The sequence below is a fragment of the Xyrauchen texanus genome, chromosome 28 (assembly GCF_025860055.1).
Source record: "Xyrauchen texanus isolate HMW12.3.18 chromosome 28, RBS_HiC_50CHRs, whole genome shotgun sequence".
Taxonomy (NCBI): domain Eukaryota; kingdom Metazoa; phylum Chordata; class Actinopteri; order Cypriniformes; family Catostomidae; genus Xyrauchen; species Xyrauchen texanus.
Window position 1 is genome coordinate 27,713,021 of NC_068303.1, and position 58,652 is coordinate 27,771,672.

The 58,652-nt window shown below is 41.0% G+C and overlaps 2 protein-coding genes across 2 annotated transcripts; one reads left to right on the forward strand and one right to left on the reverse strand.

Annotated features, from left to right (window-relative positions):
- Positions 1-18,393: 18,393 nt before the first annotated feature.
- Positions 18,394-38,121, forward strand: LOC127622297 (insulin-like growth factor-binding protein 3). The gene is made up of 4 exons (XM_052096361.1): positions 18,394-18,967; positions 26,843-27,102; positions 27,190-27,309; positions 35,891-38,121. The coding sequence occupies exons 1-4, from the start codon at positions 18,619-18,621 to the stop codon at positions 36,014-36,016; spliced, it is 855 nt and encodes a 284-aa protein (XP_051952321.1). The 5' UTR covers positions 18,394-18,618; the 3' UTR covers positions 36,017-38,121.
- Positions 38,122-40,372: 2,251 nt separating this feature from the next.
- On the reverse strand, positions 40,373-44,722 carry LOC127622298 (insulin-like growth factor-binding protein 1). Its single transcript, XM_052096362.1, has 4 exons — positions 44,200-44,722; positions 43,835-43,992; positions 41,742-41,870; positions 40,373-41,507 (listed from the first exon to the last, which is right to left on the reverse strand). Exons 1-4 carry the CDS (start codon positions 44,573-44,575, stop codon positions 41,382-41,384), a joined length of 789 nt encoding a protein of 262 aa, XP_051952322.1. The 5' UTR covers positions 44,576-44,722; the 3' UTR covers positions 40,373-41,381.
- Positions 44,723-58,652: the final 13,930 nt, after the last annotated feature.

The window sequence follows — 58,652 nt, forward strand, 5'->3', positions numbered from 1 at the left end:
GACTGGTTCAAACTGACAGAAAGGCTCCGGTATCTCAGATAAACACTCGTTACAATTGCAGTGAGCAGAATAGCATCTCAGAATGTACAACACATCAAACCTTGAGCCAAATGGGCTACAAGAGCAGAAGACCATGTCTGGTTCCACTTCTGTCAGCCAAGAACAGAAAGGTAACAGTGGGCACAGGCTCACCAAAACTGGACAGTTAAAGACTGGAAAAGAAAGCCTGGCCTGATGAATCAACTAAATAAGCTGAAAAATAAATAAATTAAAATTTGTTTCATGGATTTCCCATGGAAAGCACAAAACACCCTCCAATAGAGGATATTTCCATTGTTTTAGTTCACGGTAGAAAGTTCTGGATACTCCAGGCCGAGTATGCTTTGGACCCTATTTTCTAAGAACCCCTAAATCATCCTCATAGACTTGACCTGTTACAGAACTGGCCTCTTTTATTGTGCTCAGGGATATATAATGTGAATTTGATGAAATCAATTCCAAAGACAATTGTACTTACGTAACCAGACAATGTGTATCTTAACTTTCCAATACAGTCTGACACATACTGTACAGTGCATACTCCATATGGTTATTTAGCACTCATGTGGACTCATTATTCATACTTTCATATAAACCATATATAAATACCTAAGTTTGTTCAATAGTCTGCTTTAAAACTCCTTTTTAAACACCAGCTACAAATACTGTTTCAGACGTGGTTGAACATGCATGTGAGTGTCTGCATAGAAAAGTTTTACAAGGTGGGATGTCACCATGAGGGTAAGGTGTATTCTCATCCCATTCTTTGGGCATCTGTTGTATCTCTTCTAAGACAGCAACCTTCTTAAAATGGATCTCGGAGAGTAGCATGAGCCTCCACATGCGGAGTCTTCATTGTGTCATGCACAACGAGCCACATGATACTGTCAAAAAAAAAAATAAAAAAAATATTAAATGTATAATATTATTATTGATAATATTATGCAGTATTCTACTAACCCCTTTTCACAAAAATGTATGAACACAACATATTTATAGACATAAACTACCTCAACGTCATCCAACCACAACTAAATATGTCTCACATTAACAGTGTTTGCTGTTAACCAAATGTGTATGTACCGCAGTTGTTTTGTATGTCTGTGCATATGTGTCTTTATGTATTTTGGCATTCATGAATTTATGTGTGTTTGTTCATGTAAGTTTGTGCAGATCCAGTGGTGGTTATTCTGTCTCCAGAGCATGACTCTTTGCACGCTCTGGTCATGTGTGTGCAGAACTCCAGTCCAGGGATCTGCTGAACATGTCTGACCGAGCAGAGTCTCTTAGCTGGGTATGGGCTAAACATCCTATTGCACAGTGTCTTGACCATTAAGTGATTTATCTATCACAACAAGCGATTTTTGTTCCATGACAGTTTTTGTCGTAACCACCACAACCACAACAAGTGATGAGTTACAAAACATTGTGTCGATTAATTGCTTTCTATTTCTTTCTATGTCATGCTGGGAAGCCCCACCCACTGGGAATTCTCATTTGTCTACAATTCCACTCCACATTACTGCACTTTAAACAAATATTGGCTGTGATTGCATTTTTCATAATAAATGACAATTGAGTGGTCAATTGAGGCCTTAGATGCAGTTTGGGTTCATCAATGGGCCTATGCAAAAAAGCAAATGCCAATGCTTGGCCAATGCATTGCAAGCATGCACTTCTATTGTACATAATTTACATGCATTCTTGGTTTACTGGGATGGTAACAAGTTTCAGTACTCAAAGGGGCTATAACGTTGTAGAAGACTTTACAATAATACCCCATACAGTACCCCTTGCAGCTATGCTTACAATTCAATGCATCTTTGCATTGTGTTATAAATTGGGATATGACACACTTCAGAATGTAACAATGCATGAAATCAAACTTGGATTGATTTTACACATAGTAGAAAGCATTTCAATCACACACTTGATACACACAGTCTGTCAACTACCACTAGATACCCCCCTACCCCACCCCCAGCTCATATCCTCTTCACTTTTTCCATTCTCCATCGCACTTTCTTTTCTTTTATCCCCATCTGCCTCCCTTTCTTTCTCTCTCCAAGTTAAAAGGTTGAGGGATGTGCTCCCCGCTGACTGTGAAATGGCCAAAACCTCATTTGAGTGTTTCATGGAATTCAGCTCCAGATGTTTCCCAAGAAACACTCTCCACACACTAACCCACAGCAACCCTCTTGGAGGGACTCATACCATAGATTTATTGCCAGGCATTGTTCCAGTTTGTTCCTGAAAAGCACTCACTCTCTGAGAACAAGTAGGCAACAGCTTGTGTTATGCTGATGTCCAAGCTTTAACAGGCCTTAAAGAGTCAAATTAAATTGGGGACACTGCATCACAGTAACAAACTAGATTTTTGCAAACTCACGTCTCAGGTCCCACCTTCAATGTAAATCTATGGGATTATTTCACCTATTTTATTGTCTGCCAGATGAAAAGTCGGATGATTAAGAAAAGTAACGTTTGGTTAAGTATGTAACCTCCATTCCCCGAGGGAGGGAACGACACGTTGTGTCGGAGAAGCGACACTAGGGGTCTCTCTTGAGCGCGATATTCACCTCTGACCTATTGAAAAGGGCCAATGAGAGTTGGCAGTCAGTATTTGCATATGCCGCCCCCGCATACGGGTATTTAAGCGGGGCAAATACGGAAGTTTAGTCAGGATTTTTCTGAGGAGCCGGAAATGGTCCGACCACAACAGTGGCTCGGTTCAGTGACATGGCGGAGGAAAGACACAACGTGTCGTTCCCTCCCTCGGGGAACGGAGGTTACATATGTAACCAAACGTTCCCCTTCTGTCGCTCTCTCCACGTTGTGTCAGAGAAGCGACACTAGGGGACAATTCCAATCTTGCCATGTGCTGAACCGTGTACGTGAACTGCCAATACAGAGGCGGGCAGGGATTCATCCAGTGCCACGCATCGTCTGTACCCGGCTGCACGTACCCTTCCCCAATGCCCCATACGAACATCGGGATCCTTCTAGTTACCCTGAGAGGGGAACAAGGCGATGTTTGCCAACATGGGAACGGGCCAGCCTGGCTGGGCCTCTTTTCTCTCTATGTTTCTCGCATAGAGCAATCACGGCCGGGGCCCATACACGCATATAGGGAAGGGGGTCTTACCCAGACCCTGCGGAGACCACTGCCCTTTTTCTTGGGGAGGAAAAGTGGTAGACACGTCACACGTCTGTCTTAGGGCTCGTGTGGAAAGTATGGTGCGGTGGTAGATCCAGCCTCGAAAGGGGGGAGTTGCTACAGCACGGCGACTGGGGCAGCTGTAACTGCCTAAGGGAGACACGGGGGTCCGCTTGTAAGGGGACAGAACCATGGAAATACACACAGGGGGAGTCCGAGCAGGAGGCCTTACCTGTGGAGCACCTATACCAGTACAGGGTAGCCATCAGGGTACCCACAGTGGCTTGGGTCGGCGAGTTCCTCCGCTGAACCGCGGACCCGGAGGGCTGGGGAGGAATCGACCAGGGTCCCGACTCGGAGTGGGGCGCCCTGGGAAAAAAGGCGCACTACTTAACCTTGATGTCAGGAAAAGGGCACTGGGCGCAAGCAATCCACCCGGCCGGTCGGCCTACGTGTTACCGAGTTCTACGGGCTCGGACCTGACAAAACACGAGACGCAACCGACTCAACGCGGAGGTTGTAAAACCTCGCGAAGGTGTTGGGTGTTGCCCAACCCGCGGCTCTACAGATGTCTGCTAGGGAGGTGCCCTTGGCCAGTGCCCACGAGGACGCAACACCCCTTGTTGAGTGAGCTCGGACCCGCAAGGGTAGGGGCACGGCCTGGGTGTGATAAGCCAGTGTGATGGCGTCTACAACCCAGTGGGCGAGCCTCTGTTTCTAGACGGCATTCCCTTTCTGCCGTCCCCCAAAGCAGACAAAGAGCTGCTCAGAGCGTCTGGTGCTCTGTGTGCGGTCCAGGTAAATGCGCAGGGCGCGCACTGGACATAGCAATGAAAGGGCTGGGTCTGCCTCCTCCCAGGGCAGCGCTTGCAGGTTCACTACCTGATCTCGGAATGGTGTGGTAGGAACCTTGGGCACATAGCCCAGTCGCGGTCTTAGGATCACAGACGTATCTGCCGGACCGAACTCCAGGCAAGTGTCGCTGACAGAGAACGCTTGCAGGTCCCTGACCCTCTTGATAGAGGCGAGCGCGATCAGCAGGGCCGTCTTAAGAGAGAGGGCCCTGAGTCCAATTGATTCAAGCGGCTCGAAGGGGGGTCTCTGGAGTCCTGCCAAGACTACCGAGAGATCCCAGGAGGGAACTAGGCCTGGCCGGGAGGGATTCAACCTCCGGGCGCCTCTCAGGAACCTGAGGATCAGGTCGTGCTTACCCAAAGACTTGCCGTCTACAGGATCGTGGTGGGCGGCAATGGCGGCAACATACATCTTGAGGGTGGACGGGGACAGCCTCCTGTCCAGCCTCTCCTGTAGGAACAGGAGCACTGACCTAATCGCGCATCTCTGCTGGTCTTCAGTTTGGGAAGAACACCAATCTGCGAACAAGCGCCACTTTAGGGCGTAAAGGTGCCTGGTAGAGGGGGCTCTGGCTTGGTTAATTGTATCCACAACGGTCGCCCGTAAGCCGGCTAGCTCTTCCGCATCCCGTCCAGGGACCAGACGTGGAGGTTCCAGAGGTCTGGGTGCGGGTGCCAGAGCGTGCCCCGTCCCTGAGAGAGGAGGTCCTTTCTCAGGGGAATTCGCCAGGGAGGAGCTGTCGCGAGAAGTCTGAGTTCCGAGAACCAAGTCCGAGTGGGCCAGTAGGGGGCCACTAACGTGACTCGCTCCTCGTCCTCCCTGACCTTGCACAGCACCAGTGCAAGAAGGCTCACTGGGGGAAATGCATACTTGCGCAGCCCCGAGGGCCAGCTGTGTGCCAGCGCGTCTGTCCCAAGGGGAGCCTCTGTTAGGGCGTACCAGAGCGGGCAGTGGGAGGTTTCCTGGGAGGCAAACAGGTCTACCTGGGCCTTTCCAAACCGTTCCCAAATCACCGACTGGGGTGAAGCCTCCACTCCCCGCCGGGCAGGCGTTGTCGTGATAGCGCGTCCGCTACGACGTTGAGCTTGCCGGGGATGTGAGTGGCACGCAGCGACCTGAGTCGCTGCTGGCTCCATAGGAGGAGACGGCGGGTGAGTTGTGACATGTGGCGGGAGCGTACGCCGCCTTGGCGATTTATGTACGCCACCACCGTGGTGCTGTCCGATCTCACGAGGACGTGTTTGTCCCGAACTAATGGGAGGAACTTCCTGAGGGCAAGAAGGACGGTCAGCAACTCCAGGCAGTTGATGTGCCAACGCAGCGGGGCCCCTTTCCAACGGCCCGCTGCTGCGTGCCCGCTGCACACGGCACCCCACCCGGACCGGGAAGCATCGGTTGTGACCAGAACGCATCGGGACACCTGCTGCAGGGGCACTCCTGCCATTAAAAAGCAGAGGTCTGTCCAGGGTCGGAGTGTTTTGAGGCAGGCGGGGGTGATCCTTACCCGATGCGTGCCGTGGTGCCATGCTTGTCTCGGGACTCGAGTCTGGAGCCAGTGCTGGAGTGGTCTCATATGCATCAACCATATCAACCGCCGTGGAGGACGCCATATGCCCCAGGAGCCTCTGGAAACGTTTTAGAGGGACCACTGTGCCTGGCTTGAAGGAAGCGAGGCAATCCAGCACCGACTGAGCACGCTCGCTCGTGAGACGTGCTGTCATTGAGACTGAGTCTAACTCCAACCCGAGAAAAGAGATGCTCTGAACCGGAGTGAGCTTGTTCTTTTCCCAGTTGACCTGAAGCCCCAAACGGCTGAGGTGCCGGAGCACCTGGTCTCTGCAGATGCCGGCTACTCGTAGCGGGGCAAGGGCCGCCTCTGCGACCTTCGTGAAGACGCGAGGGGACAGAGACAGGCTGAAGGGGAGGACTTTGTACTGAAACGCCTGGCCGTCGAACGCGAACCGTAAGAAGGGTCGGTGTCGTGGCAGAATTGAGACGTGGAAGTACGCGTCCTTCAGGTCTACCGCTGCGAACCTATCTAGATGCTGAATGCCAGCTAGAATATTTCTCTGCATGAGCATTTTGAACGGGAGTTTTAACAAGGCCCGATTGAAAACTCGCAGGTCCAGCATTGGTCGTAAGCCGCCGCCTTTCTTGGGTACAATGAAGTAAGGGCTGTAGAAACCCTTCCTCATTTCGGTTGGAGGGACGGGCTCTACTGCGCCCTTGGCTAAGAGGGTTGTGATTTCCGTGCGCAGGGAACTGGCATGCTCGCCGTGTACTGCGGAAAAGCGGACGCCCCTGAAGGGGGGCGGGAGCCGGGCAAACTGAATTGCGTAACCGGTCGAATGGTCCGGTGCAGCCAGCGTGATGCGTTGGGAAGCGAAAGCCACGCTTCCCAGCTCTGCGCTAGGGGCACCAAAGGGACGAGTATTTTGGACGTACCCGGCAGGGCCTCGCAACGGGGCGGAACAGGTAGTGCAGCATCGGGCGGCTTCGTTGCGGCCTGAGGCTGAGGTGCTGAGAATAGACTCAAAGCACTTACCTTGCTCCGTGCACCCGGCAGGGGGCGGGTTCGTGACTGAGGAGGAGGTCTGATGCTGGCGTCCTCTGGACTCGTCTGAACCGGCCGGCCGGGGGACAGTCGTGGGCAGGCGGAAGGCGGGATCGCCGCGTCCGGTGTACCGGGTCTGTCGTAATCTGAAAGCAGATTGCCGTGAGAACGGCATTTGTGGGCCAGGTGACCCAGAGGCAAAGGAAATAGCTCTTATTGAGAATGTGGGTACCACAGCCCCCGTCAGGGGGTGTGGCAAATTAAAAAACAAAGGATTCTCCTCCCGGCCTTCCACCGGGGGGCGGAGCGGTCTTACCACCTCTGGAGCTAACGTCTTCGGCTCTGGGTCGGCTGTCTCAGGAACGCTTGGGAGCCCCTAGAGGGGGTTCATGAGACAGGGGGCGTGCGCCGCCTGCGGGGTGCTCGACGCTGGGGCTGAGAGCTGGGCCCGGGTTGAGGCGGAGCAGGAGCTGTTTTCTTCGCAGGGGGACGCCCTCGGCGGGCAGATGGGGCAGGGCCCGTAGCGGCAGGTCTGCGGCGGGGCATGATGCTTGAGAGATGGCCTCCGTCTGCTTCTTCACCGCGGAGAACTGTTGGGCGAAGTCCTCGACGGTGTCGCCGAAAAAAGGCCAGTCTGAGAGACAGGTGCGTCCAGGAGGCGGTTCTTGTCGGCCTCACGCATCTCGACCAGATTGAGCCAAAGATGGCATTCCTGGACCACTAGGGTGGCCATCGCCTGTCCGAGTGCCTGCGCTGTGGCCTTCGTCGCTCTCAGGGCGAGGTCGGTCGCTGAGCACAGTTCCTGCAGCACATCAGGATCAGGTCCACCCCCGTGCATGTTTCTGAGTGCTTTGGCCTGGTGGACTTGCAGGAGGACCATCGCATGCAGGGCGGAGGCAGCGCGTCCAGCCGCACTGTAGGCCTTCGCATTGAGCGAGGATGTTGTCCTACAGGGCTTAGATGGGAGTACGGGGCGGCCACACCAGGAGGTAGGGCTACCGAGGCATAGATGGTACGCAACTGCCCTATCGACCTGGGGAATCGGCCCGTATCCGTGGCGCTCTCCGCCATCGAGGGTGGTGAGAGTGGAGCGGGTGGCACCTAGACGGGCGGAGAGCGGGGCTCTCCACGTAGACGTCAGCTCGTCACGCACCTCCGGGAAAAACGGGACCGGGGGGATGCGAGGCCGCGAACGGCGCGCTGCCCCCAGGAACCAGTCATCCAACCGTGAAGGCTGTGGGGAGGATGGAGGGTTCCAATCCAACCCCACGCTTACGGCGGCCTGGGAAAGCATGTCAGACATCTGAGCGTCGGCCTCAGCCTGGGCCTGCTGGCCCGAAGGCGGCAGTCCAGGGGAGTCCTCGGCATCAGACATCGCACTCTGTGATGCAGCGGCGAGCTCATCTGCTTCGGGCTCGGGAGGATAGACAGCCAGGCCGTGAGGCCAGCCGCTATCGCCGCGAGCGTGGACGGGGACCAGTGAGCGTGTCGGGGAACGGGAGGTTCGCGGGGGGCTACCCAGCGAAACCGCACCCGCTGCCGCCCCCAAATCGCCCCCAGCGCCAACCGCATCATCCTCAATCCCGTGGGAAGAAGGAGCAATGCGGGGTGCAGCTGGGGTGGCTTGCTTTCTGTTGAAGGCAAGCCGCGACCGCAACGTGGTCATGGTCATGTTCTCGCAGTTCTCGCAGTCTCGGTGTGATCGCGGCCCAAACACACGAGACAGTGCCTGTGGCCATCTGAAGCGGAGAGCACTCTACCGCATCCAGGAACAACACAGGGGCGGAAGGGCATCTTGAAAAAGACGCGTTCTGAAAAGAACATTCAACGCCGCTGTGTTTTGCTCTTTTAGAGAAATTACTCTTTTAATAGGAATTTACTCTTTTAATACACAGTGTGTGTGTGTCTGCGCTGTCGAAGCGCTCAGGGGCAACAATGCATGCCGTGCAATGTAAAGGAGAAAGCCGCTGTTGTGCGCCGTCAAGATCCAACAGCATGCAGATCGTCAGAGGAAACAGGAACGTTTTAATGTGGTGTGTAACTCGCAGCAAACTGCAGACAGACCATCGGCTCCGAAGAAATTTTCTGACTAAACTTCCGTATTTGCCCCGCTTAAATACCCGTATGCGGGGGCGGGGTATGCAAATACTGACTGCCAACTCTCATTGGCCCTTTTCAATAGGTCAGAGGTGAATATCGGCGCTCAAGAGAGACCCCTAGTGTCGCTTCTCCGACACAACGTGGAGAGAGCGACAGAAGGGGAACAGCACAACTTTCCTCAACATGTTGCACAATTTCAGCTCTAATGCATATAGCTTGGGCCTTTCCTTCAATGTATGTCTAATAGATGTTTGTTTTTGTTTTTTATCATCTGCCAAGCAAATAACCAGACAAAAAGTTTGAGAGCACACCTTTTGTTTTTCACAATGAGTTACACAGTGAAGTTAAATACTTAGGGTAAGGGGTTTTGAAAAGCCACAGCAAGAACCACTAATTGTACTGGAAAACACAAATGCTTAAATTCTTAGTAAGTAAACTCAGATTTTTGGATTTACAGAGTGGAGAAACACACACATGTTGTGACTTTAACCATAAATGGGAAATGCTGGGAAAGAGTGAATGCTCTCTGAAGTGAAGCACATTATTCTACGTCCAAGAAAACAGCAACAGATATTCCAGGCACGGATGTTGACTCAGAAAAATAAGTTTTATGGAGTGGTAAGAAGGAAAAATAAAACAAAAGCAAACAAAAGCTGAAGAGTTCAAGAGAGGAATGACCTGGTTCCCATTTATATAGCTGCTGCAGGAAAGACCATCAATGCTTTTGGGTGAAACACTAAGATACAGGATTACCTCATGGAGAATGATATGTTGGACTTCTAGAAGCAAGAAGTGCTCCCATATGTACTGCATACACAATAATAGAGGTCAACTGACTGATATGGGAGTAAAAAAATCCCATGTGTTTTCTTCATTGACATAGAGAAATGTATTTTTAGCGAAAAATTATAAACCTTTCAAAACATGCCTACCATGATCTCTGAGAGATTGTTAAGCAATGGTATATGCTGTAGAAAAGCACAAGTGGGCATGGCTGGGAGTGTTTGTTTTATCTGTGGGTGTATGTGTGCAAACTGTGGGTGTATTGTATGTTAATGAAATGACACAAAATTCCTGAATATGCAGTTTGGAGATTCCAAAAGCAGGTGGGAATAAAGTTCATATCCAAACAAATATAGCGAAACATACAATTTTGCCCCTGACAATCAGTTGTAGCCGTGAAACTTACATTTACGAGATTTGTGTTAAACTATCTATAGGTCATGGATTATTTTAAAATCATTATTATTATATTCATATTTACAACTGTATAAATGATCTAATTTGTATTGGTATTTTTTCCACTTGTTGTAGAGTGAAGTCACTGCAAAAGAGGCTTAAATTTAGGTATGGTAGTTTAACATGTTTTCTTAACCACTTCGTTGATTTGATTATATTTTCAGTTCGTTTGAAGTGTTTTTTGAATATAGAAATATTTGTGGTTTAATTTTTCTTGTTTCAATAAATGAATAAAAGTGAAGTGTGTTCCTTACTGTAACCATTTTTTGAATAAACAAGGGGCGAGTTGAAAATATTGTTTGTGGTTATCAACATTATTCCACAAATGCTGTTGATTGAGCTTAACTTGTATTTATCCAGAATATTCCTTTATGCTAGCAAAGCTGTAGTTCACTTCAAACTGGAAGTAGTTAAATGGCAGGAGGCCCACAAGCTGACATAATCTGGCACACCAAATGAGTCATGGACATTACCGTTACATAGACATACTGTTCATGATTCCTCTTGTGTATTTCATAAATTTGCTCCCACTGCTATGTTCTACCCTCCTTCAAGTCAAGTACAGGAGAAGAATATGCAGATCTTGCTGAGGAGGCTTTTTTGCCCACCACCCCAACTACTTGAACTCAAGGACATTCTGGAGACTGCATTGACATTCTTATTCTCAAGTGCATTTGCAGACTCTAGTGTCCCATAGCTAATCTACGACCCAAAATCCATCCCTTCCCTTCCTCCCTTCACATTCCTGTCATGATTGGTTGGCGGTCATCCCGAAAGTGATAGAGACTGTCAGTTCTGTCATCACAGAGAGTGAGTTAGGGAGCTCAAGTCTTAATTTCCTCCAAACGAGCCTGGCAGGGGAGAAAAGTGACTGGCGTGGGAGTGTTATTTACACTTTTCCAGCATAACATCATTACCAAACAATATTACATACATCACAAACACCACACCAGCCACTTCAATGGAGAAAGCTAGGGCTATATAAAGTGGCAAGAAAAAGTATGTGAATGCTTTGGAATTACCTGCATTTATGGATACATTTGTCTTAAAATCTGGTTTGATTTTCATCTAAGTTACAATAATGTATAAAATACAATAACTGATAACACATAAATTATTATTATAGTTCTTGTACATATTGAAAACATCATTCAAACATTCACAGTGTGGGTTGGGAAAAGTATGTGAACCACTAGGCTAATAACATCAACAAAAACGAATTAGAGTCAGGAGTTGACAAACCTGTCATCCAGTTGGAGGAAACCAAAGGATTGGAGGAGTAGATAGGGATGGGTATTTTGGTCATTTTGTCTACTCGAGTACTCTGACTAATTACTCGAGTACTCGTCGAGTCCTCAAGGGACAATTACATGTTCATAACTGTATATATAATAACATGCCTGACAAACTATGGCTGCTGTATTGCGTCTTCATGTTCCAGTGTATCGTCTATTCATTATTGTAGGCTGTTATAAAATATTATGTTACAAAATATACAAAAGATTGCATAATCAAAATATAATGCATCATATTTTGTCATTATGTGAAGATTCGCTGCCCAAAATCTGAAAGAATGTGCACAATGCGTGTCTGTGTGTTCTTCTTTCAGATTACCATAGTAATCTAGTTTTTTAGTGACTGTCTGAACTGTCTCTTTTCAAATAACAGAAGATGCCATAAGAGACCATTGCGTTTTAATATGCGTGTTAAGTTGAAGTTCAGTTTTGTAGATGCTGCATTGAAACACTCGCCCGCTGTACACAGTCTGCCACACGTGACTGGTGTGTATGTGTGTGTGTGTGTGTGTGTGCGTGTGTGTGTCCAAATGTTCACTCTTGTAATTCATGATGCGTTCCATTCAGCTCAGAGAGTCTGAATTTCCACCTTTCAACTGAGGAAAGTGCAACGGAATGACACATTATATCGGATATCTAACTTGGAAACTCGACTCATTTAGACGAGATGCAGGTGTGTGTTACGTCACGCAGGGCAGGGAGGTTTAGTCAGTGACAATCATTAACTTTTATTAAATAATATCCAATAACTAGTCAAAGTTCTTACATTAAATGATAATAAAGTGTGTTTAGCAAATATTTTACAGAGACAGGTGTTCAAAATACGGTTAATTACACTCTCTTTGTTTTGATTATTGTAATGACGGCATTGCAACATTGTATCAGTTTGTTTGCCATGAGAAGTCTCTGATAATCAAAGTCACAACATAATCAATCTCAAAATTAAAAATAAGCTCCCTCTTTGACACGTGTGTGTTTAGTTGTCAGGTATTACCATCTAATATCCCTAGCTAGAGCTACTTTGACTTATAAAAAGCATTCAAACATTTTGGGTTTGCTATTCACAAGAAGCATCTGCTGAAGTGGACCTTGTCTCAAAAAAAGAGATCTCAGAAGACCTACAATCAAGAATTGTTGCTTTGCATAAAGTTGGAAAGGGTTTAGATAATAATTTGTCCACAGTCAGACAAATTGTCTATAAATGGAGATAATTATGTACTGTGGCTACTCCCCCTAGAAGTGGCCATCCAGCCAAGATGACTCAAAGGACACAATGCAGAATGCTCAATGAGGTAAAAAAAGAACCCTAGTGTGACCACTAAAGACTTGAAGAAATCATTGGAACTGGTATTCCAAGTTCAGTAGAAGTTGGATGATGCAGCAGGACAATGACCATAAACATCAAAGTATATACACTACAGAATGGATTCAAAAAAAGAAAACCAACCTTTTGGTTTGGCCCAGTCAGAGCCCAGACTTTAACCCAATAGAGATGCTGTGGAATGACCTCAAGAGAGCCGTTCACACCAGACATTCGAAGAATATGGATGAGCTGAAGCAGTTCTGTAAGGAACTTTGCAGGTTTAATCTGCAGCTACCGGAAATGCTTGGTTGAGGTTATTGCTGCCAATGGAGGATCGACCCCTTATTAAATCCTAGGGTGCACTTACTTTTTACATAGCACTGTGAATGTATAATGTGTTGTGCGCAATAAAGACATGGATGATGATAACTATTTGTATGTTGTTAGCTTAAGCACATTGTGTTTGTGTATACTTGTTACTTTGGTGAACATTTTATGACCAATTAATGCAGAAAACCAGCAAATTCCAACGTGTTCACATACTTTTTCTTGCCAATGTAGATTGATCAATACAGTTATGTTGATAAATATTTTGGATATGAATGAGAGTGAAAATAGCATTCATTAATTGTAGTGTGCTTAAGAGAACAAACCATAACTACTGGCGAAATTGGTGCAAAATATAATTGAAGCCACTGTGGCTCTTTTATTAGATGCAATAAATCGTTTGTTTTTTAGAGTACCCAGACAAAATGCTCAGAGAAACTTAATATTTGACAGTGTTCAGTGACAGATCCAGCATTTTTCATGCAATATCCCAAAATTTGCTTAAAAATATGTAGATGGGAACACAGCTAGTGTCACCATCATTGCAAGCGCTTTTCACAGCTACCATGAGAATAGGAAAGATGTTTGACTGTGGTTATCCGTTCATAAAGACAGTTTTAAAATTGCTTCTGTATGAACTGTTGTATGAATGCTGTTACACCATATGAACAGGACGATTCGAGAGTCAAACCTTTGGGTACATGCAGTTGTCAATTTCAAGCATTATGTAACTGTGTCAAAGTAATCTCTGAGAGGTTCTGAGATTAAACATTTCAAGAGTGATACACACTGATCTCGTGAAGGTATGTGTGTATCTGTGTGTTGTGCATTTAGTGAATGGGGATAGTGTTGGTCTAAACCTTTATTGGGTCTGTTCAATCTGTTTTGGCTCATATTTCAACCAGGCAGTGCGAAGTCATGCTCGGAACTCATTCATTCCTTCAGCTTTATACGCTCTATTGTGCGCTCACTATTTCCATCTTCAGAATTTCTCTCACGGAAAATCTTTTCCAAAAATAGAGCGAAGCTCAGAGAGCTTATCGCAAGAAAACCATAAATGATTATTTTCAGAATGCTTTGCTTTCGGGTATTTCTTACAGTGACAAACCAAACCACCTGTTCGTCAAGCCTGCTTTTTCTAAATCGGTCTGAGCTCCCTCAATTTCCATTCTGATCTCTCTGTGTAATCTACCAAAAGCAAATATTTTCTGCTACATCAGCAATATCTGAGCAGCAAGTGATTATAACATGGTGGAATTTGACTCTGCACTGTTAAGTCACATCCTGTGACTGAAATTATTCACCCCTGAAGAGAGAGAAATTTGGGCACCACAGAAGAACAGACCACACAAACATTCAGGACATATTTAGCTCTGGCCTCTGAGCGCTGTGCACATTTGGTTTCCTTCCTGGTTGAGCTACGGTTGATATCGAAATCTGGAGCAGTTTTGGGAAATGTGCCATGGAAAGATGATGTTGGTCTTTACAGGCAATGAGTTATTTTGTGTCAGATGTGAAAAATTATGTCTTGCGAGAGTTTAGATTCAATGAGGCCATTTATCTGATAATGTTGTTTACATTTTTTAGCCTCCAAATGGGCACAGAGGCCTCGCACTGAGTGGGTACTCACACTTGAGTGTGCAAGAGGTGCACATATGTTTGCAAAACACAGCCTGACACAAAGACGTGCAAGCTAACATGGTTAATGTAACAGAAAGCCTCCGTAAAAGTGACAAATTAGTGCATTAATGCATTTTTGTGTGCGAGGAGTGGCAGTGCCATCAAGGATGTGCTGTTTACTATAAAATGTTCCTTGGAAGAACGCAACCAATAAATCTATTTCTCCACCGCCTTCTCTCTCATTCCCTCCATCCCACTCCAGAAATGGACGATAAAACCGTTTATTAAGTGAGTGTCACAGTGAGGGCTGCCATTTCTGACACAGAGCAGAACAGGAAGGATAATTAATGATTTACCATCCAACTTAGACATCAGCCAGAGAACGAGAGAGAGGAATGCGAATGAGAGAGTAAGTGTTGGAGACGTACTGACACTCAAATAATATGTGTGAAATTTTGATAGATTATAGAGGAAATTAAGAGTAAGAGGCCCTTAAAATGTACGCCCCCAGTTTGGCTTTCCTCCTTTGGAGCACAGCATTTTCAATAAACATTCAGCCAGCTGCAATAATATTCAAAGAAATAAACACTCCAACTCAACCTCGCACAAACCTCTCGCATACCCATCGCGCAGGCCAGCAAACACACTTCTAAACACAATCAAATGGTTTTGAGACATGAAAGCTGACGTTGGGATTTTATTGGCTGTGTACGATTGCACTTATGAGGAACTAGACTTAGTAAAATGCTGATAAAATCTAGGTGAATTACTATAGTCCTCACCCTGTGATTGTTGTCATAGATGGTCCCAAAATGCTATTGCTGTCTTATCAGATTTTACAGTCACATCATGAAACTGGGTGCAGTTCGAGTCCTCATTGGACGAGCCGAAACACTCGGCAAAGCTCTATGCATTCCATTCCCTGAATGCTCCTGGAGATCGGAGGAGAGCACTCACATGTGATCCCTAAATGTGAGGAATTCTTGAGGTATGAAAGAGAGCAAGAGAAAGAAACAGACAATAAGAAATCAAGAATGGGAGACTGAGGGAGAAATATGCAGAGTCATAAGAAAACTAATCTTAGTAGCAGAGGTGGCTGTTAGTGGGGGTGTGCTGGGGGGTATTTCCTTACCCCCTCTGCTTGTTTTCAGTGGGCTAGTCTCAACACTGGGGTCTGCAGGCAGGTCTGAAGGCCTTTATTTTCCCAAAGCTGGAGCCACGGAGCTGTACAGCCTGTTCAGACTTTGTGTTATTACAGAGCAGAGGCAGGAGGGGTGTTCAGAGCTGAAGCAGCACAATCCAACATCCAACCCACACTCTAATCATCTCTTACCACCCAGAGAGAAAGAGAAACATACAGAAAAAAGAGACAGAGAGGTATGGATGGATGGATATATGGATGGAAAGTTAAGAAAATTGACAATAGAGATTCTATATGGATGAATGGACTGATCTTGGTGCAGCAGGTGTGATGAGACTTCTAACGCCTGACCACCCAAAGAGCATTTTACACATTATTTTGAAGAGTGCCCAGAGAGTTGCCCTAATATTCAGTGGTGGAATGTGGTCTAGCCCATTTTAAAAAGTGCCTTGGGATGTTTAGAATGTAACAATTTTCTTATTATAGTCATAGGTCTCTGAGAACTTTGTATTATGTTCTGGTGCATACAGGCTTAGCACAGATAACTGAGGTATATTTTCAATAGAAAGACTAGTATGTCAACAAGGTTGATTAATCAGCTGATATTAGTGTTAACTATGTCTAGGAAAAATTTCAACCAGTACTGAAGGAGTTTACCATGTATTTATTGTTAAAAGTGGATTCAAATCCATGCTCTACCTCTCCATATTCCATTAAAGCACTTCATATTTGTACACCAAGAACTCAATTAATATTTTGGTTTGCACCATGCCATTTTTTCATAATGTTACATTGCAAATTTGGCATATAGAGTACCTCACACGGTTAGACTTGTAAAACATGAAATCTTTCAAGAAAAAATGTCCTGGTCACATTTTACTCCAAAAAGCAAAAGAAAAAAAAATGGATAATTATATTTTGCATATAAAAAGACTATTTTAGGGCAATGTAGATTTTTATGCACATTCTATACCACAATTCTAATTACCACAATGGCAAAGAATTATGAAAACCTCATTGCCGTAATGTGAAAAAATAATTTTTTAATTGTAAAGTATTTACACATTAATGAAGTACTCTTTTGGACACCTTTCACTTTATTAATCACATTTCCTAAAGTTTTTTTCTTTTCCGATCAACCCTTCACACACTTTAGCTGTCACAGAAATGCTAACAGATGTACATATGAATTTAAATGTATTATACAATGCATATTACTTTAGCCCAATTAATGTACTTAACAGTAATTACTTTAATTGAAAGATATTAACTGTAATCTGATTACAAAAATGTTACATGTAATGTTACATTACAGTTTCATTAACTGTAATCTGATTACAAAAATGTTACATGTAATGTGTTACATTACATTTTTGACTAAAAGTAATTTTAATAGGGTAATTCATTACTTTGTAATCGGATACACCCAACTCTGTGTACAACAGCGTCTTACTGATACAGTAAAAAATTACTATGTTACGGTAATGACAATCTTCACTGAAAACACAGTTTAAAAGTAAAACATCCAGATATGTTTTTAGAAGAATATTTCTGCTTTGTTGGTCCATATAATGCAAGTGAAAGGGTGCCAAAATTTTGACGCTCCAAAATGTACATAAAGGCATCATAAAAGTAATCCATAAGAATCCAGTTGTAAATCTATGCCTTCAGAAGACATATAATAGTGGGTGTTAAACAGATCAATATTTAAGTCCTTTTTTTTTTTTACTATTAATTCTCCTCCCTGCCAAGTAGGTGGCAATATGCACAAATAATGCAAATCACCAAAAACAAAAGAAGAAAGTGAAATAGAAAGTGAAAAAAGTTGTAAAAAAGTGATCAAATCGCTTCTGAAGACATGGATTTAACCACTGGCATCTTATGGATTACTTTTATGCAGCCTTTATGTGCTTTTTGGAGCTTAAAAATTGAGGTACCCATACACTTGCATTATAAGGACCTGCAGAGCTTAAATATTCACCTAAAAATCTAAGCTTGTCTTCAGCAGAAGAAAGAAATTCATACACATCTGGGATGGCATGAGGGTGAGTAAATGATGAGAGAATTTTCATTTTTGGGTGAACTATCCCTTTAAATGTCCTGAAAATAATGTCACAATGCCAAAATAAATACTGGTCCAAAATGTAGGCCTCATTTTCTTTGCAAAATATTATTTCATATTATATTATTATTATTATTATTATTATTATTATTATTATTATTATTATTATTATGGATTTGGGATTAAATGTGACCAAATGAGTGAGAATCGCTGTACGTTTTTTTCTGTAACTGTACGGTTAATGTTAACAAATTAACAAAATGTACTAATTGTCTGTATCAATTGTCAAAGTCAAAATGTCAAAACCACTGGCCCGCGCTTGCACACCTCTCGCGCGTAAAACGATGTCTCTCAGTCAATATGCCGATATGACGATAGTGTTTTCATTAAGAACTTAATTTCCATGATGAATACTTTAAATTGTATTACCTGTGCGGCGTCAACAAGTGTTGCTAACCACGACAAGCTTGGAACATTATCTTTTTGGGAGTTCCAAGTGCCCATAACAGTCCTGTAAACGCGCGCGCAGATTCACTATATTTCCCCCATCGTCACTTGTGTTGAGGGGTTTTATTAGGGCTGCGCGCGGTCCCTTAAGACAGACACCGGTGACTACATAATTCATACCGGGGGGAGTGACTTACTGCCATGCTTTTCCTGCCTGTATAAAACCTAAAGTTTCAGATGGAGACACCCGACCGTTCAGTTCGTAGCCTAGTCAACCCGACGTGGCAACAGAGTAATCTAGTCTCCACACAGAAAGTCGGTACGTCGCCGTCACAAGACATCTGCTGAGAGAGAAACTCAGGCATACCTATAATCATTTATCTGAAGCCGAGCACAGTTTCTCCAGGCATCTCTCCTAAGTGCGTGCGTGCGTGCGTGCGTGTGTGTGTGTGTGTGTGTGTGTGTAGCCCCTCGGCTCCATGACGGGACTGTGTGCGCTCTGTCTGACCGCGTTGCTCGCAGCATTCGCCCGGCTGGCCGACAGCGTCAGCCCCGTGGTACGCTGCGAGCCGTGTGACGACGGGGCGCGTTTGCTGTGTACGCCGCTGCCCCCGGACTGCGAGCAAGTAAAGGAACCGGGCTGCGGGTGCTGCATGACGTGCGCGCTGAGTGAGGGCGAGGCGTGCGGAGTGTACACGAGGCGCTGCGGTACCAGGCTGAGCTGTCAACAGCGCCCAGGGGAGAGCAAACCGCTGCAGGCTCTGCTGGAGGGACGGGGCGTGTGCGCAAAAGCACCGAACAAAACTACGGCGCATCCACAGGCACACGGTAAGTGCGCACGGCTTGTGTGGGGATAATACAAATGCTTAATAATTGCAATCACTCTCATATTGGTGTCTTGTAACACAACAGGCGCTTTCCACACTGTCCGGGCATACTTGTCCGGGTTACTCTGCCTTTCATAATGTTCATATGTTCACAGGTTGGCATTTACTGCTGCGCGCTCATAGTTGGTATTTCTATATAGGGGGCGGGGAGGGGCACAGAGAAGCATCTTAAAACCACAGTTTGACTGCTCGCTAAAGCCACTACATGCCATTCGCCTTTCTTAAATACATTTTACGCATGTGTATTTAACATCTCCATATAGTGCTAACTGGTTTACCGTTGTGACACAGCGACCTATGGTATCAGGGAGCCTTTATGAAGTCCAGCCACCGTGAGACAACCCCACACTATCACTGTTGTTCTCTCCTGCTCGAGGCACTGTGCTAAAGCTGGTCTTTCTATGCCGTTGTGTGTGTGTGCGTGCGCGCGCGCGCGTGTGTGACAGAGAGAGAGAGCGCGCCAGAGATAGAGATAGACAGCTCTGTGTGCGCGCACTAAAATTTGGCCTCACTAACCCAATCGTTAAGAATACCACATTCGTTTATATTTAGCCCATGCAGAATAGGAGAGATCACCGTTTTGTGAATGATGCTCTCTCTCCGTTTAGTGGCTCAGGGACTCCTGAGCTTTCTGTCTCCATTGAGAATGTCAAGAAGAAGCTAGCATGAAAACAAAGCGTTCTTGTGGGTTTTCAGCATTTATAGCAAAGCCATTTGAAAGTAAACGAGCTACTGAAATAAAATAAAGTCAGAGCACCACCTGTGCCAAAGCATATTTTGTGCATCTATTAAAATACAATCAATGAGCTTGCACCTTGGCAAATACATTCAGCCAAGTGAACTCTTTAAGAGAGGAAAGGTTACACATTGACACACATTTACTTTAGCTATATAAATGACAGCATACCATATACTTAATTTGTTTTTATATAAGGTTTATTATAGTTACAATAGACTAACCTTAACTCTAATATAAATCAGGATTTTGTTTGAATAATTATAACATAATTCAGTTTGTTTATGGATCATTTTTTTCCAAACGAGGACATCCAAATGCCTCTAAAAGTGAGGTTTTGTCAGATTTGGTTCACTTCTGGTGACAAATTTGGCACCCAACTATAGCTAAGTACACACACACACACACACACACACACACACACACACACACACACACACACACACACACACATAGAGGAAAATTAAGTCACATATCTGACGTCAAGCCTACCCAAGTGAATTTGTATTTACCCTCTCTAGTTATTTGAAAAAGCCGCAGTGGTGTGCTGAAGCAATCAACCATGATATTGTCACACACACAAAGGCTATTGTTAGGCCCTAGAGTCACTTTTAAAAAGCAGTTTGGGGGCGCCAACCATTTTACAGTAGTGCTTTACCTCATGTTTTCTCCCTCCACTGCCCTTTCATTTGAGCCTATGTTTCTTTTCAGTGCTCCTTTTCCCATCATACCACACTTTATGGTAATTACACACTCTGGCCAACCAGAGAGCAGGGATCAATTGCCATGGTGTGCATGGCTCCACCCCATGGCTCTGCCACACATGAATTATGATATTTTTGCAGGGCTTGATAGGTGTGGTAGCAGTGTGGCCCAGCGTGATTCTGGGTGGAAATGGTGGCATTGAGAAAGCGGGATGAGAGATCATGAGCTTGAGTTATGATGTTTGTGCGTGTGCGGTTATATACTTAATCATGCAGATTCTCAGAATAGGTGGGTTCATTCTCATCTAGGGTTTTGGCGATTAGTTTCACCTGCCCACAGGGCTGGACTGGGAAGAGAAATTGGCCCGGGATTTTACATGACAACTGGCCCAATGGCAAATGTTGTTCACTGTCCTTTTCTGCATATCACAGCGCCGTTTTGTGGTCTGTTCTGCATAACGCGGTGGCTCTTTGTTGCTTATCGCGGCCCATTTGGCACGTTTCGCAGCCGAACCACCGGCCCGCTCGGTTATCCCCGTGGACATTCCGGCCCAAAATTGCGTTGGCCCACCAGGAAAATGCCCGGTATGCCAGATTACCAGTCCAGCCCTGCCTGCGCATATTCCCTTATTGCCGAAAGTGTGGCAGTTTGCCCAGAAAATAAAATGATCACACAGGAAGTCGGCATGTTCTTTCCATAGGATCAGTTACATTATGTTCGCATAATCAGTGATGAGCTCTATGTTTAGGGTTGGGGTTTGGGGGTACTGTTTATAAAATACTCATTCCTCTTCACTGGATTACAACCTGTACAGCTGAAATAATTTGTATCACAACTTGCTTTGGGCACCCCTCCGTGGACATTTCACCCTGAAAATGTGGCTCACACATGCCCAAACTCCCAGCAACACTTACCGCTTTGGCCACTGGGGACAGTGTTTTGAAATTTCTGTAAGCACAGATTTTGGCTAAAAAAAAGTGAGATCAGTCTGCAGAAAAAGACACATGTCCCTATATTTCTCCATGCATCTTTTTAATCTCCCATTCATGCACTGCCTGTTTTGCTAGAATGTTAAGTTGTTTATTGGACAAATAAGTGAGGTTAAGTGATTTTAAAACTGGCCAATAGGTGCTGGGAAAAGCAATACAACATTTTAAAAGTTTACAATGGGTTTAAATGTTGATATTTTCCAAGTTCCCAAATTAGATTGCCCTCCATTCGCTTCCCTCAGCCCTGGATTTTTTTATTTATGAGCAACCATGGGTCATGCAGGGAAAAATGGGGATCAGCATGTTCTACATGTTGTTAGCTATCATAATATGCCATCATTACAATTACTTGCCTAGTTCAAGTTGTTATGTTGATGTTGTTTTTGTTTTTGATGTTGTTATGTCATTGCCAAAGAAGGCAAGGTTTAATTCTGGTTTGGAGTGCAGCTGCCATGGTTACAGAAGAGTGTTTGGTGTACCACAAATATGCACAACACACACACACACACACACACACACACACACACACACACACTCACACACACATGTTGGTGCGGCTATCCTTATGAGGAATCTCCATAGACATAATTATTGTTATACTGTACGAACTATAGATTCTATCCCCTAAACCAAACCCTAGCCCTAAACCTAACCCTCACAAAAATCTTTCTACATTTTTAAATAAAAAAAAAAACATAGTTTAGTATGTTTTAAGCTATTCAATTATGGGGACACTACAAATGTCCTCATAAACCACATTTATAACATAATACCCTTGTAATTACAAGTTTGTAACCTAACAAAAATGTCCTCGTAAACCACCCAAACCCATCCCACACACACACACACACACACACACAAACACACACACACAGAAAATCTGTTTTCACTTAACTCTTCCTTTCTGAACTCTGTCCAATATCTCTACAAATCTTCATATTCAAGTCATTCCGTCGTATTCTGGTCCTTTGCAATAAATGACCCCTCATAAATGACCACTCATCTCTTGATGCCAGTCCTGTCCTACCACACTCTCCCTTCCCATCTTTCTCTCTTACATCTTTAAAGGCCTATTTTGTTGCTCTAACTTTCTAAATATCTCTTTCTCGTTCGCTCCAGCTGTTTATTAATCTCTCGTTCCTGCGTGGGCTCTGCTTTATTTTTTGTACTGCCAGAGACTGAATAGTTATTCAATAGACAAGAGCTGTTAAAAACTCCAAGAGGACAGCATGTTTAAACATTGCTATAAATCATCTTCTCACAGCACTCTCCCCAGGCATTTGTTGAAGCTGACAAATGCACTGCTCGCTAGACCTTTTAACATTTGCTTTTGCTCACATTTGAGAAATGACCATGCAGTTAGTGAAAACAGAGATTACAGTGCAGTTTGGGACATCATAGTCTCAAATGCATATTTTTGTCAACTATAAATAGCTGCTCAAAGGCACTTAAATAGGAGTGATTAAGTTGCCCTGCAAAACAAGTGCATATTGGCTTGCTATCGTCTTACTATTAAGTTTATTATTAAGTGACCTACAGGTGCAAATAAACATTTAATTCAAATCAATCATAGCACAGATGAGATAAAGCCATTCAAGTCTCTCTCGTTAACATGCACTCATCTACAGATGCTCTTTGCAGAACAGATGTTATTCTTAAAGAGATGGTACTGTTCAACAAAACAAAGTGAATACCTATAAATAGTACAAATGATGAAATTAAATAATAAACATGTAACAAAAATAATATATGCAATATTATATCATATTTATTTATTTAGAAGAGACCTAAATGTAATTGATTTACTGCAAATCTTGCCTTTAGCCTTCCAAATCATGTTTTTTGCACATTCAAATATTGCCCATTCATGACACATGTGAGAACCAGTGGAGTTTTTGTTTAATTTTTTCTCTTCATCACTTATTATATGGTGCCATTTGCACTTTCTTCTGGGCGGCTGTGGCTCAGGTGGTAGAGCTGGTCGGCCGCTAATTGCAGGGTTGGTGGTTCGATTCCCAGCCCACACGACTCCACATGCCGAAGTGTCCTTGGGCAAGACACTGAACCTCAAAGTTGCTCCCAATGACAGGCTAGTGCCTTGCATGGCAGCTCTGCCACCATTGGTTTGTGAATGGGTGTGTGAATGGGACACAGTGTAAAGTGCTTTGGTTACCTCTAAGGTTAAAAAGGTGCTATATAAGTGCAAAACATTTACCATTCTGTCTGTGCACAACAGAGTATGTGAGTGGAGTGGAGCGCCAACAAATTCCCCTCCGCACATTTTTAAATCACTCCGCTCCGTTTCCGCTCCTCACTCGCTCCGCACTGAGTTAGAGAAACCCCACTCTGTGTTCGCTTCATGGCGAAATTAGCACCTAACTACCTCTTCACTGTAAAGTTATTTCAGGATGCTTTTTAATATCACAACCTTCCATGCAGGAAGCTACAATGTGCTTTATTAGGACAATAACATTAGCCAAAGACTGAATTAAATCATTTGTATAGCTTACTTTTGAAACATATCAGCAGCATTCTCTGGGTTTGATCAATTAAATATAATTTTTTATTTTTTTTTAAATGTAAACTATAGATTACCAAATGAAAAAAAAAAATAGATAAATTACCAGAACAAAAACAAAACATTAACTTTAATAAAATAAATAAATAAAAAAAATAAAAAAACCATTATTAGGCCTATGTATTATTGGCTAATTATTGCCTATTATTTTGTATTATTGCACTTCTTTTAATTAACCTTGCCCTATAATTCTGTGTATGTTCTGTGTAATGTAAAAATACATTCTCAGAAAGTTCTACACGTTTTCCTGAATTACAGAAGAGAAAACAATGACGCATTAATTTTTTAAAAACCCGCTCCTGGGGGGTCTAAACATGCGGAAGCATAAAACAAAGCTTGACAGTCACCATCCATTTATATTGTATGGAAAAGAGCAGCCTGATCATTCTTCTTGATAACTCTTTTATGATGACAAATATATACATTTTTGAGTAAACTATTTCTGTAAAAAAGCTAGTAATTAAGAATAAAAGTTCAGTACTAAGACAGCAAGTGCAATTAAAAGGATAGTTCACCCACAATTACAATTCTGTCATAATTTAATCACCCTATGTTGTTCCAAACTTGTATGACTTACATTCACCAGAGGTCACAAAAGGCAGAAGCAAATAGGCAGAATGTTGGCCTCAGTCCCCATTTACTTTCATTGCATATTTTCCATACAATGAAAATGAATGGTATTATTTAGTAGGATTAAAGAAGGGTTTGTGTATTTAAGAATGATGTGGAATTAGAGGAAAAGATATTTATGCCACATTTAAACCACAGTTGCATTGAATAGTTTTCTGAGCACCAACAGCAAAGTCTTCAGCTGGGTATCGAGAGGAAAGCATGTGATGTTTGTTGGTTCCGGACCATGTTAGTGAAGGCAGGCAAATGCTCTGTCCTGCAGCCGTATTTGGTTTCTGGGTTTCGGGTCAGATGGTCTGTCCTCCACCTGTAACCATTCTAACTTAGGCCTCTATAAATATTCCTCCACTTCCTCATCCCCCCTTTCTATATCTCTTTCTCTCCTGTTGCCTTATTCTCAGTCTCTCTTACATGAGCCTTAAGACTTTTAGTTGATGAGGCATTCATCTAATGTCTCATGTTTGCTTATAAAACAAATATCAGACAGCACTTAAATAAGCCTGTTCTGAGGGACAGAGTCTAGTTAGAATAATGTATTTTTAGATTCATGCTATACCTTTTTAACACAGTGATGGTGGCAGTGATCAGCTGCAGTTGAAAGAACTGCAAAAACACATTTTTAAATTTGTGTTTTTTTTTGCCTTGTTTTCCAGTAAAAATACTACACATCATTTAAAAGGAGATACATTTAAGATATTAAGAATTTAGTTCACTTTTGTTCTTGTTTTAAATGTATTTTTGACTCAAAAATGAAAACGGAGACATCATTTACTCAACACAAAAGATGTTATTAGGCAGAATGTTAGTCTTAGTCACCATTCACTTTCATTATATGAAAAAAATAAATACAATAAAAGTGAATGGTGAGTTGTTTTATTTTCAGTGAACTATCCCTATACTTAAGCTTAAACCTCAAACATTTTTGTTCCAGTTATGCTTAAAACAAGACAATAATTTAAACGGAGTAAAAAAAAAAAAAAATACAACTATTCAAGATACTGTATATTCTTAAGTCTTAATATCTCTCACAATTTGTGTTTTCTAGTAAATGTATCACTTTACATCATGGTTGAATTTGTTAACATTAGATGAGTTAAATGAGTTAACATGAACAAACAATCAACAATACTTTTGATAACATTTTACAATAAGGTTCCATTCGTTAACATTAGTTAATGTATGAACTAACAATGAACAATATATTTGTACAGGATTTATTAATCCTTGTTAATGTTAGTTAATACAAAAAATGAATTGTTCATTGTTAGTTCATGTTCGTTCATAGTGCATTAACTGATGTTAACATAACAACATTTGATTTAAAAGATGCAGTACTTTAATTAACATTTACCAAGTTTAATACAGTAAATGGTGTAAAAAGTATTGTTCATTATTAGTTAATGTTAAAGGGATAGTTCATCCAAAAATTTTAATTCTCTCATCATTTACTCACTCTCACACCAGGCTTTCTTCTGCTAAATACAAACAAAGATTTTTAGAAGACTATATGACCTCAGTAGGTCCATGCAATTCAAGTAATGGTGGACAGAACTTCAAAGGTCCAAAAAGCACATAAAGGCAGCATAAAATTAATCCATATGACTCCAGTGGTTAAATCAATTTCTTCAGATGTGATATGATAGGTGTGGATGTAAAACAGGTCAATTTTTAAGTCATTTTTTTTATATAAATTCTCCTCTTGGGCCCAGTAGGTGGCGATATGCATGAATAATTTGAATCGAAAAAACAAAAGCAGAATGTGAAAATGCAGATTGATCGTAAAAAGGACATATATTGATTGATCTGTTTCTCACACACACCTATCATTAATTAATTTTAAATCATTTTAAAATTAAAAGTTGTATATGTTAACATTAGTTAATGCATTATAAAGTTACATGAATAAACAATGAACACTTGTAATAGTTTTATTAAGAACATTAACCAAGATAAAACATGTTGTAAAAAATGATTGTTCATGGTTAGTTCCTGAAACGTAATGCATTAATTACTTTTAACAAATATAATAGTATTGTAAAGTGTTACCAATGTTTCTTGATCTTGATCTTGATCTTGATATTTTGTCTGGAAAGTGAGACAAAATTAATGAATATGACAAGGATTTTATGGAGTGTACATGTGCATTCATACACCCTCTCATTCTCTCTTATAATTCAGATAACCCTGAGGTGGAAGTAGAGGAGTCTATCTCTAATGGTACCAAGGCAACAGGATCCAAAGGGGCAGAGATGGTCCAGCAGACGGTAGTCATATCCGGGGACATGCAGGGAGTGCCAGGGATAGTGCACTCAAAACTAGGATTGATCCAAAAAGAACAAACCAAGAAAACTCAGACCTATAAATTCGAGCAAGTTTCCAGCATGGTCCATACAGATTTTCACAACTTTAGTCTGGAGTCGAAGAGAGAAACTGAATATGTAAGTACTTTTGTCATGTGCTGGAGGACAGTATGTTCAGTATGTTTTTTTCACGTAATTTTGCATTTGTTGTGTGCGTTTGTACAGGGACCATGTCGCCGGGAGATTGAGAGTGTTCTGAACATTTTTAAGATCTTAAATGTGCTGAACCCAAGAGGCTTTGGCATTCCAAACTGTGACCAAAGGGGTTTCTACAAGAAAAAACAGGTAAATTAGCTTTAACCCAGGTTACTGGACTTGTCTTTTGCAGATGCCTTTTATTTAAAGTAACTTGCATTACATCTATTACAAAGCCTATCCCCCCATGTGACTAAGTACCTTGCTCTAGGGGAAGTTCCTATTTTTAGACCATCAATGGGGATCAGACGTGAAACCTTTGTGTTATCAGCCCAGATCCTCAAACCATTACTCCACCACCACCCTTCTAAAAAAAGGGGGTGTATGTCATGGCAACTGTCATAACAGCATTAGAAAAGTGTCTGTGTGTGATGGGGGAACCTGGGTGGGGGCCTCTTTGTACAGTATGTACATGTTGGTACATGAAAGTATGTGCTGTTTCCTCAATTGACGTGGTGCATCAGTGAGTCTGAAAACGAGAAGGAAGTTGGCAGGGGCAAATGGAATTCATGGAAATTTGTGAGTCACCCACAAACCCCCTATTAAGAGGATGAGCCAAAGGGCCTGTCTGAATGGCCCTAATGAGTTCAGGTGAAATTGGGGTAGACAGATTGTTTATTAGTTTTTCAGAATGGAAAACATTTTGTACTGATACCACAGTGATCCCAAAGGTCTAATTGTCTTCATGGGTCAGATTTTATACAGTATTTATTTGATACTGGGCGACACTGGGGCCACTATGAAAGCAAAGAATTGAGGGGGTGCTTTTAAAAAGGTTTGAAAAAGGGAAGAGATTTAGTATAAATGTAAAACACATGCTGAAGCTGCAGGGCATGGAAGCTACCTCTGTACTGTAGTTGCCTGTGTAAGAGTGGTCTAACTGATACGCATATACCCACACACGTTTAGATGGCATGTGGTTCTATTGAACATATGGGTCCATTGAAGATACTGGGGGTCTTTAGGATGGAAAAACTTACTGGACTCTAGGGCTGGGATCTTAGATTAGAGTAAAAGTGATGATAGATTCAGGTCCGATATCTCAAGAAGTACATGCAGCGAAGCCTCAAGGTGAGAAACGGGGGTCTTGCAGATGGTTTGCATGAGAATATAAGGTAATATAAGGTAAAATGCAAGGCCTTCATAGTGGCACCTGTTAGGAATTAAGAAGCATTGTGGAACGTGGATTAGGGGATAGTGCTCGTGCTCTGACACTTTGAACTGTGGTTCCCTACCTGGTTTCGTGGAATCACGATACTATAACTACATTTTTACTACATTATTTTTATGTGGCTTGTTGTACATATTGTGGCAGTTTCCTGAAGAAATGGACATTAGAGGCACCTCAACAACAATGACTTTTATTCCTTTTCACAAAAATCAGGGGTAAAACGGCAGATTATAAATTAATAAACACTTCCCAGGTAGCAAACAAGCATTGCAAAAAATGTATGAAGCCTCAACGTTAATGGCGTTGATTAACGTTACAATCTGATGTTGATTCTACATAATTTCTCCGCCATGCATTAATGTTGAAACTAAATTATTCCCTTAGTTTCTAAATACATTACCTTATCTTGATATGTCTCATCATTGTGTTCGTCTTTATTTATTCTGCTAAACACAAACCAAGATTTTTAGAAGAATATTTCAGCTCTGTAGTTCCGTACAATGCAATTGAAAGGCCCAAAATGTATATAAATGGAGCATAAAAGTAATCCATATGACTCCAGTGGTTAAATCCATGTCTTCTGAAGTCATATGATAAGTGTGGGAGAAAAACAGATTAATATTTTAAAGTTTCATTATTTAAACTGTATATTTCATCAAATTTCAAAGTCCTTTTTTTACTATAAATTGTCCTCCCTACCCAGTAGGTGGCAATATGCCCAAAGAATGCAAATCACCAAAAACAAAAGAAGAAGAATGTGAATGTGAAAGTAGAGATTTACAGTAAAAAAGAGAATTAAAAAACATTTTTTATGTATTCTCTGTCTTTCTTATTAAAAATGTATGTTTTAATATCTAAAATGAGAATACAGGTAATTGTGTACAAAAGTGTACCAATGCTCATTGGATCAATACCATTGCCAGTGCTGGAATTAGTGTTCAAGATATACTAATTCACAACATGGGGAGCTAGGGCATGAGATGAGAGGCATCCCTGAACTTGATTTATCAGATAAAGGAGACATCCAAAATGTGATTGTTGGGTTCATCCAGGAACAGGATTGAAAAACACAGGGTAAACATTATGCAAATATGTTGATAAAGTTAACAAATCAATTGTGCATAAGTTGGTTTTACAGCTCTGGCAAGAGACAAAATAATGGACAACTTTTTACATGAGATCCTACAACAAGCTAAATTCAAACTCCTTTGCTTATATCTATGCTAGTAATATAGAGAAACATCTGTAGGACATGCTGGGTCAGCACATGAGTCTGTCCCTAATGAAGATCAAGCCGATCAGATTCCATTTCTCTCAATTTCAGTCCTCCATTGGGGAGGTTTGAACTGTTGTCCGAGTCACGGCTGACCCTGTGATCGCAATCATCTGTCAAGCCCTATGCATACATACTCACACAAGTGAACTGTAGATGTCCTGAGTGCCTGGGGGTCCCTACACTCCCTGGAATAAACTCTGTAATGGGAGCGTTTGTGTATGTATGTGGGGTAATGTGTGTCTGAAGGCCATTCCCGGGGAGAGCAGAGTCCAATACGGGCTAATTTTAGCCTTGATTATATGAATTGGCTCAGTGTGTTAGTGGAGACCATGCATGCCGGCTCCAGCAGCACACCCTCCTCCCAGGCCAGACTCATCTTTCACCCAGGTTTCTGTACTCTTGCGCTGGACAAGAGCTTTGCTCTGCCCCGATCTGCTGCCACATCCATGGCCAGAAGTCCACTTAAGCTCTCATGCTGAATGGGATCTCAGTGATGCTGGGTGAGAGATGAGTGGAGAATGCCAGACATGCTGGAATGATCCAGAGATCCAAATTCATATGAAAAAACACATGCATACACAGAAATACACTCCCCCAACCCACCACACACCCATAAATAATTATTTAGGCTATACCATGTTACACTTTCAATCATCTTCCCTGACTATCAATTAGATCTCTTTTTGTTTGGATGCTATAAACAGATAATTCACCCAAACATTTATATTCTGTCATCATTTACATTTATGTTCAATCACCATTCACTTTCATTACATGCAAAAAATATACACTGAAAGGGATTCTGCTTAACATCTCCTTTTGTGTTCAGACAGGTTTGGAACAACATGAGAGTGTGTAAATGATGACTGAATTTTCATTTTGTGGTAAACTAACCCTTACCATGCTGTTTTTCTAGTCTCTGAGATTGCAGTTACACCAAAATGACTATAAAATGATCATGTACTCTCAGGGCAGCGCCATCTATACCAACCTAACAGACACAAACAGGCGTGCACACATCATTCATGGTCTGGCAAAGAAAACAACCACTGTTCTTATTCACATGCAGTTGTTGCATTCACATATTGTGTATGCCTGTGTGTTTGTGTGTGTTTTATGAGTCTGTGTTTACCCTTTGGCTGCTTTTAATGCCTTTCCGCCTTCCTGCTGCCCATAAGGGCATCATTATGGGCCAACGCTGACTGAGGCTTGCTTTGTGACAAACACACAAACACACACACGTGCTCTCTTTCTCCCTCTCTCACATACACATACAGTACACACTCACACAGGTCCGTTGTGTTCAGTACAGTCTCCTGAAATCACCACACTGACAGGGGTGTGCCCTAAACCCTAAATATATCTCTCACCGATAAAAACACACACACACACACACATGCATATACACATGTGGTAATCAATCATCAATTAAGCTGTTCCGTGGTTTTAATGGATGTATCATAATAACTTTGGGTCGGATGGGATGCTGGTTAGACCGTGTCCTAACTAGGTGCTAATTAATTTGTCTGTCTACACTGAATGTGAAAAGGTACAATCACAGCCAATCAGAACAACCTGGTACTCTTTCACTGATCTTTCTGACTCATTTACATCTTCCTCTCACAATGTCTGCTTATCTGTCTTTTCTTTCTTTCTTTCTTTCTTTCTTTCTTTCTTTCTTTCTTTCTTTCTTTCTTTCTTTCTTTCTTTCTTTCTTTCTTTCTTATTAAATAATGTACCACATGAGGCTATGTGGATGTGTGAGTGTGTGTTTGTTTGTGTGTGTGTGTTTGTTTGGCCTTTTGGTGTAGTATAATAAGCTCCAGATGATTTTGAGTGGATGGCAGTTACCTAAAATAGGCCTAGCAGCTCTTTAATGATCCATGGCAAATATTTTAGCTTGGCTAAATTTATCTTCTCACTTTCGACTGTTTTAATGAATGCAGAAATCACAATTCTATCAGCAACAGGCTGACAGGGACATTTAAACCCCTCATACATGGAAAACTAAAGGGGTATTTACAATTGGTCTCTTCATGTGTTTCTACTCATCACAATCATGAAAAGACCAAGTGGAAAAACTTCCCAAAACATATTCAGGATGGATAGCAATCCGATCAATCAAACCACCTCAGGAGGATATTCACTCACAGGATGTGACTTGGCTAGTGTAAATGCATCTGGCTGGTCAGGCCACAAAGCTGACAACAAAAATGCGTCTCATAACAGCTGTTGCCTATTTTACTGCTATCATTAAAGTAATTTTAGTTGCCTCCTCCGTTACGCGCAGCTCTACAGAGAACAAACCACACTTATGCTGCGTCTGAATATACACTCTTCCCTACTATATACTCACTGGATATTATGCCAAAAATAGTATGCCAATAGAGTAGTATGTCCGAATTCTTAGTATTCATGAAACAGTAAGCGATATCTACCGGATGACCTACTATTTCCAGTGAGATTCTGAAGTGCGGATCGACTGGACACTTTATGATACCATAATCCTTTGGGAGCTGTGGAGAAGTCACATACAAAATACTGGATTTAAAGGAACAGCGGTGAACCGAGAGTCAGATGGCTTTTCCCAGCTGTAAGTGTGTTATATACTATAAAAGTTGTTACTTGTGCTTAAATGGTGCTTGTTTAACAAAACCAGAGTGGATTATTTTCACAGTTGTTGTGATTACGTCATATATTCGGTTCACGTGACAGTGCACACGTCCCTGGATGAAGTATGTCTGAAAACTATTCATACTTGCTTGCATACCTAAAGAATGTTCTGTTTTACCATCTGAGACGTGCGTCCTTCTTCAAATACAGTACCTAATCTGACAGTACTTGATTTTGGACGCAGGTTCAGGCTTGCTTGACACTAGCGACAGCACAAGATGAGAATGTGTTCTTGTATTCAAACAAAGCTGGACGGAGTGCAATTCCAAATGCAAGGATCTTGAAACATGTTTTTCTACATTTCAAAATACGTTTAACTTGACACAGCAACCTAAAAACACTACGTTTAATGCAGCGTTACCAAAGTGAGATGCTCCAGAAGAGTCCGTCTAATGCATATGTGCATTGAGCTTCCTTATAAAAGCCCTATTAATACATCTATATCTGACAGACTGACATATTAAAATGCTAAATGAATTACTGTGGACTGTAGGCCAATGGATGGCTTATGTTAAATAATAAACAATAAGAAATAAACTATATATTGCCTTCTGAAGCCAAATTTTGTATTGTCTTATCAATACTTAACTATTCTGCCATAATAAATTAATGTATTTTAATTATCTGAATTATTATATTTATAAAATATAATATGTTATATTATTTTAAAATAACTATAATTATTTTACAATTATGTGTAAATGAATTGTTATTTGAGGGCCTTTCTCAGCAAATAAATGTGATTAATTGTGATGAACTTGATTAATTAATAGGTATATCATATATTTCATTTTATTAAATAATGATCGTTGCACCAATGTGTGTGTGTGTGTGTTGTGTGTGTGTGTGTGTGTGTGTGTGTGGGTGGGTGTAATGCACTGATATTCACAAGGTGTCAAAACTTGCAAATCTGCAAATACAAACAAAAGAAATAAAGTACAGACTGCAGATAATTTTACAGTACTGTATATGCATCTGTTAGATTCCCCCTAACCACTGAAGACAGTTGTTTGATGCATTGATGTTTCTATTTCTTATAAACACATAAACACACTGAATTGCAGTCGTGCATTCTTCCAACTTAGATGTGAAGTTTGACTTGCACATGTCTCCAACTCACTGCCAAAAGACAGACAGAGGAATAACTATATACTCACACAAGAAAAGAAATGGATAGTTAACCCATTGAATTCAGCACTTTTTAAACAAAAAGGTACAGAACTGGCCTCATATAAAAACGTGTGTATACATAATAAAAATAATTAAATATCATTATTGTTTTTAAAATAATTGTATTTTTAAATTAGAGTTGTTATAATTAACATGTTAATGCATGCAATTAATTAAAAACCTTTATACCATGAGTCTGTTAAATGCTTGATTCTGATTGCTTGATGGACGTTCTAAGGTGTGCAATTATTTTCCAGTAAACGCATGGCTATGAACTAGTGAACTGTATAACGGTTCCATATTACTTACACACACACACATAGAGACTCGAGTCGAGACCAACAAACAGAGCCGCACCCACGCGACTTGATCAATACAACAGTTTTTATTATCCAAAATAATATGTGAGTTTATGTTTCAATATATTTTGCCCTAATCAGCCTCACATAGCTATATTGGAAAGCACTGTGCTAACCCTCCCCCTTCCTCTTGCACACACACAAACTCTCTCGGGAGCAAAGTCAGCCCACCCCTGCGACTCAATGGGATTGTAAGCAGTTGTTTATCAATGGAAAAGCTGTACAAGAATGCGCATTACCATCTCTGGTGTGCATTATTTTTCAATAATTCAACGGTCTGTTGTCAATTATTCCTTTCTTAATACATTCACTTTTCTTAATTGTGATTAACGCACATTAACACATCATAAACCAACATAAACACTTGGGAAGGGCGGAACATTTGTAGTGTGTCATAACACTGATGCCACACGCACATACACACAACAAAGCCCTTCTACCAAGTTAGCCTATAAGCTTAGCATAAAATATCATAACATGTCGGTCCATAGACATTCTATGGGCTGTACTGTCGTAGCACGCTAGTTGACTGTTACACTCTCTCCTATGATAGAGCGCGAAGGTTATTATCATCTCAGTAAATAATAGAATCTCTGCACACATTAGCGCTTCTGTGATAAAATAATGGAGAAAGGAGATCAAAATGCTATTTGATGTGCAAAACAAGCCCAGATGGGACTTGTGATATAAACCAAGTATTTTTCAGCCTATGTAAGGCATATTTTAATTACCTCAAAAAAGTTGTCAAGTCTTAACTATCACCAAAATGCTGAGACGATTTTGTCTGCAAGCGCTTTTCATGTGGAGTTCAAAGCGGCGCTGATGCCCTGACATGGATCATAAACCTCACGATCGCTATAGGAAAGCAGATAGCCACATTCTTCCTGCAGATTGTGGAGGATTTGAGTTTAAGAGACTTAATGCCCATTGCAATGAAAATGCAACCTACTGTATTTGGAGACTAGTTCTTTCAATTAGTCAACCTCCCAGTTAGACTTTGGGATACGTTTAATGTTACTTAAACTGGTGCTATTCTAATGCATTTCTATCTTTATACTGTGGAAGGTTTTGTTTGGAAAATGTTAAAGAAGCATTGTATTGTAGCATATTGTTTTGTTCTGTTTTCTTTCCTTAGATGGAAATTAATGTATTTTGACAGGAAATAAGTATAGTGTCAAATTTCAGCACTTTCGAAATCTTTAATTAATTGTGATTAACTTCAACAATTATGCGATTACAAAATTTTATTGACTAGTCATTAACATCAGTAAAAGCTTCGGTATCATGAACTTGCAATTGACTATATTTTTGCAGCATTTATTTATCTTGATTAATGTTAATTTATAATGTTTATAAATGTACATTTTATAATGTACATTGTTTGTTAATGTTAGTTCATAGTAAATTAACTAATGTTAACATTTACAACTTTTGATTAAAAATATTTATTAGTATATGTTGCAATTAAAATGTAACCAAGATTATTAATAGGTGCTGTAATTAATAAGTGCTGTAATGTTTTTATGTTAGTTCACGTTAACTATGTAGGTAATGAATACACCCTTATTGGAAAGTGTTAAATTATTTTAAATAATTGTTGTAAAGCGTAAATTCATTAGTACTTGATAAACTACCAAAAAATCTTATATGTGATATAATACCACTCCAGAACCTTATTAATTTACACATTTTTGAGAATGTTCTGTATACTCTCTCTCTCTCTCTCTCTCTCTCTCTCTCTCTCTCTCTATATTCCTTCTATACTTCAACTTAAATTCTTTATGACATTCTATTACCCCAATTCCAATCTTTCTCTCCCTCTCTCTCTCTCTCTCTCTCTCTCTATTCCCTCTGGCTCTAGTATCCGTGTTATACTCTCTCACATAAGTGTGATGCGATGAGAAATGTGTGTTTATGCCACAGCCTCATCCATTTGGAGGATGTTTTCTGTTTTGCATATACCTGTTCCAAATATCATATGGTTATGCATTTCTCTCCCTGTCTCGCCCACTCTCCCTGCAGTGTCGTCCATCCAAGGGGCGCAGAAGAGGTTACTGCTGGTGCGTGGACAAGTACGGACAGCCTCTACCAGGCTTCGATGGCAAAGAAAAAAGTCAAGTACACTGCTATCACCTGGAGAAGAAGTGAGGGAGAGACAGAATGGTGGAAACATGGAGAGAAAGAAGGATTTCTCCCCTGAAGAACTGCATGAATATCACGTCAAGGGTGTGGAGGGAGATTTTTCAAGGTGCTGTCCCAAAGCTGACCTCCACACTTGTATGCTGAGGCATGGACTCATGTGACTGACAAGTCACTTTACACTTCAGGGGAGTGGGGAGAAATAGAGAGTGTGATCTTTACTATTTGTGTTTTTCTGTATCCCAAGAGGGAAGTGTGGACAAAATACAAGCAAAATTCAACTCGCTAACAAAATCCAGCCCTCGGTAACAATATGTTAAGTCTGAGCATATGCACTCTTGTGTATGTGAGGGATGCTTTTGTACTCATGCTATGTGCATTTGAGTGTGTATATGTAGCTGACCCTATCTCTCCTGCTACAGGGTGTATTTCTCATTGCCATAACTATCAGCAGTTCTCTCTTAGTCCCACTTCCTATTTATGCCCTCCTGGTGTAGCGTCATTTAAATTTGGCATGCTCAGTGGCACTAGGCAGCTCTTGCCATCAACTCCATCTGAAGCACAAGCACTTCATGCACTTTGGCCCCTCATTGAATGCGTACTCCAGCCTTTTACTATGGCCTTGGCACGCAACCAAACATGGTTCAATACAAATACTTGTTCAAAAAGATGATCTATAGAGAAATTTTACCAATGATGATTTAATTTGTAAATTATTCTATACCAGGACATACTCTGTTTTTTGTGTTTGTTTTTAAGAAAAAAGTTAAATGCCAATATCTCTTTCTGTTTCATTATTTTGTATCTACCATATATATATTTGTATGAACGTGTGGTTTATACCCAAGTAATGCATCTAAGAGCTGTTGTCCTACTGGTCTTATATTCAGTATTTGGGACTGAGTCAGGGCTTGGAAAGCATTGAAATGGGCCCTAAAATGTATCCACAAGCACATTATCTCACCTGAATTTCAAAACATCATGGAGCACACTTTGAATATAAGATTGATGCTCCAGATTCATCAGTATGGCCATCATTGTCCTTCACATTTCTAGGCCTTTGCTGAAAGCATGTTACGCTATGTCTTTTTTAAGGGTTTGAATGTAACTGTAACGCTACAGTGCCCTGAATTGACACAGCAAAATCAGTGTGGTCTGACACTTTTGATATTAATGCCTTAATGAACCCATGCAGAAATGTGTCTGTTATTGGTGAGGGTTGTTTCACCCTGTCTCTCTAAATATTAGGAAAGCCACAGTCCAACATAGCGGCCATGTAAGACAACTGATTTTGAATTACATGGCTTGTGTTGTTGTCTCGAAGCTGAGCTACTGAGAAAATACTTAAAAGGTGGAGGGTGCCAGAGAGGTAGCCCACACATTAGCTCATTAGCATAGCATTAGCTAAAAGCTTAACCCCCTCCCGAACAGCTAAACAAAACAGACAAAAAAAAAGACTGAACAAACAAATGTTCGGTGCTACACCATATCTGACTTGATTATGGGGAAAGAGCATGAATGCTTAGCTATTTGCCCCTTCCTTAACTTGTACTTGTGTCTTTTTTTAAATGAATATATATTTTGTTTCAGGCCAGCTAAATGTCTAAAGAGGCATGTGATTCTAAAAAGATAAGAGGTTATTTATCCAGGAAAGCCAAGAATGAAATATAAGCTGATCCAAACTATATGTCTTTGAAAACAATTCAATGACCTGTTCATTGCACAGTAGTTAATACATAGAACTCAGTATGTTTTGGGGAATATAATCACTAAAGTATTTTTTGTTGTAGATTTGTTGCAAGGAGAACGAGGACAAATTTGTTAGCTTAGCAAAGATGCTGTCCTCATTTGAATTGTTCGCTAGTTTGAATCTTCAGGTTTTGTAGACCTTTCAATAGTATGAATTAAGCTAAATCTTTAGCTAACCGTAAGCTAAACTAAGCTAAAGCAAAGTGAACGCTAAGATTAAGTAGAGCTGAGGCCAAGCTTATGTTTTGAAGAACATCAAGGTCAATGTTCAAGCTAGTTGATCTTTGAAAAAGCTTGCCACTGTCATTCTATGCAATGCCAGGGTCACTTCTTGCCCACAAGTCACTTTTAAAGATCTCTCTGTTCACGGGTAATTGCTTTATATATATATATATATATATATATATATATATATATATATATATATATATATATATATATATATATATAATTTTGATTCTTTAAAAAGCTTATGATACTAAACTAGAAATTATACAGCTATTATATTCTTCAAGAAAGGAAATGTTTTTGTTCAAATATAATTTGTATTTAATGCCTTTTTTTAAATAAAAAATGTAAACACAATTTTTATTTACACAATGACAGACTTTAATTTCTAAGCTTCTTTTCACATGCGTACTTGTGTATATACTTTTAGTGAATTACTGTGCTATAATTGTACATGATTTATGTCAAAAGCCAAAAACATGAAACAGCTAAAGTAGGAAATCTAAAACCAGTTAAAGGCACAGTTTTATTCCTGTACTTGAGAATACTGCAAGAAATGAAGAAAACATACCAATTTGACCAAAACTTATAGTAAACTTTCTTTTAGCCAAACATATAAAGTGAAAGGCTTGAAGACATGTGCCAAGTTAAGCTCTATTGACAGCATCTTACAATCAGTGTTGGTTGTAATTGTAATTACTGTAATTACTAAGTATTTAGTTACTATAATCTAATTACTTTGTCAAAAAGGTCATTTTTTAATCAAAGGTAATCATTTAATGCATTAAATGATTGTAATCAGATTACAGTTAATTACTTTCAATTAATTTAATCTCTTTTAAGTACATTATAGGGTTATGCTTTTTCTAATATATTATTTATGTAGAAAACATTCATTATGGCCCGTAAACAAGTCATTGTGAATGAGATGTGAGGTGTTGTGTATGACGTGTGGAACAGTGAACAAGATAGTAGAGTAACTAGTAATGTGATTACTTTTCATATGAAAAAAGTAAAGTAATCTGATTACATTTTTTAGATAAATAATTAGTCTTGGAATACTATTTTTAATTAATTATCAAACACTGCTTACAATGGAAGCATATGTGGCAACATACACCTGTATGTTCCAGCCATATGCCAGGACAGAGGATGCATATGATTTATATAGGACTCTGTGCAGATTTTTCTTCAGTATTTGTATAAGAGAGCTCATCTATTTATTGAGATAATGTAATTCCTTCTTATGTGGCTTTTTAAGAGTTTCTTCTCTTCAAAACAATGTTTCTTTCACAGAAAGCTATACAGTAATTTTGTCATTAGTATACATAACAAAGAGCCAAGGGCATTGGAGACACAGAATCTCATCTGTGTAGCAGGGTCAACATCTTTGAACCGCTTCATTTCACACTCTACCTCCAGCCCCACATAAGTCATTACTCCTCAAATCTACGCACAGAGACCCCATTCACATTAGCATAGTTATTCGCTTGTCTGAACCATGTCAACGCAGCCGATTTAAAAAAAATAAGCTGTGATGCCACAATCGCTCATATGGATAAACTAGTCAGCTACTCCGCAGGCTACTTTTTTTCCAACTTAACCCTATGATGCATAAATTATAAAAATCATTAATGGAAAATATCAAAAAATATAATCCCAATCTTCCCAAAATTGTGCATTTTGAGAGAGTTTCACATCTGTTTGCAAATGCTCTATATACTCACATTATTTGAAAATGCCCTATGAATTATAAAAATGTTGTTATAATGTAACTACACGCAGGCTCTTAGACAGCAACATTACTTGAACATTGATTATTCTGTATTTGTGCTGTGACTATCAAGTAATTCATTTTTTATGGACACACCAGGATTGTAGGTTGTATATGTCCAATGAAGCCTAAGAAGTTAAATGACTTCTACGGTTTAAAAATGTGAAAATAAGATAAAGGTATATAGGCTGGCCATTGAGTGGAAAAGGGAAGGGCACACCACTACCCGCCCAGCACAAACAGAGTCCAGGTCAAAGGCACTGTAGAGAGTGCAGCCTGGTTCCCCAAAATACCAAGCTAAAGATAGTCTACCCCATTCAAGATTACCGCGATAAGGACAAGCATATTATATGTGTGCGCACACAGTTCTACCCTCAGGCAATTTTAATACATACAAGACGGAACATAATCAAGCATTGGCAAGGTGTAAAAAAGGAAATAAAGAGAAAAAAAATAAGAGTTTGTGGTTTGTGTTAACAGGTTTCATGTTATGTTCAGATGTTGTTTTGTTCTGACATTACTATCTTGCAAATTGAGTTTTATTGAATCTTCATAGTTCATTACAGCAAGCCTGAGGGCTAAAGTTTAAATCACTGACATAATCACAATGCTGGTAAAGATATTTTATTAAATAGCTCTTTTTTTCCCACAATGAATAACAATTACAAACCATGAAAAATGTATTATACAAGAGCAATTGCTTTGGAGTATATCTTCTTTTCTCACTGTAATGTGAGTGTAGACATTGCATCGCTTAAACATAATAATAATAATAATAATAACTGGACCACAGTATTTAGACAGCACAAACATGATCAACAAATGCAGCAAGAGTGTGATCTCACTGTCATAGAGACATTTTCGAAAGTCATTTTCAAACCAAAACAATAATAACAAACGTATTTGTAACACATAAACAACTTAAAAGGCAGAGGTAGGAACAGGCGATTACCCGTTTCAAAAGCTGTGAAGACCAATACTTTGCATGTAAAAAAATACAGAATCTTTCATGCCCATCTAAACTCAAATCATAAAAAAAGGTCATTAGTACAATTCAATATAAAACAAATATAGTATAAAAAATGGCAATGTATGGACAGTGACAAAGAGATTTGGTCATGCAGTGCTTTTTTCCATTTCTTTCCTTCCTAACAAAGCAAGCCTGGAGGAACGTTAAGACAGGAGACATAGTAGTCTATATACACCAAATATACACAGATTTACACCATACAAAAATATGTATAAGGCATAAGGAATAAATATTCTTATCCAGATATCGAAATGAATACATTCAGTTTAAATAAATAAGTCAGGGTACTTCATGGAAAATACATATTTAAATGTTTTTTCTTTAAATGTTTTTTTTTTTTTTTGGAGAGTTCAGGGAATTTACCAAATCAAAAACAGTGTACCTGAATTAAATATCACCACTAACAATAAATAAATACCAAGATAAAAATAATGAAAAAATCAGTGGCATAATGGTCTATATATATATGTGTGTGTGTGTGTGTGTGTGTGTGTGGGTGCGTGTGTGCGTGCGTGCGTGCATGTGTGTGTGTAAGAGAGAAATCAGTGGTTGAGTTCCTTTAGATCCTCCAGTATGTGTGCATTTGTGAAAGATCAGTGGTTGAGTTCCTCGGGACACTCCGCATCTGTTGGCAGGTCACTTGATCGAGGAATTTTCTTCCCATTCCAAGATGACACACACCAACACTTCCCCCTCTGACCATCCAGAGACGATTCACACTGCAGAGAGAACGAGACAGTTTGTGTGTGAGATGGATTATTTCATTGTCTAGAAACTCATGCATGCATACACAGTGAAGCTCTTGGTTGATTGTGGTTTTAACACTCAGTCAACACACAAATATCATCATGTTGAGCGTTTATGTACCAACACAAAATCTATGTGAAATGAAGACTGTTCGGTTGGTTTCTGTAGCAGATGTTTGCACACGAGCAAAGAATATTTTTTCTTACCTGTTTGGCTTTGTACAGACCATGCTTGTCACAATTTGGAAGGTAGAATCTGGTCAGTTTGTCTCCCAATTTCTGTTGTGATTTAGTAATCTTATCTAGAGCTGTCTGCAGTTCGATATGACAAGGACCCTAGAGAGATAAAATGTGATCATTAAGAGGCAGACTACCGCAAATGAATTAGTAGCAGAATAAATTAGAATAAACCATATTTAACCCTTAAACACATACCTTGGGTCTTAAGAGACCCGGGACCTAATTTCACCCCCCTGTACATCATCCATTGTTTTGAGTTGTGCTCACACATCAATCTCTCTCTTATGAATAGTGGAACACACGCACAAAAAATAATAATTATTATAATACTGGTTTAAGCACCAAGTGTATAGGGTCATTAGAGACCCATGGTATGAAAGAGTGGCATTTGTTTTTTTTTATTTTTTTTTTTTATTACACGATATCTATTTCTTTGTTATTTACAAGAGAAATGTGTACTATATTCATACAGATAAATACTATATCACTTTTATTTTCTGTGCAACAATTGTGAATTATCAGTAGAGTTCGACCGATAGTGGATTTTGCAGATACCGATAACTAAGCCAGACAACCGACTAATCAACCAATAGTTTTTAAAATAGATTTATTGAATGTCAAAAACATTTCTTATTATTTCTTTACTATGGCGGGCAAAGACCGATAGTGGATTAATCGGTAAAACTGATTAAAAATATAGGTCTACCTCTAATTATCAGTATCTCATATGCGTGTACACATACATCATTTACCTGCTATTTCTTAGTCAAGGTGGCGCTGTTGTTTCAGTGATTAACTTGCTATTTGATGATTAAACAACATGGACATAAACTATAGCAGGTACAACACATGACCAGTATGATATGACTATTGTCATTTGGGTGAACTATTGAAATTATGTAAGTTGTGCATCTTTTAAGACTCATTAAGTGAAGGAGAAAATACTTATGTGTAGCCTATGTGTAGCTAATGTGGATCTTATGTATAACTCAATATTTTAATGACAGCCAGTTACGCCTCATGAAATTTCAGTGTTAAAGTCACGAATCCTGTGCTAGATTTGTCCTGATTTGTCTTTGATATATGAAAAATAAACATCAAAATATATTTCATTATATTATTTTCAAATTGTCTTGAAAATATTTAGAAATTTTTTACACTATCTGGGTATTTTGCAGATACCGATAACTAAGCCAGACAACCGACTAATCAACCAATAGTTTTTAAAATAGATTTATTGAATGTCAAAAACATTTCTTATTATTTTTTTACTATGGCGGGCAAAGACCGATAGTGGATTAATCGGTAAAACTGATTAAAAATATAGGTCTACCTCTAATTATCAGTATCTCATATGCGTGTACACATACATCATTTACCTGCTATTTCTTAGTCAAGGTGGCGCTGTTGTTTCAGTGATTAACTTGCTATTTGATGATTAAACAACATGGACATAAACTATAGCAGGTACAACACATGACCAGTATGATATGACTATTGTCATTTGGGTGAACTATTGAAATTATGTAAGTTGTGCATCTTTTAAGACTCATTAAGTGAAGGAGAAAATACTTATGTGTAGCCTATGTGTAGCTAATGTGGATCTTATGTATAACTCAATATTTTAATGACAGCCAGTTACGTCTCATGAAATTTCAGTGTTAAAGTCACGAATCCTGTGCTAGATTTGTCCTGATTTGTCTTTGATATATGAAAAATAAACATCAAAATATATTTCATTATATTATTTTCAAATTGTCTTGAAAATATTTAGAAATTTTTTACACTATCTGGGTATTTTGCAGATCCATTTTTGATAGATATACAGGTATGTGCATATATTAAATATGGTTTATATTATAAACAAAGCACATGCACTATCAAGTCATGAATTCCCACAACAGGTCCTCGAATTCTTTCCCTGCCTCTTGCAAAATATAAATCCCAAGAAACCCTCCACTGCCCCCTTGTGGCCGAGTCTCACAGTCTCATTTTATGTCTATAAACTTTTTAAGGATTGTGATGATTCAGTGCTCTGAAAATGAGTGCCTTAAACTCACCTGCTCGACGAGTTTTCTGCGTATGGCGTTGACTTTGGCCTTCATGCTCTCTTTAGCGGTGATGACCCGCGGGTCGAAGGGCTTGCCGTGCCCGTGCACGAAGAGGGGAGAGCTGCCTTCATTCGCCGCCGTTGCCCTGTTGTTAGTCTCAGGATGATCTGCAAGAAGAATAAGTGCACTAAGAATCATTACAATACGCAGCTATTTAATAGTTGAATTGGTACTGAAATCAAACGCGCATGTAAAATCAACTATCGAACTGATCGGTTTAATGATGATGAAATCGGGTCAAAGATTGAGTCGGCGAAATGATCATCTCGACAGCTGTAATTATGAGCTAAAATACAGTTTATAAGAAGGGGTACCTGGCGTCTGTGCGTTTTGGTTCTGATCGGGTTCGGGGGTCTCAGTGCACACCGCTTGTCCTCGGTTGAGCGCGTGTAGAGGTCGGGGTTCTCCTGGTTTGGGTAAGCAGCGGAGCCCCGAGCCGCAGGGCGCAGTGTAGATGCCGCACGGTTCGCCCTTCTTCAGCGCGCAAGCGAGGCAGCAGCCGCAGCCCGGCTCAGGACGCACTTCCTCACAACCGGCATCCACCGCAGGACACTCGGCCAGCCGTTCCGGGGGGCACGGAGCGCAGCGAATGGGTTCCTGCCCCACCACCGGAGAAGCTCGGAGCCCCGGCGCCGATAAGAGTGCGCTAAATGCTGCCACCCAGAAAATGTTCAAAAGCAGTCCGTTCATCCCAAAGCAAAGGTCAGAATAAATAGATAAATAAATAAATATCGGCTGAAGTGAAACGTGGAGTTCCTCGAGTTGACACCGCTCTCTTTGCGCTCTCCAAAATGACTACCTCTCTCCGAATCGGCTCGCCGTATTTATACGCGCACTGGATCCCCCTGACACGGTCATGTTTGACGCATTGGCAATATCAATGATTTCTTAAATGCTCTCCCTCACCTCCGATGTGCTGTTGTAGGTCGAGGGGCTTCCTTGAACATAGCGCGTAAAGTGCGTCAACGTTTATTTTGGAACATAATGTGCGTGCATAATGATGATTTTGCCCCATTTGAACGGTGTGAAACTTAATGCACTGAACTGTGCTCAAGTGGCAGTCATCCTATTTCTATCAGGTTTTTTTTATTATATTTTATTTTTTGTATGCAGTTTTTCACCGAACGATCCTATCAAGTTTATGTTGTGTTTAGTGAAGCTGAACTAAGCAACTGAGAAATGCATTATTGTGTATCTATTATAGGACCGGGCGAACAAAGCCCTTCATTCATTAAAATACCCCTCTTGAAAACTATTACGCAAGCATTGGAGACCAATTTATGACGGTAAATTATCGCATCCTGGTGCTTTGGTCTGGCATTAATTTGACGCGTTTGCGCCAGTAATGGGGTGAGAGCGCGCGCAATTCTATCTCTGTTGCATCGCATGTCCTCGCGCTGTTGTACATGACCTCTCTCAGGTCAGGACATGAGCCCGTTTTGGACAGCTCGATAGTACCGCTATTGTTATTGCCCCTTTTCTGTGATGATAATAATAGCCGCGCTTTGTGACAGAGCGGGAATAACGACATGGCCATCTCTACACGTCTCCTCATTTCCTCCTCGCGCGTCGCGAGGCCTTTGGCCTCACCGCGGAGTTTATGAATGGGATACAAGATGTGACACGCAGATGGGGAAGGGAGCTTTAATAATGCGTTAACCTGTAGTTGTAGGCACTGGAATGTCTCTCAGGGGAGTTTGATGAGCTCACATGCTCGACGCAATTGTCTTTCGGTGTTGCATCATTAATTTTTTTTCCTTCAGCGCGTGGAGTTCCTCTGCGTGTCACGTGATTGAGCTGTCCGCTCGCGCGTGTGGAAACCCGAGTATCTGCTTACGGAGATAAAGCGGAACGCTCGTCATTCAACACTGAGTTACAGTAACAGTGCGCTCTTTCATAAACAGACATCAACAATATGATCGCCAAGGCTACACTGCGCAGAATGTGCAAGTGTGGAGTAATTTGAAATTGTAAATGTTGTCAGGCTATGTTGGACACGGTGACATTGACAGTTTAATCCTTCTCTTACAAAAACTCACAGTGGTAACAATAGTTTTCGCTATACACTTATTACTACTGTAAAATATTATTGAATATGGTGGAAGAAGCTTTCATAAAAAAATAAAATAAATAAAGTTCTAAAATATATAGCTTATGATATGAGTCTATAATGCTGATACATAATTCAGTAAAAATCAAGTAAAAGTGCATAATATGAGCATTTTTACAGAAGTATGAATGAATGAATGTTACATTTATATAGTGCTTTTCTGACACTACACTTAAAGCACTTTACATAGTGAAGGGACTCTCCTCAACCACCACCAGTGTGCAGCATCCATCTGGATGATGCAACGGCAGCCATAGTATGCCAGTACGCTCACCACACACCAGCTAATGGTGGAGAGGAGAGAGTGGAGTGATAGAGCCAATTAGTGGATGGGATTATTAGGAAGCCATGATAGATAAGGGCCAATGGGGGGAATTTGGCCAGGACACCAGGGTTACACCCATAATATTTTCGAGGATTGTCCTGGGATTTTTAATGACCACAGAGAGTCAGGACCTCAGTTTAATGTCTCATCCAAAAGGCAGTGCCTTTTTACAGTATAGTGTCCCTGTCACTATACTGGGGCATTAAGACCCACACAGACTGCAGGGTGAGCACCCCCTGCTAGACTCCCTAACACCTCTTCCAGCAGCACCATTAGTTTTCCCTAGGAGGTCTCCCATACAGGTACTGATCAGGCTCAACACTGCTTAGCTACAATGGGCTACTGGTCTTGAGCTACAAGATGATATGGCAGCAGAAGTAGCCTCTAAAAGGATATTGTTATGTTAGAAGTATTTTTATGTTAAAATAATAATCTGGGCTCAACAAGTTAAACTCAATCAACAGCATTTGTGGCAAATTAACTGTGACTTGTTCCTTATTTTCATTAATAAAAGCAAAACATTTGGGTTACAGTGAGGCTCTTACAATGGAAGTCAATATAATTGATATTGTTTTAGGGCTTTTTAGATATGTTTACAGGAAAACAATAAAAAAATATTATCAAGAATAGATTTTATTAAATAATAAGCTTACTGGAAAAAAAATCATTAGGATGCAATGCAAATTTTCTTGATAAAGAAATATGATCGTATCTGGTAACATGTGCATGTAAAATGGCTAGAAAAGCATTTTAGCTTAGCGTAAAGCTAACAATTTACACAAGGTTTATTTCTATTTCTTCTGCTCCAAACTTACTTCAGACTTATTTCTCTGTCTGCTCGTATGAATGTAACACATCATAAGAAAGTGTTTCACCACTTTGGATCGCATAATTTATATTTATGAATGTTTACCATCTGAAAGGACTAAATATTAAATGAAACAAATGACAATAAAATGCAAAGTAATCTCTTCAGTAATCAAAATACTTTTTGAATGTAACTGTATTCTAATTACCAATTATTTAAATTGTAACTTTAGTGGCTACACCTGCCTAATATTGTGTAGGTCCCCCTCGTGCTGCCAAAACAGCACCAACAATAGCATTCTGAGATGATATTCTTCTCACCACAATTGTACAGAGCGGTTATCCGAGTTACCGTAGATTTTGTCAGTTCGAACTAGTCTGGCCATTCTCTGTTGATCTCTCTCATTAACAAGGCATTTCCATCCACAGAACTGCTGCTTACTGGATGTTTTTTGTTTTTGGCACCATTCTGAGTAAATTTTAGAGACTGTTGTGCATGAAAATCCCAGGAGATCAGCAGTTAAAGAAATACTCAAACCAGCCCATTTGGCACCAACAATCATGTCATGGTCGAAATCATTGAGATCAAAAATTCTGATAGTTGATGTGAACATTGAAAGCTCCTGACATGTGATTAGTGTATGATTTTATGCACTGCAATGTTGCCACATGATTGGCTGATTAGATCATCGCATGGATGATTGCTGGTGCCAGATGGGCTTGTTCTGGGGCTATTCTGAGATGCAGGTTGGCGTTGTTTTGGTGTCAAGAGGGGGACCTACACAATATTAGGCAGGTGGTTTTAATGTTGTGGCTGATCGGTGTATGTATGTGTATATATATATATATATATATATATATATATATATATATATATATATATATATATATATATATATATTGTATTAAAATGTGGAGCTAAATTCAACATAACATCTTTTAGTATGTGAAATGTTATTTTATTTAATTATATTGTTTTATACGATTTTAACCACATTTTAGATATTTGTAAAATGTACAAATTCCATATAATCTATTCTATCCATATGTTGTCATATTGCATGTGTAATAATGATATGACTTGTGAGTGCTTGAAATTTCTTGTCAGCTACACATTTTCACATTTTTAACTTCCATTCCACATTTCCACATTTAAGTGCTTGAACTATAAAAAAATTACAGCTGTATGAATATGACCTGAAATCTCTTATTTAAGACTGGCCATGAGAAAGTGAACATTTACAGTGACAGCAAAACATTTCAATTCCATTTTCACATGTTACACAAAGAAATAGATTGGCTTCTTCAGCTTGTTGAACATGCATTATCATTTGGGCATATTTAATTTGCGTTGGACGATAACAGAGAGCAGCAGAGAGTGCCAAGCGTGTGAGCTGTTGTGGTAACCAGATGGATTCTGAGTGGATTGCTGTGGATTGATAGAATGAAAGTATCGTCAAATCATGGTGCAATGCAAAATAAAATAACTTCCTTTCCCTGCATTCAATACAAGACACGACACCAATAAGGACGTTAATGATATTTAATTTCAAAGAAAAACAATCAGTGAGCCATTACTTCATTTTATTAGCGAAATGATGGGAAATTACGTTAAACCGGAATCGACTTCTGGTCACCCTAGTTTTCTACCTGCTTTTCTTCTCTCCATGATGTACTTTAGTGATTCCCTCCTGCTCTGTCTTTGTTAATGTAATGAGGGCAATAGGCCATCTACTTGTGCCATCTAAGCCTAGTGGCATATTCATGTTAAGGTGATAGCGGGTTTAAAGGTTTAAAAACCTATTTCAACAAAAACCATAACATTTTATTTTTATTCCAGTTTACAAAAATGTTTTTTTTTTTTTTTTTTTACATTTAGTTTTGGTTTTAGTTTACGATAATTCCCTTGATGGATTATCCTTTCTCCACCCCCAACAATCTCACAAGTTCTGCCCAAATTACCTTGTTTTTCAGAAAAAAAAGGAATGTGGGTTGTGTGTTAAGCCTTGTGGTGGTATGCGTGTATGAGTCCATCCGAATATAATCAAAATCCTGGACATTGTGTTCTCTGAAACTCTCTTACAAGCTTAACAAAGTAATCCCTTGTTAAGGAGAGCCATTTAGCCATTTTGTATCTGGCAGCTTGGGAGATTGGTATCATTGGTGTGATCAACTATGACATCAAATAGAGCAAAAACAAATACAAAATCAAAACAGTGTCGTTTAGGGTCAGGGCCAACCCCATTTTGAAAGAGGGAGAAACAACATACACACACCCATACTGTCATCAAGCGAGCCAGCATAAACAGCAGGACATAAAAGGTAATGTAAATTGCAAAAGTTGCTCATGTGTTTAACTTAAAGAGTCATCAGTGAACAGTGCTTCACTTTCAAGCATGAAAAAGAATGAATAAGTGTCTTTAAAGTAGTTTGTGCAACCCATGCGTTATATTCCAAGTCATTTATCAGTAAAAACCTTGATGTACATTGCGCTTTCATGAGCTCTACGAAAGAAGCATGTTCACAGTTCACAGCTCAGTTCCTGAAAACCTACCAAATGCCTTAAGAAGACTTTGTGTCCAGATACTGATAACTGAGTATTTAGAAAAATAAAAGTTCAAAAGTTCACTGGTTCATGTAGTCCTGGAGCACATTAAGGTAAAAAGATTTGACATGCTGTCCATAATAGCAGATCCACAAATAATAGGTATAGGCATGGGTCCTGGGTAGCTCAGTGAGTAAAGACGCTGACTACCACCCCTGGAGTCACGAGTTCTAATCCAGGGCGTGATGAGTGACTCCAGCCAGGTCTTCTAAGCAACCAAACTGGCCTGGTTGCTTAACCATAAAGTGGTTCTCGCTCTTGGAGGGGCGCATATTGAGTTATGCGTGGATGCTGTGGAGAATAACGTGAAGCCTCCACCTGTGCTATGTGTCTGCGGTAATGGCATTGGTATAGGCATAATAAAATATAAACATGGAGGTGGGGTTGTGAAGGGATAATGGAAGACTCGTCACTGCTTTGAGGGAAGCAGCTGCTTATATCCTTAGGATATGAATGGTAGGCCTAGATGAACAAGCCTCTCCCGAACTTGTTTGGAACTTCATTAATTCCACAGAGACATTTTCTTTGACACTCAGCATGAGTTGTAGGCTAATTGTCCAATGCATTTTTTCACCTCCTTTTGGCAGAAAATAATCCAGCCTGATCTCATGAAATTTAGGTGAAAGTGGCAACATTTTTGCAAACCAAAATTACTTGCGTCACATTTGGATGCAGTTTCATAGTGAAATGTCCAGCTGGGGACACCAAAAGCAAGTGAAATGATGTTGTAATCAGACAAACTTTTTAAGGTGTATATTAGATAGATGTTTTGATTAATAAAACATACCTCCCTCACCTAAACCTTTAACCTACACCTGACCAATAGTGTCCAAAAAAAGTTTATAAAAGCACATTTACTGAGGCAACCACATCATTTTGTTTCACTTTCATTACGAGTGTCCTTGGCTGGGCTCAAGTGTCCGAATCCAAAGTCCAACACTCTGTCAGGTTAGCTATTGCGAAAGCAAATCACATTGGAAATGGAAAGTCATATATTTATAAAGTCATAAACAGCCATAGTACCCATGATTTGTGTAAAAGTGAATAAAACACACAAACTGCAGCCAAAATGAAGAAAACAGCACATAAAAATAAAAATCAGTTTGCAAAAATCTAGTAATAGTAACATTCATTCTATGAGAATAGGTTGAAATAAATGGCCATGATTATCGGCTCTTTTTAAGCAATAAGCCAATGATAATTTGATACAGATAATTGCTTTTATTGACTGACACTGATGCTTGACAGATACAAAAATAGAAAATTTAATAAATGAGTAGTACCGGTATTAGTACTGGTTGAGTATTAAAATTATGCACATCTTTTCTCAATCTGTTTCAGATGTAATATTAATCGGACACTCTGTTGTTGAGGTTAAATAAGGCAATGTTAGTGAACACTACATTTATTCCATTCCAGCTGCTGGAAGGCATGATTCTGTAGTCTGAATATTTTTTTAGGGTCAAGCATAGCTAAGAATGAGAATGTAGCAGGTTTTAGTAAGAAGGAAGCACGAGTCGGGGTTGCAGTCCACGAAAGTGTAATTTTATTCTCCAAGTTTAACTCAAAAAGGTGCTTTTCAGAAAGTATTTTCACTTTGCAGACACAGCTTCACTGATAAAAGTCAGAACAAACTTAAAGTACAAAATAAATGCTTTGCAGCGTACAGATTCAGGGTGTGTGTCTGGATCGGACTCTCTCTGCCCCTGGCGTTTTGCCAGCCTTTTCAAGCCCGGCATGGCTCCCAACCCCCTCTCTGATGCACCCATCTACAAAATGAAGAAGTTTGGAGCTTGTAATACCATCCCATGACAGAGTGCAGATTTATTTCTCGTGAAAGCCTGTTGGCATGCCTCAGTCCACTGGACCAGATCTTGTGCCCCCATTTCAGTAAAATCGGTCAAGGGGCTGGTGACATCAGAGAAACTAGGAGCAAACCTTCAGTATTAGCCAGCCAGCCAGCCCCATAAACCATCTCACCTCATTTTGGTCTTAGGACATGGGCAGGCCGCTATCGCCACAGTCTTATTAATTTGAGGTATCTGCCCATAACCCAAGTGGAAGCCCAGATCCCATACTTCTACCCATCCAATTGCACACTTGTTCAGGTTTGCCGTGAGCCCCACCCACCTCAGCGACCTCAGGACTGCTCTCAGATGCTGCATATGCCTCTGCCAGACATTAATGTTTATAATGATGTAATCTGAATAGGCAGCGGTGTGTGGCCGGATCTGAATCTTATCCATGAGGTGCTGATTGGGAGCCCCAAACAAACTGAATGAAAGAGTGATGAATTGGTGTAATCCGAACAGTGTGGAAAATGCAGTTTTTTTCTCGGGACAATGGAGATAAGGGAATCTGCCAATACTCTTAAATAAAATTGAGACGCACCCAACCGATCAAGCAGTTCATCAATTTGGGGCATTGGGTATGCGTCAAATTTAGGTACCATGTTGTCTTTTTGGTAATCTACACAGAACCGGACTGACCCATCCCTCTTAGGTACAAGAACAACTGGGCTGGCCCATCACTGTGCGTTTCTTCTATTACCCCCATCTTGAGTATTGCCTCATTGTGTTTGGGAAAGCGGCATGGCCAACTACCCACTACCACTCCCAGTGGGGTCTCGATATGGTGTTGTATGAGGTTTTATGAAGAGGAGAGAACACATCCGTATTCCTTTTGCAACTTGTCCACCCCCCCCCCAAGCTGAGATGGTGAGAGGTGGTCTCCACAAGGGAACTGTGTAAATGGATTGGCTTTTCACCTCCGGCCCCAGCTCTGCCCTCTCCGGAACTACCTTTGCCATGGACATGGGGATCACCTTTTTCCATAATTTAAGGAGGTTGAGGTGGTAAATTTATGTGCTCTGCCTCTATACATTCGTTTAACCTCATAATCGAGATCCCCGACTCGCTGTGTAACCTCAAAGGGCCCTTGCCACTTGGTGAGTAATTTCTAGCTCAACGTGGGTAGTAATACAAGTACTTTGTCTCTCTTGAGCTTGGAGCAAATGTTCGTGTGACAACTGACCCAGTGTGAGTAGCTTTGCTCGAAGATCAAGGACATACTGAATTTAATTTTTGCTTTGGGAAGGTCCTTCCTCCCACGCCTCCTGTATGACGTCAAGTACCCCACAGGGCTGACGTCCATATAGGAGCTTGAAGGGGGAAAACAACACAGAGGCTTGCGGGACCTCCCTGACTGCCATCTGTCCCAGTTTCTAGCATCCTCATGTACAAACTGACAAATCATATTTTACAGGGTTTGATTAAATCGTTCAACGAGACAATCAGTTTGAGGGTGGTAAACACTGGTGCGAATCGCCAGCAATTCATAAAGTTCATGCAGTGTACGTAACAAAGTTTGTGCATTGATCGGTAAGGGTCTCCTTCAGAATCCCCACCCAGGAGATAATTTTTAAGAGTGCCTACGCAATACTGCATGCTGAGATGTTGCGTTGCGTAAAGGCATCGCTTCCGGATATCGCGTTGCATAATCCACCATGAATAAAGCAAACCGATATCCACATGCTGACTGCTCTAATGGCCCAATGAGGTCCATACCGATCCTTTTGAAGGGGGCCTCGATTAACAGAAATGGACACAACAGCACTCCTGGGGTGGCCGATGGATTCACCAACTGACATTTGCGGCATTCCGACACCATCTGCGCACATCCCCGCAAAAGTGTTCTTTCTTGTCCTAAGTGACTCGTGTTTCCCGACGGCTCCGCAGGACTAATAACTGGGTTGTATTTTCATGGGTTTGAGTGTCCTACATCACTCGATACAACCGGTCCCTGATAATAAAAAAATATGGATATATGAGGGTGACATCAGGCTGGAGCTGCTGGCCATCGTTTACTCTCACTTGGTCAAAGGCGTGCCTAAGGGTTTTGTCACATGACTGCTCTAGAGGGAAATCCCCCTCCAGGAACTCCCTAAGGGTGGGAATGCAGGATTCCCCTCCTGCCTCATTCCTACGCTGAGCAGATGTGGGTGGCCCGGCTCTGCCACCCCAGCCATCGCATCACACATAACACATGAGATTGTGGTTTACAAGACCCATCCACACACAATGCTTTTAGTAATATTTAGTAATATTGGTCCGCAGAATTAGTGGATGTGTGAGGTGGGAATTAAGCGTGGCCTCCACTGTTTTTCCCCCCAGAATTGAATAACGGCTGTCACTACCAGATACTCGTGAACATCCCATGCACACGCCTCACCATCACCTTGTGTTTCGCAACTAAAGACTAAAGTCATGAACCAAGCCGTGGTTCATCAAGGTTTGATTACAACCAGAATCCACCAGGGCTTGGTATGTACACCCCTTTATTTTTACCAGTATGTAGTATGTCCCTGCTTGATCAGGGGCTGTGGCATGTCGGGGTCCCAGATCCACGTCCCCTCCTCCATTACTGGACAATGGTCTTGGATGTGTCCTGGATTCCCGCAACTCCAACAGACTGGCCAAGTGGAGACATCATCCCGGGAAGGGTGACTGAGAGGTGTAGGGGAGGGGGCTGGCACACCACGGAGGCAGGGTGCCAATTTGGGAGAAAAAACTCACCATTTCTGGGGGGTGGGTATAGGACAAATAGGAGGAGAGGGAGGGACAAGAGGGGAGAAGCAACAAGAGGGAGAGAATGAGACAGTGCAAGAGAGAAAGATCTGGACTGCTGCTCACCGGCTTCCGGGTAGGCTGCCATGTGGGCTTCAGCCAGCTGGACAACAAAATCCACATGGGGCGATGGCACTGGAACCATTCTGTGAGGCAGGCGAATGGTCAGCTGCTCCAGCACCATCAGCTCGATAACGTCATCCATGATGCACCCTTCCTCGACTAGAACCCATTTTTGTCAGTCATCATGGAGCTGCTGGGCAAACGAGAACTGGCGGCTGGTGTCGCTCAGGGTAAGGGAGCGGAACCGCTGATGGTGTTATTCTCGGTGGTGCAGTCAAACTTGTTGCAGGACAGAGGTCTTCAATTTCATGTAATCCAGGCTGTCCTCAGTTGGTAGTTGCTGTGCCATGAGCTGGGCCTACCCAGAAAGCGGCAGCAGCAGGTTGAGGGCCCATTGGGTTTGTGGCCAGCCAGAGGCTGTGGTCAACTGCTCAAACAGGCTCTGAAATGGCTCTGGATCATCCTGGGGCCCCATCTTTGAGAGCAGAAGTGGCTTCGTAACTGCTTCTGAAGCCATGGCAGAGGAGGTTAGCTGGAGCAGTTCCTGCCAATCCTTGGCCTGTGCTTGAAGAAGCTCCTGGAAATGCTGCTCCTGGGTGAGAAGGGCTTGTTGGTGAGTCTCCTGGATGCTAGCCAGGGCACGGATGACTTCGCCCAGCAGTGAGGTGTCCATGGCAGCCAGTCTTCTTCCAAATTCCCGGGTAGCAGGTTTTAGTAAGAAGGAAGCGGGAGTGTTGCAGTCCAAGTAAGTGTGATTTTTATTCTCCAAGTTTAATAAAAACTTTATTTCATTTACAGACACAGCTTCACTTATAACAGTTAGAACAAACTTAAAGTACCAAATAAACCCTTTGCAGCATAGAGCTTCGGGGTGCGTGTCTGGTTCGGACTCTCTCTGGCATTTTGCCGACCTTTTCAAGCCCGTTTCCACTGTCACTGAAATGAGACACAGGTGTTTAGTATCCATAATCACCAAATCACTTAACGCTTCCTCTTTCCCCACTGACAGACACACGACCACGTCCCGCTCCACAAGAATCGAATGTAATTAGTGCATCTTAAATCCTTTCAGTTCTCTGTGCAACACACACACATGCATACATACAGTACAAACACATTAATACAGTATGCATGCATTTTGTCACTCATATAAAAAGATCAGTCGGTAGCCAAAGACCTATGATCTTCCCATTGTACGTACAATTCTGTTAAAAAAAATTACACACATACACATTAGTTTGCGTGTGCGCATACTCAGACACACACATTAATTGGAATACTGTCATACACACATACACTACCTTTCACCCACATTGTCCGCAAACAGTTGAATAAAAGAGTTGCTGGTTATGAATACAAGACTTTGTATCAGAAATATCTTAGATTATTGTGGGTGTGACCATGAATGTTTGTTATTTAAAGAAGCATTTTCTCCCCAGCGCCAGAACTCCTGTCACAGCGTGCGTTTCCATCCATTCTCAAGCAAGCCTTTATTCCTAATTTGTACACACACATATAGGATGACTCGTACCTCATTGGATCTTACAAGTTCTTCTTATTCTTTAGTTCTCAATGTTACATACACTATATACTTCAGGAAATTATTGTGATGTGCAAGCATATAACAGTAATTTGACTCCATTATTGTTCAGGATTTTGTGTATGTTTGTGGGTGCATGTGTGAAATGCACAGAAGTCCAAGTGTCAAAATTATTTAATGTATGTGTGTGTGTGGGAAAACTTTCTTGAATGTGCTCCCATGCACAGGCATCCATTGTGTATGGCTTCCTCTAGCTTCTCTTTCCAGCTAGCATGGAAATGGCCAAACTAGAGGTGTTTATTTGACCAACGCTAAAGTCCAGGCATATTTAAACTCATTTATGTACACACATACATTTACATTTATTCATTATGCAGACGCAACTTACAAATGAGGACTACAATAGAAGCGACTTATCCTAAGGAGGCAGTAATAAGAGAAGTGCTGTAATGCAAAGTTGCAAATTGACTTGTGAGAAAGTAGAGAGGAAGGTGAGGGAGTGGAGAACAAGAAAGTATTTTGATTTTAAAGTAGAAGAGGATTAGTGGGATTGAGTCAAGTGCTCGCGAAAGAGACGAGTCTTCAGATGTTTCTTTAAAGTGGCTAGAGAATCAGCTGCTTGAGTGGGGTTTGGAAGGTCATTCCACCAGCAAAGAATGGATATAGTGAAGGTCAGTGAAAGTGATTTTGTTTCCCTTTGTGGTACCTTCAGGCGCCGCTCACCCACTTGAGCTTCTGTGGGGCACATAAACTTGAAGAAGTAAGTATAGATAGGGGTGTACAGAGCCAGTGGTTGTTCTGTAGGCAAGCATCAATGCTTTGAGGTTTGACTGTGCATGCAGGAAGTTCTGCCAAAAGAGCATTACAGTAGTACAGTCTAGATACAGCAAGAGCCTAGACAAGGAGTTATGTAGCTTTCTTAGATAGGAAGGGTCTGATTTCCTAATGTTATACAGCTAAAATCATTTGGGAACAAAACTGCATTGCTGTTATTGCAATTTGGTCTATAAAGTTCAACTGATAGTCAAACATAACCCTGAGATTTCTGACTGTCCTTGATGGTGTAATTGTTAATGAGCCTAGTTTTCCTGAATGGAAAATTTATGATGAACTGCTGGGCTAGCTAGAAGAATGAGAAGTTCTGTCTTTGCTGGGTTGAGTTGGAGGTGGTGTTCTTTCATTCAACACGTAATGTCCGCCAGGCAAGCTGAGGTTTGTGCAGCAACTGTAGGATCGTCTGGCTTAAATGAAAGGTTGAGTTGTGTCATCGGCATAGCAATGATTGGATAAGCCATGTGCCTTAATGACAGATCCCAGTGATGTCATGTAGATGGATAAGAGGATGGGCCCAAGCATTTAACCCTGAGGTACCCAAGTAGCTAGGTGGTGAGACTTGGACACAACTCCCCTCCAAAACACCATGAAGGTTCTTCCTTTGAGGTTAAACCAGCAGAGCACATTTCCTGTGATGCCCATTGCTGTGAGAGTCGAAAAGAGGACCTGGTGGTTTACAGTGACGAAAGCAGCAGACAGGTCCAGTAGAATGAAGACAGATGATTTGGATGTTGCTCTTGCCATCCTCAGAGCTTCAGTATCAGACAGCAAGGCTGTCTCAGTTGAGTGTCCACTTCTGAAGCCGGACTGGTTGCCATCTAGAAGATTGTTTTATGCAAGAAAAAAGGAGACTTGGTTGAACTTGGTTGGATGTGTTCAAGAGTTTTTGCTATGAATGGTAGGAGGGAGATTGGCCTGTAATTTTCTAGGAGTGCAGGGTCTAGTGTGGGTTTCTTAAGCACTAGGGTTACTTGTGCCTTCTTCAATGTAGTGGGAAACTTGCCTTTGTGCACACACAAACTCTTACTTGCAGGAGTTCATCTCAAAACTCGCTGGGCTACAAATTTCAGCATTTCAAAACATTTAATTCAACAAATGTAATTGTCTCCAACCCCTGCTGCAGAGATGGACATACAGTATTTTTGGCAAATGTAGTGATTGTGGCTAGCTTGAGTTTGGTCTTGTAAAACATTTATTTACATTTATGCATTTGGCATAATACAAGTCCAATCACTTACAATCATGAGTCTTGATGCTCCTTTGGGAATGCAAGTTTAAATTCAACCTATGTTGTTTGATGATTCCTAAGCCAAGGGAGGACATGAGGACTCTTCGCATTTTCCGAAATGGATTTAAACATTGCCTTAGAATTGGGATGGGAGGATGAGACCTGTCCCTCCGATGCTGTGAAGAGGGTGATTTGTCAACCCATATCATGCATCTGTCCTTGTTTACATCTTTTTTATCAATTCTAAAATTATTTTGTATGAGATACCTTGCAATTGTGTGACTGTGAGTCTGTCATAATCAGACAAAATACTGAAGTCCCCCCTCCGTTGAATGAGTTGGTATCGTCCAATCCCCCTCGAGCATAGACGGCAGTGTCACATGATATCTGTTACTTTTACTCAGCACTGAGAGGATAGGCCAGTCACAGGTCATTTATTATTACTGGATGAGGATTTTTATAAAATATTTTTATAGATAATTCTGAGACGGATTTTCATTCACAGGTATGAATCCTTACAACGATCAGTTTTTATTAACTAACCAGTGTAAAATGTTTACAATGGTATATAAAATGTTCTGAGATTTAAATGTAGATGTATGGATGATTCGGTTTTCAGAACATCATGCG

Bases quoted from the DNA above. Each gene is read 5' to 3' on its own strand.
- LOC127622297 (XM_052096361.1), top strand. From the start codon at position 18,619: ATGACGGGACTGTGTGCGCTCTGTCTGACCGCGTTGCTCGCAGCATTC. The intron at 27,103-27,189 runs GTAAGTACTTTT...GCGTTTGTACAG, and splicing joins CGAAGAGAGAAACTGAATAT to GGACCATGTCGCCGGGAGAT. The intron at 27,310-35,890 runs GTAAATTAGCTT...CTCTCCCTGCAG, and splicing joins GTTTCTACAAGAAAAAACAG to TGTCGTCCATCCAAGGGGCG.
- LOC127622298 (XM_052096362.1), bottom strand. From the start codon at position 44,575: ATGAACGGACTGCTTTTGAACATTTTCTGGGTGGCAGCATTTAGCGCA. The intron at 43,993-44,199 runs GTACCCCTTCTT...TTCTTCTTGCAG, and splicing joins CCAAAACGCACAGACGCCAG to ATCATCCTGAGACTAACAAC. The intron at 41,871-43,834 runs GTGAGTTTAAGG...TTATCTCTCTAG, and splicing joins GCAGAAAACTCGTCGAGCAG to GGTCCTTGTCATATCGAACT.